The sequence below is a fragment of the Lonchura striata genome, chromosome 1 (assembly GCF_050655825.1).
Source record: "Lonchura striata isolate lonStrDom1 chromosome 1, ASM5065582v1, whole genome shotgun sequence".
NCBI classification, from domain to species: Eukaryota; Metazoa; Chordata; class Aves; order Passeriformes; family Estrildidae; genus Lonchura; species Lonchura striata.
In genome coordinates, this window is record NC_140703.1 from 36,406,859 (window position 1) to 36,476,002 (window position 69,144).

Sequence of the window (69,144 nt, forward strand, 5' to 3'; positions counted from 1 at the left end):
CAATGGCTTTAATTATTCCAGCACTCACCAAAGCACTTAACAACACAGATTCAGGTATTCAGGTAGTCTCATTGGTACTTATGGGTTCTTCAAGCAAAGCTAGTGAAAATAATACAATAAGGGATTAAATTCCTAAAGACTGGCTGATCCTCAGATCCTATTGCAAGATGAAGTGGAGAGCATGATCCCTCTATTTGGATGCTGTGCCACCTGCACTGTGTGTGCCAGACCCTGCTCTGATACTTCCTAACAGGATTGTAGGATAAGACAAATCCTGGAACCTTGTTTCAGAAAAGAGACTGTGCCTGGACTGTGAGCCATGGTGACAAAGCTGTGTGCTGGCTTGCTCAGGGCTACCAAAAGCCCAGGCAGCCACTAACATGAACACATTTCCTCAATATTCCTCTACTCAGGCTGACTCCTGTCTCAGCATTTAAGGTATTTCCTGTGGTAAATAAAGGGCTATTACTCAGAGTGTGAGGTACTGACTGCCAGAGTAGATTAAACCTAGACAAGGCCAAATTAACACTTGTTGCTTTTGCTCATTTCATTTCTTTGCAAGCACACTACAATGATAGCAAACCTCTGCATGCTGCTTAAGCAGAAATCAATACAGAGATAGAAAATGCTATTTCTGACTGAAATTGGAGTTACAGCTCTCTTTAAGAAAAGCTTAGCAGTGGATGTGTGACATAGGTACTTAAAAACATTGCTTTGAAAACCTTACTCTTTACACACAGCTTGAAAGCTATTTTAGCTCTGTGCTTTTATTTCCTAAGGACTTCTTAACCTTCTTGCTTTAATACATTAAGAGATCATAGTTAGTGCCTATGCAAATCCATTTTGTCAAGTTGACATCAACATACTGTCATGTCATACTGATTATTGTACATCTGAACTTGAACTACATCGCTAACCAGCACAAACTCCTGCAAAGAGCCCAGACATTAAAAAGGAAGGAAAATATCTTCATTTTGCTGTTTAACCAATAACCAAGATCACTTTAATCTTGTAGGAATGGGATGACTTCTTATTTTCGTCAACCCAACACTTTAATTCAAGCATATTTCTTTAGTTAAATGTTTTCCTGCCTGCATTTCTGCACAATTAAAGCACTTCAATATGGTCAACAATGTTAATAACATCCATTTATCTTAGGTAAATTGGCAAATGCCCAGTAATCACCAACTCGTTTTTAGCAGCAGTCCCTATCCCTCTTTGTCTGATGGGTTTTTTTCACCAAATACACTGGAAGTTGAACCTAGATACTACAGCAGGTAGTAAAATAGTAATAAATACACTCTCAGGAAGCTGTGGCTGTAAGAACTCCATTACCTACAGAGTCTATTGTAAATTATGTATTGCTGTTTAGTATTCTTGACATTTTTAGTAAGTGCAATAAAACACCTTTATAGAGTTGGAAAGAACTGTATGCCAGCTCAAGGCAAAAAAAAAAAAGAACAAATGGAAGACGTAATTGTTTTATCTAAAATAGATTTCTCCAGTAGATTGCTGCTGAAATATACAGACTTTTTCCCAGTCTGCTGAGCAGGATGGAAACCTGGAAGGCTCCATATGTCATTCAGCCAGCCATTAGATTAGAATATAAGGTGCAGAAATGAAAACCAAAGAAAATTGCAACCACTAAGTTCAGAGCTACAGCAAGAATTTTTATTTGCCACCATTTTAAATGTAAACAGAGAGGCTGGAGGGTCAGAGGTATCCACCAGAAGCTCTGAAGAGGGCAATCAGCATCCCCTAAATCCCCAGAAACATTTCTGTGCCAAAATCTAGGACTTAGAATTATTTTGAGTGAGACAAAATATTATTTAGAATAATAAGCAAGAAACTAGCTAACAGGCAGATCTTAGATTTCCATCAGCTCTAAAGCACAACCAAGCTATGCTCAAATTCCTCAGTAGTCACAGCCCAAAAAGGATCTCGCTGTTACAACTAGGGCTGAAGTAAAGTCCTATAAAGAAGTTTTTCATTACTGCAGGCATAATGTAAGGTTGCATTTTCACACCTACTATTGAATACTCTGACTGCACCCTTTCCAGCTAGCTGATAACAAGAGCAAAGTAAGCAGCTAGAGATTGAGATTGCTCCTTTTTCCTTGTACTTAGGGTCTTTTCAGCTTTGGTGACATTAGAGTAAAACAAATTATTAGATTGTTTGAATTTAATCAGCTCTCTGAATCTTTCTTAGGGTAACTTGGTATTTACCATTCTGTTGGATGTCAGATAGAAATACACCCTTTTTAGGCCCCAAAACAAATGTATAATAAGGTTCGAATTGTGCAACTGAACTTTAGCTGTGCTAATCCAAGTTATAACTTGAAGAAATTATCCTATGTTTCCTATGTAGAGAAAAATTACCTTGCCTTCTTTCTAAAAACATCCCTAGAGTAAATTCTTCTATTCTTGAGGAATACTTCTCTTCCACTGCTCTGCTCTGGCTTGAAGAACAGAGTTTTGAGACAGAAGACTGTCCTGTCAAAACAAAACAGACCAAAATATTTTTCTCTATAGCCCCCTCTCCACCTTCAGCATTATTTCCCTGCTGCCTAAAACCAAATAAAACCTCCAGCTCTGAACAGCACAATGTCAACCCCTTGACTTTGGAGAAAATCAAAATTAATCATTTCTGCTGCAGCAGAATTCTGCTACCTGTGTAACAGGAATCATGATTCTTTCAAGAAAAAAAGCATCTTTTTAAAGAGGTGCCCACAAAAACATCAGCCTCCCTACATCCCACTGAAAAGAAGATGCTCACTGAAAGGTTATTATCTACATGCACTATTATGTTGAGTAGGAAGTATGTTTTGAAATGTCTTGTAGATGATAGCCAAATCCCTACCTCAGCACCAGAATGAATTCCGAAGTGACCTGCAAATGTCTGCAAATGCCTGCCACTTGCTCATACCATATTTACATAAATAAGAGAAACATTTACGCAACAGACAACACCTATTTCACGCTGCTCTCTCTCTGCCCCACACATTCACCAGGACTTAAAAATGCCCAAAGCAAAACCCCACTTGAATTTACTTCTGAAGTCAGGGTTGTAAGATAAGTGCTGGGTTTCCTTGAGCTTCTGCTTTACAGTGTGCACATTCTGGGTGTGCAGCTTTTGCACAGACATGCACCCACAGCCTTCTCTCCAGGCCAGTGGGACCCAGACAAGCTGCCTCCAGGCTAAACCAGGGAGCCTAAAAAAAAGGGACTGAAGCAAAGGTGAAATAAGTACAGAGCTCCAGGAGGACCAACCATGTCAGCTCCAAACCTGAGTAACAGTCAGAGTAGGGAGTCTACCTGCTTTGAATTTTGCTGCCATTTCCCTGGTTGCTGTTGGACTCCAAACCAAGCTGGACACACCAGCTCCTATTCAAAAATCTTACATTCATCATAGTCCTTGTCAGGTCAAACTAATCACCCAGCTGGTAAACCCATGTTTGTTCACATCTTTCTGGCTTGGCATCCCAGTTGGATGGATACAAGCAGGGCAGAGCCCACACCTGTGTGCCCCTTACCCACAGCCCTCCACACCCCAAGCTCCCCAGGGAAGCTGCATTCACACAAACAAAAACAGACCAAAAACTCCCATCTGCTGTAGCAAGACTCAAAAAAAAAAAAAATATCTACCACAGTTATTTCCAGAATCAAATAAATGTCAGATAGTCCTGCATTAAATAGTCTAACCTAGAACAATTGATGTCTTGTGTCACTAGGCAGTGTTTTGGTTTTCTTCATATATCTTCTTTAATAGATGACCTGTGAATCCGCTCTTCAATTAAAATGAATGCTCTTCATATTAATTGCTGTTTTCAATTGTTTTAAGTCTGTATGTTACTAAAGAAGATAAAATGTTGTTATTATTTAAATTACATTTTCTTCAGGGATTGTGCTTTGCCTTAAAATAAGCCATTTGAAATTATGAATATATGTACTGAGGTCTAAACCAATATAATTATATTTATTGAAAGAAAATGTATTCAGTACTCGTGAGGCTGCACCTCAAATCCTGTGTTCAGTTCTGGGCCCCTCACTAGAAAAAAAGACACTAAGATGCTGGAGTGTGTCCAGGGAAGGGCAATGGAGCCAGGGAAGGGTCTGGAGCACAAGTCTGATGAGGAGCAGCTGAGGGAGACGTGGGTGTTCAGCCTAAAGAAAAGGAGGCTCAGGAGGGACCTTCTCACTCTCTACATCTGCCTGGAAGGAGATTGCAATCAGTTAGAGGCTGTGCTTTTCCCCCAGGTAACAAGCATCAGGACAAGATGAAATGGCCTCAAATTGCACCAGGTGAGATTTAGATTGGATATCAGCAAAACTTTCTTCACATAAAGGTTTGTCAAGCACTGGAGCAGGCTGCCCAGGGAAGAGGTTCAGTCACCATCCTTGGAGGTATTTAAAAGATGTGCAGTTGTGGCACTTGGGTACATGTTTTAGGGATGGGTTTGGCAGTGGCTTGCAATGGCTGGACTTGCTGATCTTCAATGTCTTTTCCAATAAAAATTATTCTGATTCTATGACTGTGAAATAAATCTTTACTGGTTAAATTTTTATAGAAATGCAAGCTACTGAATTGGTTGAAGTTACCAATTTCTGGCCTGAAACAAGAATTTTCTGAAGTTATAAAACTGGTTTTGGCATTTGGACTCTCTTTTCCAGGTATTTTCAAATACTCATTTTCCAAAGGGAAAAAAATTCATTTAATCAACTGTCAGTTCAATAATTTTTCTTTTCAAAAAGTAGCACACTTTCTCTTCTTCTGGTTTAGGAAAATGATGCATTCACAGATGAGATCCAGTAGTTTCAAAATCTTAAAGGGCATGATGACAAGAAACAGCAAGGTTTGCTAAGTAATTAATGGTAATATTTCAAATGTTTATTAAATAATGTTTTGAATACGAGATTTTTCATTAACTTTTTTCTCTGATAAATGCACCACACTGAAGGTAGCTTTATGAAATTAATCATTAAAATGTTTCTGTGCTTTTAATTGAATTTTATTGCCATTTAAATATAATTTGACACAAATTGCACGTAAAACATTAATCATCTAGAAGAAAGGAAATGTATCATTCATCATCTTACATAGTAAAAATGTGAGACACAAAATATCAGAGTCAGAATATGTTAAGCTAAGTTATTACTTATCAGCACATACCAAACCCTGTATATATCTTTATAGATATAGCTGTATGTCATTGTATCCAAAATACACATGGTTTAACAAATGTTGTCTTGGTTAGCAGAAAAATGTCAAGTTTATTCTGCAAACATATTCTTTCCCAAATCAAGAAGTTTTAACGTTTCTTTGCTAGTAAAGGACTAAGCTATCTTTGGTAAAACAATTATGATCATAACTTGAAAACAAGGTTATAACTGATTATTTAAGTCAAGGATGCCCACTTACTGATTTAAATCATTATTAGAATTGGCAATTTACATCATTTTTAATTAAACAAATTCAGCCATGCAAGGATATTTTTTGTCATTAAAGTATTCCAAAAGATTTACAGAAAATTGAATTAGAAGCCTTAGCTGCTCAAAAGTTCACAACAAAATAACACAAGTTATTTAGAAATAAACATATTTGTACCAAATATTTTCAGGGGAAAAAAAATTCACATTTTGCTTCCAGTGAGCATATTCCAGAACCATGGTGTGGGATGTTCCTGAAGACCCCATTTTCTGAGTCTTCCTTTGCCCTATGGATGATATTATGTTTTCTACTTGACACATTATTTAATATTTATTATCTGTTATAAGGTGTATCTAAATCAGGATATGGTAATTTAGAAACATTTTATAACTTGACTCTTCTCAGACTTCCATGGAATAGAAATATTCAAAATTAAAATTGATTAAATGTGCCTGTAACCAAGATCAGATCTGGAACAACCAGCTGGGACTTTAACATTCAATGACCTTCATTTTCCTATCTTGTTTCAGGAACTTCTCTGTGCAAAATTAAATTCCATGACCAACACGTGACTGCACTTGGCACCAGAGTCGTACAGGAAAGATTTTCTTCTGGTCTCTAGAGGTACAGGAAGGCCTTGGCTCAGCAGCAAATACTTCCCAGGATGACAAACTTGTCTTGGATGCTGGTTTCCCCCTGCCCCCACAGCTGCCATCCCTATCACATCTGGATTTTCAGCCTCTGTACAGTGAAGGTTCTCACTATGAGCAAAAAAATGGCTTGTGGACAATAAATAGGACATATTCCATGCTGCTAATCAAAGGTTGGCCTTTTAGGTCTTGTAGGACTCAGCACTAGTAAAGACCTCAATGAAGGATGGTATGTTGCAATGACACTAAGACACCATGGTGGAAGGAACTGCCAGTCCACTGGACAGCAGAATTAGTATTGAAAATCAACTTGAAAATTAGAGAAATGTGCTGGGAGGGGGAGTGGAGGATATTCTGCTGTCAGCAGGGTGAGGCACAGCACTTGAGAAGGAATAATCAAAAACACTCACACTAAAGGGTAGCAACCACTCACAGTGCAGTTTTGGAAAAATAATCTATACGTTGTGGATTAGTCTGAAAATAAGCCAGACATGAGCAAGGGAAAGAGGACACACAAGCAGTAAAATACTCCCTGAAAACACATCCCATGGCAATAGTTTTGGCTGGTCTGTTCCCTCCAGTTTTCATCACACACTTCATTTGAACAAAGTGAAGAGAATACCAATTAAAAAAACCCAAGTACAAAAAGAGAAAGAGTTGAGGGATATTTAGCCTGAAGACAAAGAAGGATGATTACTGATCTATTTCTAAGCCCATTCTGTACTCAGCAACCAGGTACAGATACACTGTCCCATCAATGGCACCATTCATTCTGTAACATTTTGCAATTCTAAGCAAACTAGCAAGAAACTAAGGTAAGATTTACCTGATCAAACACAGACATTAGAGTTCAAGCATATTGCAGACTCTTGATAATCAAAGGGAAATTCATTCCAGCCAAAGCAGAGTCCATGTTTGCTCATGAGAAGCATGGACTACATAAGCATTTCAGTATCTATAAGAGCAACCCAGGGTGATGAGCTTGGGTGTAGGTATTTATTCAATAGAGATTAATTCCACTATAAATTATTTTGGAGAACCACACAAGAGATTCTCTTTAGAACTATAGATTACATAGAACAAAAATATTATGTTTGTCAAAGGAACTGTTCCTCTGCAATATCTGAAAAATGCATGTGCAGCTGTGTCATCACATAAAACACTTCCCCTTTTCAGTACAATTAGTATAAGTGACAATTAGCTAAATACAATTAATAAACAGAAATAAATGAGGACTTACTGGGGCTCAGAAAAATACAAGGATGGAGTACATGGTTTATTTTCTATTAAAGAAGTACCAGCCAATTAATATGAGATGTGCTAGAATGAATGTTAGCTTATGAATCTTCCAAGTTAATAAGCTCCAGTGTTTCAGAGCAGAAAAGCCTGGTCTGCAGGGAGTTAAAATGCCAGCGTTTCTTATCTGGCAGACTTATTGCTAACTGGAACAAATAAGAACATGCAAAAAAAGTCAAAAAGGATCTGAAGGCATTGCAGTAATAGCTTGTTGCTAAAGAAAATAAAGCATACTATCCTTCAAATCAATAAAATACAGCAGATAGTTTAGTCTTTGGGACCAAAATGTAACTTGCATAAATCATTTTATCTGGAATATATAAGTCAGCATTCCTTTCAGTCTCTCTTCTCTGAGAGTGACCGATGCAGCCAGATGCACACATGAAAATGTCATACAAGAACATCTCAGTGAACAATCTGCATCTGGAGACATCTTTTGAGCATCCCTGCTCTCTGAACACAACACAGCCTCACCAGGCCACCTCCTAAAAGCTAATAATGCTGAACCACCATGGCAGCTCTCCTACAGAACGTTTTGCAAACGTACCCAGTGTTACACACTAGGCGAGCTTTGCAATACAAATTACACTGAGTTATGTTCCTCCAGCAGATGACTATAAAATTATATAGGGCACTCTCCAAAAGGGGCTTAACTTGCCTTCTGCAATGAACACAAGTTTGTGGCATGAATCAGGAGGATGAATATGAAACTGATTCTTAATAGCTTATTGCTTCACAGGGGAGAGATCACCTTTGCAGAGGAAAAGGGGCCTGTAAATTTAACACAAAGCTAATGCCTCATAAAGCTTTCACACAAAACTGACGAGAGGCTTACTTTCCTCAAACATTCTTCCATGCCTTTTCTTCCTAATTTATTGCCTTTAAGCTAGACAACTCTTCTCCAAACTCGGAATATATCCAACTGCATCCAACTTTCTTTCAGGATACTATTTTATTCTGTGATGCAATTTAAATACAAACAGCTCCAAAGTGTAATTTTCCTTCAGTACTTGTTCTTTTTCTGGATGTTCTCCTAGCCACTTTAGGGAGAACCTGAGTCAAGCTTGATTGTGATTCATGGTTACCACCATTTTTTCTGGCCATGGACAGAGCACGACCCCCAGGACTGTGACCATCATTTGAGACCTCTGTTGTCCCTCTCCCCTCTGCAATCCCATGCACCGAAGGTGGGACTGGTCACAGACCAGGAGTGAGGTCACCGCACTGGAGAAGAGTCAACCGTCTATGTAGACTGAGACCCCTCCACGAAGGTGGCAACTTCCTATCTAATCAGGACAAACTACAATGATTTTCCACATCTTTCTTAGAGTAACTACTATTAGAACCCACAGTATTTTCCCAGAAGGTCAATGTGGGCCAATATACTGGAACCATTTCCTTGTGTTCCTCTACCAGTACTGCAACATTAAACAGGTTTAGCTTTGGCTTTGTTTTTCCTGTCCACTAAAGGAAATGGTGAGGACTGAGCTCTCCCCCCTTTCAACTACTTCTTTTACACACACATGCACAAATACAAATGCTTGACCAGCTCATCCAGGTCATACCCAAATATATCACCCACACAAACTGCTGCAGAGGAAGAACAGAGGCAGGAGAGCCTCAATCTTGCCTCACCTTCAGCTGCTATTGATACGTGATGAAGAGCCGATACTCTAAAAATAACTACAGTAGCTTTCTTTCTCTGGAAGCCGTTCTTCTCTGCTTTTGCCAAAGATTTTCACATTTGACGTCCCTGAGTAAAGGGATATGGACTATGAGACCTGGAGAATGAGCAAAACATTCTACATTGGTGCAAGTGTTTCAGCAATAGCAATAAAAGCCTTTCAAAACCTCTTGGAGGAAACTGGCACTGAACACAAACTTTACTTTCATTCATCTCTTTTTTAACTGCAACTGCTGCAGTTCCAGTTTTCCAAATGGCACAAAGGCAGATATGTTGGCATGAATTTGGCAAATCATGGAAAATTTCCATGAATCAACACATATGAGGGATCTGGCACTGTTTCAGATGGTTGACTACATAACAGAGTGGGATTTTATAGAAAACATCTGCTGATGATTAAACTACACAATTTCCTTTGTAACTGGAGAGGGTCTGGAGCTCTTCAAGGATTTTTACTACTTGCTACCACCAACTCATTTCTCAGTTTCCCAGCTGATTATTTTCTTTGAAGATTTCTGATGATTTAAAGTCATGCTCCTCCTTTTTACTTTCACATTCCAGGAAGAACATAAGCATTCCCTCACAGTATGAGCCCACCATATGGAGAATCCTCTCTTTTGCATATTGTGAATGGACTTTATTTTCCATTCATTTCATTTTCTTAAGGTTGTTTCTTCCTGCTTTTGGATTCAGCATGAAAAATCATTTGATCTGCCACTCTTGATTTCATTCAATTGTGTGAAAAGGACATACTTCCCTAAAACTAAAGGTGGTATATATGCACCAGCTCAGGAAGCTCAGAATTAACCCACAATCTATTTAATCATATTTAAAGAGTCTTCTCTCTCTGTTATAATGTAATGAAAGCTGCCACAGCTTTTTTTCTGCTACTCTAATTCCTCCCTATACTGGTGGCAAATATATACATTATTGCAATCACTACAGCTATTGCATGAGTAGTGCCATTGACTAGAGGTGAACAAGATGGACATAATGGAATTGCACCAGAACTTGATAATGGCCTCAAGAAATATTCTGATGAAGCAGTAGCCCTATTCAGTCTTTGCCCTGAAGTAAAAAACCCCATGACTTCAGCTCATTTGCATCTGTACACACCATCACATTTTAGGAGTATCTTCAATGAAATGTAGAAGCCCATATAAATCTGTATAACCCCTACTACATCTGGATACAATGTCTGCATACAAAGGTGATATCTTCCTTCATTTCAATCACTTCTTCTTCAGCTGTATACAGTGATATCTTTCACAATTTTTCTCTATTTCAGTGCCTGTAACTAACAGGGAAGACCTCAGGAAAAACAATGAATTAACTGGAGATTAATCTGATCTACACCCTGTCAAAGAAATAAACACTTAACCATTGCTATTTCCCCAAGGAGATTGTATTCTTTGCAGAGGGAAAATGTTGCAATACACAACTATTGAACTTCTAACTCTTGCAAAGTATTATCTTACAAGGGAAACACTATAGCAGCATTCACAGAGGTGAAGCTTCATTCCTAAGACTGTCAATTTGCTCAGGGCAAAGTCCCAAAGCACACTTTTCCAGTTTTTGTAGGATGAAATATCACCATATCAGTCATGCATAGAAAATGTACATTTAGGGTTTATGTGATGAGGGGAGATAAGCTAGCCAAATCCCCATCAGCAAAAAAGAACAAACTAGGTAATAGCTCCAATAGCTGCATAAAGCCTACAAACCTGTTTTGAAAAGCTTCATAAAACAGATCACAAAACACAAGATCCTGTGACCAAATACAGAAGAAAAATGGGGTATGCATGTTTTCCTTTGCCAGAGAAAGACAAGTATCTGCTGATATAGCATTTCAGTACTTACTTTCTTGGTGGAGAGGCGTGGGGGAACCAACTAAAGGGGTTTAAAGACAAAGAAGTACCTGGATTTTTTTGTGTATCAGCCAGAGCTCTGGATGTTGAGATGAGGACACAAATCCAAAACAAATGGTTTGCATTTTCTTTTTAGCATTATCACTGTCTAGAAGCAATAGGTTTTTCATTTATCCCAAATCTCTCCATCCATAAACTAGGTGCACAAAAATACATTAGTCATGTAGAAACCAACCCCTAAGCCTGGAATTGGAGACATTAAGCTCACAACAAGATACTTCAGTAGCTGGGGGATCCCCTGCTTCTTGAGGTCCCCGGGAATACAGAGCTTAAAATGGGAGATGCACACAGTGTGTTTCTCTCTCTCAGAGTTCCTGCATTTTAAACAGTAAAGTTCAGAACCACTGGCAAAAACACTCAAAAAATGGGGAAAAAAAAATCCCAACTTTGGAAGACACCTGAAATGCTAGATAAAAGTCAATATTTACCATCATGTACATCTAGGTCGGGTTGGGTGTGGCTTTGAGCAAGCTGCTCTAGTGGAAGGTGTCCCTGCCTAAGGCAGGGTGGGTGGGAATGATATGGTCTTTAAGGTCCCTTCCAACCTAAACCATTCTGCGAGTCTATGATTATTCCTACATGTTCTGACCAGCTACCTTACTTTCTGTGTACTCCACCACTTCCCATGGCACGTACAGTGATTAAATGGTATGTGTCTATTTGGAGATCGGTTTCACATTACTTTGAGGTTTCTTGGAAGCAACAGAGTTTTCAAACCTATCCATGAGAATGCAGGTACTGGTCTTGACATCCTTGTTATTGTACTGTGAATACAGCAGGGATGAAATTCAACAGTATCAGCATCCCTATAGCAAGAAGTTAGTCTTGAAATTATTTTTAGAGACAGATATGAGCATCATGTGAGGTAAGTCTAACACATTGATTCTATGTATGAAAAGGCTTTCCAAAGTTGATATACAAAGCCAAGGCACAAACCTCTCCTCAGGCTGTCAATTTTTAAAACAGACTTTGGGGACTGATAGATGCTAAGCCACAGAGACTGTGCTGTGGTTTTCCTAAAGTATATGTCTTGTCAGTACCCCTGTGTGGGCAGATAGATTTTGAAAGGTAATCTTCCAAGCAGAAGCTGAGATATTTGCTCTCCAATAACATCAAAACCTGTGATAATGTTCAATTATAGTAGCCTTATTTCCATTATGTCTAAAGTCGGTATAATCAATTTATCTTCTGGATATTTACACATCCACTGGCACAGTTATTCAATAGTTCTGCTTGGCTCAGAAACTATACCTTGGACATTAAATAGCATCTTCATTTGAAAAAATATTTAAGAAATGTTATTCCTACATGTGTTTTCTAGAATCAGGTACTCTGGAGGCCCTTGTAGCACCAGCTCAGCTCATACTACATCTTGCACAGAAAATAATCCTCAGAAGATAACTAATTTCTCCATATATTTCAGAGACACAATTTACAGCTTGTCAGAAATGCCTCAACAGAGTGGTTTTGTCAGAAAAAGATGAAGCATCAAAACTGAAACTTTTCACAACCACTGACCTGTTCCCACAAAACTTTTTATCAGAAGAGGTTCCTCAGCTGCATGACTGAAGTTTTTAGATAAAGAAAAAGCAAAACAATATGTTCTGCCTGCTAAGGAATGTTTTTCCCACTCTGTCAAGAGCTAGGATTTGACCTTGGCTCACATAAATGCCAAACATCAATATTAGAATGTAGCACAAAACTGGACAATGCATATTTAGTTACTCACATACTGTTAAGAAACTACTACTGAAAATGCTGTAGAGTTGGTCAGAAGCCAAGAATTTTAAACAATATTTCTTCATCTGTTTCTGAAGTGGCAGCCTTAAACCATCAGAGAAGGGACCATTACCATCTTTGTTTGCAGGCAAGGAGTCGAGATAACAAGAATACTCAGATCTTATTCTTCACCCTTGAGCAACCTTTTGCTGAGTTCTTTGCCCCAAAACTGATTCCTTATTTGCATCCACAAATGTGGACTGGACCATCTCATGGGTTACAGGTTAAATTAATCACCCAAGCACACTGCTTCCCACAAAATGCCCTTTCTCAAGTGACCAAGTAGATGTTCCTTCTAGAGGGACTCAGGAGATGCCAGCACCCAGAGCACACTTGAAACATGGTATGAGCAGCCCTAGGTATGTCCCCGCCCCATCCACCCTTGGTACGGTAATATCAGGTAGAAGAGATGCCAGAATCTCTTCTAGGAAGACTTCAGCTACCTATTATTAAGGCAAAAAAGTATTTACAGCCACTAAGAAATCAGGCAAGTTGACACTGCAGAAACCAATACTAGTTTAGGAATCAGGGAGCACAATAAATATTGTATGCAAAGTGAACAACACAAGTAAAACACAGATGCTTTGAATCACCTGGAAAGCTGGCTGCAGGAACTCAATGAAATCCTGCAAGGATGCCCATATATTCCACAGTTGTGGATTTCTCCACTACTCTTGCTTACATAGTGACTTTTTAAGCCTCACTTGCATCCCATCTTTCCAAGTAGTATTCCCATATTCCTGCTTCCTCCAGAGGGCAAACACAAGGACAGCACTAAAACCACACTTTACTGCAAAAAAAAAGCTGGTTTTCCTAGACTGGGCAAAATTTGTAAATATGGTATTCACCACTTCCCCTGCATATAGCTGGGGCTTAAAAGAGGCAGTCAGAAACTGAACATCCAGCAGATCTTTCCAATGACACCAGCTATTTTTATGAAGTGTCCTTTGCTATTTCTCAGCCACGCTCTAATTGCAGTACTGGGAAGAATGTTGTGTACTTATATAAAGTGTCAAAATTTATTCATTGAATGAATGTTCATATTTATATACATATTTTCCTTGAATTTAGCCATCCTGAATGGCTTCCAGTCACTTGAAAATGTTGAAGAGCACCACAAATGTAAAGAATTACAACATTTAATTTAACCATAGAAGCAATTAAGTCTCCAGCAGTGTGGAAAACCACTTTTGAGCTGTATTTATTGATGCATAGATTTCACTGTAGTGTGATATTTCAAGACAAATTGCTGTGCCCATAATTAAGACTGTTGAGGAATTGGCAAGTGAAATATAATGATGAAAGACCAGCTCAAAGGGCAAGTGAGTTAGATTGGCCAGGATGATACAATCTATATGACCTCACTGCCCTATTCCTGCTCATCGATTTCCCAATTAAATATAACTTTTTATTCAATCAGTTAGAATATACTGCAAGTTATTGATGCACTGCTGGTAGGGAAAAAGCAATGAAGTAAAGACAAAACAGAGTGAGCACTGCCTCATTTTAACATTTTATTAACCTTAATGGGGTCATGATGAAAATGGGTCTTCTGCCCTTATTTTTATTTTAAAGTGAACTTTTTCAGCCCAAACTAGAGCAGAAGCAGCCTAATCCCAGAAAACATAAGGCCCTTTTGCTTTCCTTTATTTGACCAGTGCTAAATTTCAGTGCCAGTACACCTTCATTCTGTCACAGCTAGATGAGAGACAAACAAGGAAATGCACAGCAGCAACAAGAAAGATGTAGAATAGTTTCTGTACACAGAGAAATTGAATAGACTAGGACTTCAGCCTGTAAAAAAATCCAGATGAATGACAGTGATAATATTGGCCTGTGAAATGAAAAATCTCATGTAGAAGGTTAACAATATTGTTTAGGCCTGTTCAGACATCAGCAGCAGAAAGGAGCTGAAAGGACTGGAGAAAAAGATTGCCAGAAAGACTACACCTGCATTTGGGCAAATTAGGCTGTACCTGAATGTAAAATCCTCCAAGATGTATCAGCCAAAGAAAGCTCTCTCCCTAAAAATCTGTCAGCATTGGTACTTAGCACTAATTGACTGACCATCAGCTTATCATCCTACAGTAAAACTTTCATACCTTCTCTCTGTGAATTCCCACAGGCAGCTCCTTGCAACACTGACTCCTTTTCTTTCTTCCTGTCCCTACCACAGCTGCCTGACCCTTTCTGTCCCTAGTAGCACATACTAACCCTTACTGTCCCTAGCATGACCATTTGACACTTGGTCCTCACAGCAGCACAGCCAACTGACTCAAATTCTCTTCTCAACTAGCTAACCCACTCTTTTATAACACTCATCATTATTGGACTCTCCTTACTGGGCATAGCTGTGACTTATTAAGGACAGGCCTTATTGGACACAGCTGTGCCCTATTAAGGGCAGGGCTGTTCTTACTCTTTGGTAATCAGTACAGCTGCAACTCCTCTGGGGCAAGATTGCCTTCAGCACTGTCTCTATTCTCTCACCATCCATCCTCCCATAGAAAACTGAACAAACTGAAAGGGGTTGTTGCCTTAAGCTGTGTATGACTTATTGTGGGAGACATGGGGATAAAGTAGAGAATGCTTGAAGACTGTAGAAAATTAGGATATTTTAAATGAACTTTGCAAAGACACAAAGCATACTATGAGATGTTTAGAGGAAAGATAAAAAGTGGGGAAAGGGAGAGAGCAAGTTAGATCTGGGAGGAGCAATTGTGTACAGAGGAAAAAAAAGGACAGAAAAGGCCACCTGCATATTGCTTGTCAGTATTTTCATCCAGTCCCCAGCACAATGTCATGCCTAAACTCTCTCCTTAGCAAGCTGTGTGAACATGGTCCCTGTTCCCTCTGTGTGCACAATCCACTAGTGAACTTCAGTTTTACTGGCACTAGCAGATCTCTACCAGCCACAAGATTGAGGGGCTCTTGGGTCTGGATGCAAGCAACTGGAGGAGGTCAGGGTCAGAGAGACAACTACCAGGCAGATGGAATGTCTGTACTCTGAGTGCATTGTCACTAACCAGGCACTCATTGCCACTGGACTTCAGGTCACAGCCTGTCTCTAGCTGACCAGGAAGGCAACTCCTGGGAACCCCAACATCCAGATGATCTCGACCAGCATCATTTCTATATTAGCTTCTCCTTCTGCTTACATCACCTTTATATACCTTTTTTGCACACTACAAATGCCCTGCAGAACACTCCCTAGATGTCAAATCCTTTTGCAGTTGCAGTGGATTGGCATCGAAGGCATTTAGAAAACCACTGCCTGTGCAATGGGCAGACATTGGGAACCCAGAGGGAGAGAAGACTGCCTGGTTCATGTCCCTGTGCTCTATGAAACTGAGTTACAATTGTGTTTGGAATGTTACTACAGCCAGAGACACAATCAAAAGTGCACCAGCTGAAATGATTTAATGTCTCAATATCTTAGCCCTTAGTACACCTGTGTAGAGAACACTGGTGAATTAAACCAGAAGGCAAAGCCTACACAAGCCTGAGTGCAATCTGCCATCTTAATTCATCCTCATGATCTGTGTTACCTTTTGTATGTATTCAATGAGATTTAAGTTTTCTGCATTCTTTTCCCAAATGTGCCACAAAGTTTGTGACATCTTGAGTGGAATGGAAACCCTTTTGTGTCTTGCTTCTCCATTTATAAAATAAAGGTAACGACTCGGATTTTTCTGCTCATAGAACTAATTACATTAAGTCTTCAGAGAAGAAAACCACATGACAGCATTCCACCAATGCCTTTATCAAACTAATGGATCTATCCAAGTTTTCTATTGCAAAAAAAAAGCACCCAGTGTTGCAGACCCACAAGGACACTAAAGTGAAGCACAGAAGTTAAAATGCATAGCTTAATTACTTCCCATAATTTATTGGACATACACAAGTGATTCCATGGTTCTCCAAAATTAATTTATTATGACCTTGAAACAAAGAAACAGTGTGAAGGACTTTCAGGCTTTCTTTATCTTCCCCATGCATAAATTTATGAAACTTCTCAGGATTTGTTAAACATTTTTCATGATAGAAGAGGACATAGTCATTCTCAGAGCCTCTCAATGTCCTGATCTGAAGCCCATTTCTTTAAGAGAGCATATGATCTGTGTTCACACCCTTTTATCCCTCTTTGAGGAATACAATTAAAGGCACACATTTATATAAAGTATATTAAAAGACAAGAGAGCTTCAGCCTAATTCACTTACCTGAACATCTCTACAGTTTAGATCTCTATAAGTGGGGTAGTCATCCTCAGCTAGCTTTGTAAGAGGTGGAAAGAAACAGGCTCTTTATCTTTGTGGGGTATTGTATCCTTTGGCAAGTATCTGGAATAGCTCAGATGAAAGCACACATTTCCTTCCATCAGCTGTCAAGGCAGCCCAGAGTACTGAATCCAGTGACTCAGCAGCCGTCTACATTGGGTAGGCAGGATGGATCCCATGCTCTGGGATACACAGATGTCTCTATTAGCCCTGGTAATGTATTCACACCTTCCCAGGATCCATTTGGGTAATGCTATCTCATTCCTAAATTTAGAAGAGAAAATGATGCTGACTCCTGTGACACTTCAAGATATTGTAACTTCCCTGGTGAAGAAAAGTCATTTCCCTTTTGTAAGAGCTGGGAAATCCAACAGGCAGCAAAATCCCCAGAAGCAACACTGTGACTAAGAGAAACCTTATGGTAAAATATTACAGAGATATTTATCTGATAAATGGGTTCTGGGAAGACCTAGTCCTTCCAAAAACTTTTTCTCTTTATCCTATAATTTGATGTCAGAGAGGAATTTTAACTAGCTACTCCTTATTTCAGAGACTGACAGTATGAGAAAATGGTCCAGGAAAGCTTTTCTAGAGCACAGGGCAGCAGCACAACTAAGGAGGTAGAAAGAAGCAGTGCCACTACAACTCTGAAACAAAATTATTTCTGATGCTCTGTAAATACAGGCCAGCCAAAATACACAGGTGGATGACTGCTCTTCTGCAGTATCTTCCCTTGTGGACCCCTTACTCCCAAATAAAAGATCCTATTCCTGAAAATTGGTTCTGTCCTGGGAGCAAGCTAAGTATCTGCAATGAAACAAAATTCAGTCTGAAATCAAATAGATCACCATAGTGACCTAGTCCTGGATTGCTCAAGCAGGAAAACTGCTCTGCTCAAGTTCCCCATTCAGCCATTTTCCAGTACATCTGTGCTAAAAACCCTCCCCTCTTCAAAGAAAGCTGAACTAGGTTCTGTGGTTCCTGTCTAAATCCACAATGATTCTGACAGGGAGGAAAGCAGACAAATGGTCTGTGTTTACATTGGTCACACTTTTCACATTACTGTATTGTCCTCATTATTTGCAGCATTCTGAGACATGCAGCAGCCTTCTCATCTGTTAAAGATTTTCCCTTGATAGAGCTTTCACAATTTACATCCTTTAAGGATCTGCCTATTTGTATTTTGCATGGATCACTGTGCATATGTATTTTGCATAGTGAGGGAATAAGTCCGAAATGAGTCAGTATTTTCACCGTGCTCAAGCAAAATAGTTTGAAAATTCCCCTGGCTGTGGGGTCAGTGAGATCTGAGCAGTTTCCCTTGCAGAGGATAAACACTTTTTCAAGGCATCATCTCTCTGAGGACATTCTCTCTTAAGTTATTAAAATATCTAGTGATTCTTAGTAGCTTGAATTTATCACAGCTTTCACCTAATAAGCATTCTCTAATTTGAGTGTGTCACATCCATACAGGGACCAGAATGACCATCCAGCCTGTACTCCTGCATAATGATCATCTGCTAGAGAAGTTTCTTTAGTAAGTCCAGCATTCACAGCTCAGCTGCAACAGTGCCTGCACAGAAGTATAAAATCTTGCTATAAATACTTCCATATAAATGATCTATCACAGTCCCTAGCAAGGAATTCCAGTAAATGAGCATTATAAACATGTGCCTTACTTTTAGAAAATGCTTCTTATGTAATGTTTGGCTGCACTGGGTAGAGACCATGATCAAGGCACAAATAAAGGAGCTCCACATCACTACATGGTGTTCCGATTTTCCCTATAGAAGCTTCCTCATACAAATATCAATTTTTCACTGAATCTCCTGTATCAGCATTACTAGAATTGACTTAGCTTTACATTTCTCTCCCAACCCCTGGCTATAAATAGCTATGTCTCATATATCATTTAAAGAGAATAAAACATAACTCCTTGCATTCATTTATTTGATTTTACAACCCTGCTTGTATGTTAATCAAACACATAAAGTGCTGAGGTGCATAGGTGCCAAGTAAAAGTCAATATTTTACTATGAACCTCATTTATCTGCATTAGCCTGAAACAAGGTAGATCTGTAAATCTGAACATTATTGAATTTAATGACAAAGATCAATTACAGCATCTTTGACAGGACAGGGATTTGGCAGATGAGGGTAAAAAATCACCAGTTGTTCCCAAAGGAGCTTATAAATGCTGGCTGGGTGACATTGTCCATCTCATCCAGTGGACTGATGCATGCAAATTCTTAAATAACATTGGTTGTATTTGAAGTATAGACCTACACTTTAAAACAGAGCTAAGTTATAGTGAGCTCTGAGGGACTGTTCAGCAGGATTGGCTGGAATACAAGAAAAAACAAGCTAGAAAGCGTCTTCATGGGAGAGATGCACAATTTCACCGGAAAACTCAAAGCAATTCTGATCTCAGGCTAATTCTTTCTGTGTCCAGTACAAATACCAACCAAACTGTTTAATGATCACTCTGGTAGTGCAGATTTTTAATCTACAAAGCTCCCCAGAAGCACAATCTTTTTGGAAGGAAACTTGGGAAAATATGGAGAATAACCTCCCCTGATGGAAACTACCATACTTCATTGAAGCCACTGCCTACAAATGTGTAATACTTCCTACCCATCCTTCAGCACTATGACCTTTCTCCATCACTGCGTAGGAAACATTAGTCTGTCCTGCTTGGCTTGTCTGAAATGCAGATAAGGTTTCACAAAGGAAAAGCCTTTTTTTTTTTTCCCTCAGGGATTTTCCAGACTTCTATCCAAGGAGTGCTGGGTACCATAATAGCCTTTGACCTTCTATATACAGTGCAGGATTTGAGAGCTGTAAATCAGAGAACAAAACTTTTGTTTCCTACTGTCTCAAACCCTTATACCTTGTTGAATAACATATCTCCGGGGGACACTTTGTACAGTGTAATAGATTTAAAAGATGCCTTTTGGACTTGTCCTTTAGCCAAGGAAAGTCAGGATTATTTTGCCTTCCAGAGGGAGGGTCTGGAGACAAAGAGAAAACAGGAACCTAGGTAGACCTCCCTGTTCAGGGGTTTGTGGATTCACCAAATCTCTTTTGCCAGGCCCTTGAGAAACTATTAAGTGAATTCATGCCAGTACAAGGGACCAAATTACTGCAATATGTGGATGACCTACTGGTCACCGGTGCCAAGAAAGAAGATGTAAGGGCCAGAATGAAACTGAAGAATTTCAGGGTGTCTCAGGACTGATCAGGTATCTCAATATGTTTTTCCAAATCATGGAAGCCAAGGCAAACCACATCTCTAATGCATATTTTTAATTAATAGATAGGCAGAGATTAGTTGCTAAGAATCAAGTCTTTAAACACTGAAATCCTGTAACCCTGACAGAACTTCATTAGACTGCTTTCACAAAGAAGGGCTACAGGGTTATATTCTGTATTTCCACTAGTAAGTTCTATGTAATTCAAAAAAGCAAATTCTCTTCTTAAAAAAAAGTCTTTTGGGTTGAATAAAACACACACCTCATGGCACATTTCTGCTTGAAAGATAGGAGTACATGTATTGTATAAAGCTGATTTATTAGCATGATAATGAGACTAGGTATCATCAGGACTGGTGAGACTCATCACACCAGTCCTTCACAGAAGTATTTCAGCCCACACAAACACCAAGCACAGATCCTGAATCCAAGTGCACCTTGTCTTAAGCTGACACTAATCACACCCCTATTGTATTTACTGAGATGAGACTGAACAAAAAGCACATGGGCAGTTTTGAAATGTAATGGGACCTTTCTAGCCCCCTGAAGACAGCAGCTGCCTGCAATCATGAGTGAGGACCAGAAAAACAGTAATGGGAGAGAAACCAGCAAAGCTGAGGACTCAAAGCACAGACAAATGACCATGCCAAGAGGTTCTCCATTCTGAACAGGAAAGCAAATAGTCAGGTATGATGAAGAGTTGCTGCAGTTTCTGAGAGCAGGAGCAAACAACTCATACAATTAACTACTAAGAGCACAATGACAAAGCTTAGTCCATTCCACACACAGCAAGCCAGAAAGTTAGTATGTATTACTTGAGGCATGTAGCTATCACAGTGTGTCTGGCTACATGCTGCCAAGTGAAACATGAGGAGGTTACCTTCTCACCTGGGACTGAATGAGTTCAGAAATGCTCAGCTATGATGTCTCAATGTCAAGTTGTAACAGACCAGGACAAAGTCAACCACCTGCAGTCTTGTGTCTATCCCTCAAGATCAATTCACACTTTACCTTCAAGTAGCTGCATATTCCCCTAACTTTCTCCCAACAGCAGCAATGAATTCAGTCATCATGGCGTAGAATTTCCTACTCATTTATTTCAGACTTTAAGAAAGACAGGGCAATTTTGCCCTCAGAATAGTAACACCAACAGCAACACAAGGCAGAAAGCCCTGGCTCCTAGAGAAGCAGTTTTCTTCACTGGCAGTGAGCCATGCCTTGCCCATCTTTGATGTATCAGAGGATTTCAGGTACCTAAGATCTCCTGGCTCTTGTGAATACTCTTATAAGGGAAACATCATGGATTGGCCATCATCAAAAGCTGAGAAACAGTTTAATGACTATAGATGACAGGACAGTGCAAGCAAGAACTAAGGGTGAGGAGCCTCCAGACGTGCTGTAGATCAACACCACTACCTGGACTGTCATTTTGTCCTGTATTTCTTGTACCCACCGTTTCATTCACAATATCCCCAGTCAGCAGATCTAATACTGAATCTGTTTAAACTAATCCAGATTATGTTGCCTAAAACAGTTTGGGGAACACTTACCGAGCAACCTGAAAAAGCAAAACAGTTTAACAGGAGGAGTGACAAACATGTACAGTTAAGCAGAAGACACAAACCTATGGAGATAGCACAACTGGACCTAGGAAGCTGTGCTTGCACAATACATTTTGTTAACATTCATCAATAAAGTCCAGTACTTATGCTATAAATCAATTGAAACTTTTCCCTTAAGTAGTTGTATGCTAATTTCTTTTTATTTGTGCATACAAGAAGGTAAACCAATTTTAGACAAAACAGAATTAAACTGACAACTTCAGGGAAGCCAGACTTGTCCTTTTGAAGTGGTTAAGACATACTTGAAGAGATATTCAAAGAGGGTAGGTCTCTAATGAGATTTCACATAACCAAATATAAACGTCTTCCAAAAGATCCTTGCATTGTGATCTAAAGAAATGATTTTGCCATTAAGTTAATTTTGAATTCCAAATACAGATGGCATAAAAAAAGGTTGGTTTGCTTGTACCCCAAGTCCTGGTGACTCCCTGTGTGTGTGGCATGTGGGAGACTGATGGTCGTTGGGATTATTTGGTTTATCTGTTCCATTACTAGCTTTGATCCTGAAAGTACAGTTCACTGCTTGCCAGTTAATGACATAGCATTAATATATTTATGAACTGTTTCATCCCGATTAGGGTTTAAACTGAACAGAGCAGTATTTCAGCAGAGATAACACCAGAACCAGTCTCAACTTCTGACATGAAGTGTTTTAAAACGCCAAACCCTGGTATTTTATCACCATCTGCTGGTGACAAAGTGTCATGCACTTAAAAAAATGTAAATTCAGTCTCAGCATGCACAAAATAATTCTCCCCATAAAGATTCCAAGACCTTAAATGCAGCAAAGACTAGTAAGACATGAATGGAACTGAAGTCCCAAAAAATCATCTGAGGAACAGATTACATCATCTCCTATACTCTACAATTATTCTATCATAGCTAAAGCTCTCACAGAACTGTACTCAGGTGCTGTCAGATAACACTAACAGAGTCTTCAAGGTTGCTGGTAAGTGAAAAAAAAAAAAAAAAATCACAGTAGAGACACCAATTTCCTCTCCACCACTTGCAAAGAACAGGTCATGCAAGGTCAATATGCCAGGCACCTTTTTCCAACCAAACCAGTCATCATCTCTTTCAGTTGCCCAGGGGAACTGGACAACTGAAAGAGAAACTTGTTTTAAAACCACTTTCCAAATCTCAAAAAGTCAGCACTACTGAAAAGTAAACTATATTCTTCCTCATTCCTGACCTCTGCTGCAACCTATTGCCCTTATGCCTTTCCCCATCTTCGCTATTTCTCCTTTCCTCCCCTGTGCCTCCTGCCATACCTAAAAACACCAGCACTGTGAGCTGGAGAAGAGACTGGATTCCTCCTATTTAAATTCCCATGTAACTGAGGCTCCTCAGGTAAATGGCTGAACTGCCAAGATGCCTTCTCTAATTAACGGCAACAAAGATGCTCTTCCAGAGGACAGTTGCTGCCTTAAAGGAGCCACTGTCTAGAAAGAACAGAAGGAAACTGGTTTTAATTTAGGTATTTCCCTCAGGTTGTTAGGTTGGGTAAAAAGTGCTCAGTACTCTTTTCTTGTTTTGGTGCTCAACCTAGAGGCAGCTACAAACTTCTACAGCCCCAGTGAGACTTGTTCAACATGGACAGAACCTGTGGTGCTACATAAATTTCTCCTGAGCACCTAACAAACTGGGATTCTCCAAGAATTTCATATCTAGATACAGGTGAGCTTATTTCATAGCACCTTTTCTGACTCAAGACTACCTGTCAGCAAATTGCAGGTCTCTCCTCTTACAACATGAGGGAATTAGGGCTTCTGAAAGAAGAGGTCATTCAAATTTTAATTTTTTACCTTGAGCAAAACAAGGCATTTTTGACCCATGTCTTCAAAACAACTGAAACATTCTGGCTAAAACTTCTACATATATAAAAATATAAAATAATGGAAGTATTTAGTGAAAAGATCTTTAGTCTTAATAGTTAAAGTTCGGAGAAGTTGAAAAGAAGGTAAGCAAAGGTCATAATAGTGAAAAATTATGATGCAAATTAAAATATTTTCATATAAAACAGTGCCACCAATTGCACCTATGTTCACTGTCTCCAGATTTTGACTGTTTTATGCCATTACTTGAACACACTCAAAAGAGCATAACTAGTCTGCAGTTATGCTGGGTACTTTGGCTCTTTATTCCAGTCTCCAAGTAAATATTCAACCTCTGTACCTTTTTCACTATCACTATTTCTGTAAGCAAAATGCTCACTGACTTCAAAAGGGAGAAGATTAACACTTATGGGTCAACAACACTGAGGAAAGCAGCTACACAACAAATACAGGCCACTGCTCAGCACAAAGACAATGAAAATTTCTTTCTGAAGTGACCTTATGGTCACTGACTCTGAACCACTTGACATCACATTCCTGCATCTACATGGTCCATTTAGCCTTGCTCCTCCTCTGTCCCATGAGGTAGCTCCTTCTTCACTATTACATAACCCTGTCCTCCTTATCACACATTTCCACTACCCCAAATGCCCTCAGCCCTACTCCTGGTACCCAGCTGCAGCCTCATCTATGTTTTCAAGGCCATAAAGGATTTCATGAGCTCTAGGATTCCTCAGATACACAGAGAACACAATTCTTGAAACATCCCAGGCTTGATCGGTCAGGGGTCACGAGCTCATTCTTCTACATCACCTGATCTCACATAGCCAAAAAGAGCTTCACCACCCTACTGAAATGGGAGAGATGTGCACCTGTGAGCAGATCTGTCCAGTGCCTTCCCGACTGCTGACAGCTCAAACTGGCTGCAGGGAATCTCAGGGAAACAGACAAATTACAAGAGCAATCAAAAAATATGGAACAACTTCTGCACGATAAATGACTACATAGGATACAACTCCTCAGGTTGGAAAACATGCAAATGACATAAATTCATTAAATCCTTAATGGGCCTGGAGATTAGAAAAACAGCAGAAAAAAATACACTGGCAAACAAAGAGAAAAAGGTGTCCAGAGAAAGAGGAAAGGAGAATAAAAATCCCCCCCAACACACCATATGAATATTTTACAAGCTATTGTTGCTTTGCAACTGTGACTAGTGCAAAAATAAAATTAGTCTTTATTCAAGAAAATTAGTCTTTATTCAGTAAAATTTATTTTCCACAGTTCTTGCTCATCCACACCTCACTGCCCTCATGCTCAAACATGTCTAGATGCTTCTGGCCTGTTTGTTCAGGAGGGATCCCAGCACATATTCTAGCACACCACCTACCAGTATATTGGTGAAGTTTTGTGACAATCTAGACTCAACTTGCCTGAGGTTTCCTCCTCTTACTCCTGCCTTTGCCTCACCTAGGAACAGAAACTTCTCCTCAGAGGTTCTCTACAAATAGCTGTTTTCTGTCATGCCACTACCCTTTACTATTGAATGGGAAATTGCTGAGATCCATCCCTGTACAGGCCACCAGTTGCTGGCATCAGTGCTTAGCACCAGTCAATGGCAGATGGAAACTGTCACCATTAGTTTATTATCTTACTGTAAAGCTTTCATACCTTCTCTCTGTGAGTTCCCACAGGCAGCTCCTCACAACACTGACTCCTTTTCTTTCTTCCACACAGATGCCAGGCACCAGGGTAGGCCCACATGATGGGATGCGAGGTAGACCTGATAGAAGCTGACTTCTTCCAGTCTCTGTCACAAACACCTGACCCTGACTCCTCACAGCAGCACAGCCAACAGACTCACAGCCACCACTCAGCTAGCTGAGCCACTCTTATAACACCCATCCTTATTGGACACAGCTGTGCCCTATTAAGGGCAGGGCTGTTCTTACTCTTTGGTAATTAGCACAGCTGCAACCCCTCAGGGGTGAGATTGCCTTCAGCACTGTCTCTATTCTCTCACCATCCATCCTCCCACAGGACATACCTTCCCTTACTGCACAGAGGGAATGTGCCTGCTCCATATGACCTTCTTTTACCTAAATGCCATTAAGGCATGGATCTTAGTAGGGGTGCAAGTGAACATCTGTGTTACAAGTAAGTTCTAGAGTAACTTCATAAACAGGCTGAGATTAGATTTTGGCAGGGGGAGCAGCAATGGCTTTGTTGATGTCATTGCACAGAAAGTTCCACAAGTTTAGATAAATAGTAAATAATTAGGTTTAAATTAAAAAAAAAAAAAATCATGGCTAAGCAAGAGTGCATAAGAGTCCTGATGAGATCAGGCTGCAAAATGTGGTTACCCTGAGCCTTTTTGACATGGTGTAATCTCAGAGGTTTGCAGCAAGCTGGCAATCTGAGAGGAGCTCTTGCCTAATTAGCAGATTTCTTGTTGTGTCTCAGTGGCTGCACTGCAGAGATTGGCCACCCTCCACTAATTTGCAATATCTCAAGCTTTAAAACACTTTCTTTCTTTCCAGTTGATCAGGGCCAGCTGGAAAAGCACCTGCCAAGCAGAGAACTCACTTGCAAATGTTCAAATCCAAAATGAGGCCTGGGACTAAGCAGTTCTGCACCATTGCCTCAATACTTCTTACACCTGGGCTTCTCACTACATGCAAGAGGTGAATCAGGCAGAAACACATATTGCATCCTGCCTGTACAAATAATCGTGGGCTAGCATCAGCATTTTCATAGGTCTTGCTCTTGTAATTCCCTCACATTTTCACGCTGCAAGGGACAGGTTGGTTATTCCATCTGGTAGCAGGCACTGCAGTCTTCATTTTGTTGAAGTTTTTAGCATTTGGAAAGACAGCACAATCCTTTGCTAGAACTTTACTACCACAAAGCGGGCAACAAAAGCAACCCTGGGAGCTTCCCCAGGTACAGACCTCTGCCATAAGCCACAGGTGCAGTGCCCAGGGTCTGGGAGGGCTGGGGACAGGAGAAGCTGTCCACCAAATGTGATCCTGGCTGCAGAAAAAAACATTTTCTACAGAGATAGGTCAATCACAGGTTTCAGAGTCCATAGCAGCACACTGGCGTGGTAAAACGGGAGAGGTTTCATAAAGGCTTGTGATGACAGAAATATAAACACAGGTATGATTAAGATTGAAGCATGAATTAAAATACCTGTGTAAACACCAAGAGACACATGAGAACAAGATTTAAAGGCATGGCTTTTATAGTCAGAGTAAGGAATGATTTGTTTCCATCTAGCCCAGCCAGCCTGTGCTCTGACAGGAGAGCACAAGCAATGAAGCACAGGAGCTCCCCTCAGCCAAAAGAGCGCGGGTGCAGCTTTGCAAGAATCTCTGTAAACAGAGATTGAAAAGCAGTCTTTGTGTCTTGAGCTGAGAGGAACTTTTGTCGTAATTTATGGAGATTTACCAGATGAACTGGCTCTCCTCGTCTCCCTGTTCATTTTCTTCCTGTGCTGCCTGATTTCACGCCACGTGTAGATTATCAGGGGTCCATTATAACTCAGCCTAGCTAAAGCACAAGGGGAGAAGGATCTGCGGTGCTTTTGCTGAGCGCACCCCTGCCCACAGCCCCCGGGGCAGCGGCACGGCTGCCATGGGGCTCTGCCAGGCGGCGTCGCGGAAGAACTACATCTCCCGTCATGCTCCACCCCGAGCCACCCACACTGCCTGCGCGCGGCCGCGCGTTGCACCGCGGGAGTTGTAGTCCGCGGCGGCGGCGCCGCGGAAGTGACTCGGCAGTGCCGGGGTGAGCGGGGCGTGCTGACTTTCCGGGGACGGCGCCCATGGAGGCTCGGCAGTAGCGAGGCGTCTGAGGGGGTTCGCCGGCCGCCGCCATGTTCGGCTGCCTGGTGGCGGGCAGGCTGGTGAGCGCTGCCCGGGCCCGGGCGGGGCCCTCAACCCGCTCGGGGGCGGGGTGGAGCTGCCGCAGGGCCCCCGGCCCAGGCCGGGCCCGCCTGCCCGGCCGGCTCCCCGCAGGCTGCTGCCGTGTCCAGCGCCCTTGCCGGGAGGCCCTTGCCATCCCCCCGGCGATGTTGTCTCCTCAGAGACAAGCTGGGAGCTTAAAAGACGCTTTTTAAGGCTAGATTGTGCCTTGGCTGCAAGGATGTGGCATCTCGGGTAAAGAGGAGGGTATCTTTTGCTCTGGCATTCAGCCATCCTTCTGCTGCCTTTCTCAAGGTCTATTGTATTTCCTATGTGAACAGGTTTCCATGATCCTGGGGTTGTGCCAGCCAGGTGGTCAACAGCCACTTCTTAGTGACTTGGCAACCTCTTCTGCACCCTACTTTCCTCCTACGCACATGGGGAGCGAAGGTATTCTGATCCTGTAGTCCCGGGTGGGATATGTGTTCAGTGCAGGTAGAACAAGACTGTTGTGTCTTTCTGGTAATATTTTTTGCAGTTGTTCTTCTGCTGTGTTTGACTTCTATCTGGCTATTTGCTCTTTAGGCTAGTACGTTCCTCACTTTTTGTTATGTACCACTTTAGGTGTATTTCTGTGAAAGGAAATTCGCAGACAGATGAAGATGAAAAACATGTTAATACTAATAAAGATTTTGTTTTCTTTAGGTACAAGCTGCACCCCAGCAAGTGGCTGAAGACAAATTTGTATTTGATTTACCAGACTATGAAAACATCAACCATGTAGTGGTCTTCATGCTGGGAACTATACCATTTCCAGATGGAATGGGAGGATCTGTCTATTTTTGTTACCCAGACCAGAGTGGGATGGCAGTGTGGCAGCTGCTGGGGTTTGTCACTAATGAGAAGCCAAGTGCCATCTTCAAAATTTCTGGTCTGAAATCTGGTAAGGCTGGTAGAACATAGCAATTGGTGTAACAGATGCGTTCCTGAATGCATAAGGGATAGATGTGTGAAGGTTGCTTTGAACAAAAAGCTACTTAAAAAGGCATCACACTCTGTTTTCAGATAGTGTTGAGCAGATGCACTAGAAGCAGCCTGTCATTGTCATGGAAGTCTGTGTGTTACTGTTCCTTGTGAAATTTCACTCTCATCATCTTTTGTGTGTGGTGTTGATCTGGAAATTCTTCTAAGCAGACTTGATGTGTTTTTGTCCTCTGCATAGAGGAAAAATGATCCTGTAAATTCCCTACCATGTTTTTATGTGTTTGTCTAGACATGCCAGCAGCATTTTCTTTCAGCTTCCTCTGCTACGTGCTTGTACTCTTTGTAGCACAGACAGGTTTTGCAGGGAGTAGAGCCTGGCAGTGATTTCTGGTGCTACCCAGCCAGGGGCAGTTGCTCTGCAGAATTGTCCACAGAGGGTGTCCTCATTGGAAAGCAGCTTTCCAAATGTTTTAGTACTTTTCACACACTGAGTAGGGTGTGTGTGTATGTCTCTGTGTGCGTGTGGTTTCCTGAATACGAGGGGTGTGCTGTGTGCATTATAAAAATGATGAGGCATTCCAATGGCACACCTTTTTTGTATAAAAGGGACAGATACATCAGTCAAGCAGCTTAAAATGTTACAGTGATGAAGTAGTACACATCTTTTGTAGGCTTAGATGTAGTCTACATCTTCAGCTTGAATCTCTGTTGAATTCAGCATTGAGGTTGCTCTGCTAAAATATATTAATTCATAATATGGCATGCTTTCTTTTAGGTCAGTCCTGGATATGGCAGTATGCTTGAGATATGGGCTTTTGATCTGCAGAGCAAAATTAATTCTAATCATACACATTCCTCAAAAAATTGGGCTTTTTTCAGAAGAGGGAGCACCTGCAGGAAGTGTTTGGGGGTTTTGTGTATCCCAAAGCTGTGTGGTTAATGTAACCTAAAGCATATCACCAGGGTTTTTGGCTTATGTTTCTCATATTTGAAAGACTCACTGGTATGTGCTCTCACTTTGGAGGAAGGTGCATTTTCAGATGCTTTTTGCATGATTAGCCATAGTTTCCCTGTAAGGGCTGCTCTCAGGGAAGAACTTGGTGACATAGTGCCGTGGGGCACTGCTGTGCTTGATTTGAGGAGCAGAGAGCTCTGCCATTCCCATTGTCTGCAGCTTAGCTCTGATTATGGACTCAGTCTAAGCTACACAATCTAAGTTTCCATGGCCATAAACGATTTTAAGATGGAGAAGATTACATAACAGAGAGCTGGAATCATTAAGAGACATTGCTGATACTTGAACTCTGCATTTTGGGTTTAATACCTGGTTGAGAGGACTAAAGGTGTGTCCCTGTCAGCTCCCTGGGAAGCAGTGGTTGTAGCAGAGTTTCATTCATTTGTGCATAAAGAAGGGGCTTAGAAATGCTCCATGCCTTGCAATTGTAAAGTTTTTTGGTTTTCAGTTGTACCTGAAGGTGTAGAAGTAGAAAACGACTTTGGACTTCTACTTTGCACCCTTACTGGAAGTATGTTCACAAGTGAGGTAAGAGTTACAGCAGAGCCTTTTCCATGACAGACTCTTCTGCTGTGATGCTGTTCATGCTCTAATATGATCCCTGCATTTGAGGCCTACACATGGGTAAGGATTTTATTATGGTTGGGCTGAAAGATAATGAGGGCTCAATCATTGAATTAAAGGTTCAATGAAGGGGAAAAAACTGGTGGAAAAAATACTTTTCTGATAGCAGTTGCTCTGTGGTGATGTAATGTGTTGGAGAGTGTAGGGTCTGAATACAAAAACCTGAGCTTGTATTTCAGTACTGATTAACATTCCCTGCATTTTTAAGGTTTGGAATGCTAATTGCAAGAGCCAAGCATGGAAAACATGGAGTGTATTTCTCTTGGTGTAAGGATGGCAATGGATGAGTTTATTTCACACTTTTAGGCAGACATATTTCCAAGGCTGTGGTTTTATGGGAGTTTATGGAAAGTGACTAGAATGGATGTGTTTTGTTGTATGTATCATGACTGGCTAAGGTAATCATACATTGAAACAGAGCCTGTTGCTTGAAGATGTTGCATTTTTATTCAAATGTCAGTTTCTCAGGTGAAGAGGTCACAAGATGCAAAGCTTGTAGCAGCTCTGTTGCTGTTGGGACTTTTAATAATGAACTTGATACTTGGTTTCTGATAGCTTGTATCAAACAAGCATCGAACAGCAAATGTGAGATCATACAGCAATTAAATGGCGTTTCTCAGAAAAGGTTCTAAATAGCATTTCAGGAGATGAGCTCTCTTCTTACTTACTTTGTGTTAAAGTAACATTTTAATAGGAGTACTTTACTCATAAGGTAACACTGCATTGCAGTTTTAGGATATGGAGTGAGGAGTAGCACTTCAATTGAAAAGGATGCTGAGTTTGTGAGTTCTTTCTATATAGGTTGTCTGTTTGCTTCTTTGTGCCTTGTGTCTCTGCAGAGGAATGGTCAAGTTCCTGAGGTCTTCGGTCTTGATCTCAGTTCTACTTGTCAGATTGTTTTTGCTGGCTGAGTTTTTGACTAAGCAATACAGTGCTTTTGATGTCCATTAGCCTTTCTTGTAGCTCAAAATAGTGCTGACTGGTCTGCAGGACAGCTCTTGATTAGCTTTGCTTTCTCCTGCTAGTAAGGGGCCAGAGAGTGCTGCAGAAGCATTGCCTGTGTGTTAAGAGGGTACTTGACTTTTGTGTTCCCACAAAGGTGCAGCATTAGTGTTTGTTTACTGATAGCAGTGTGGTCCCACAGACCTTTTCCAGTATTTTCCTTTAGAGGTGCTGACAGAAGAGTACATGATTTAAGTGACTCTGAGTGTTTGTCCTTGTTTGCAGAGACCTTGGCTGAAGCTAGGACTGAAAGTATGGATTGAGAAAGGTCAGAAGTGAGGGCAGAGGGTTGGGATGATGCCTGTGTTTGTGGCATGCGGTTTGGGGATGGTTCCTGTTTTCTTTGTGGTACTTGAAAAGTCAGAGGCCTTTCTGTTCCATGACTATTTCTTTGACCTTTGCTGCTTTTGGTGGGTTTTAGCAGTTTGGATGAGATCTAAGGCTGCCCAGCTCTTGCTGAGTCAGAGGGATCAAAACCAGTGCTGTCTACTGTTTCAGAGCAGTCTCACTAGAACCTGCCTTTAATGAGTGAATCAAACAACTGCAGCAGTGCTGCATATTTCCTGTTTATCTGCAATTGCCAAAATGTGAATTAAAAGCTTGGCTCCTGTAGAGAAAGTTCTGCTGTCTTTCACTCACTGATCATATTCCCTCTTGAATCCCTTTACTTCATAGGGAGCTGTAAAGTCATGTTTTTGTGTTTTTTTAAATTTCCTAATGATCTGTTGTGCTTTTTAAATGTACCAGTCACACTGTTCCATCTGTTGTGCTTGTGTGTACTTTTGCTTGGACTGTGGTTTTTCTGTATTTCCTGGGATAGGGAGATCCCTCTGGTGGGAGCTGGGGAATACCTTCTACAGGAGAAACACGGTGGTTGAAGTTACACAGCTTTTACGTGTGTGCCAAACCTAACGTGTGCTGTTCATGGTGCTTTCAGGGAAGGGAAGTCAGCATCCCTTTGGTGCCATGAACCTCCCACAGACACCAACAGTGGCTCAGATTGGAATCTCAGTGGAACTGCTGGAGACCCTGGCTCAGCAGACTCCTGTTGCAAGTGCTGCTGTGTCATCAGTAGATTCATTCACAGAGGTAGCCTGGACTTTCTGTTTTCAGAAATTCTGTTTCTGTGGAAGTCTCAAGAATTGAGCCTCTGAAGCACTAACTGAGGACTGGTAGGGGATGCTGCTGGGGGTGGCAGTAGGATTGTAAGCAACATAGTAATTGTCAAATCATTTGGTTGGATGCTTTGATACTATGAAATTGCTATCGTACACTGAAAAACTGTCTCCTGTAAAAGACTGGAATTTGCATCCTCAGTGACATGAGGCCAAGAGATTAACTTTTGTGTCAGTGTCACTAAAATTATTTATGATACTTCTTATAGGAGCAGCTATGACTAAATACATGTAAGAGAGTGGATCTTTGGTGATTTGTAGGTGCTGAAATTTCAGTATGTAGTCAAAAATCACTCACAAGGCAAATGTGGACATGGATGCAGAGAGATATTAAGATGTACCACTTTCCCTGGAGAAATCCTTCTGATGTAGTTCTTCAAAACTACCAAATTATGTCCTTTCCCACAGAAAAATGTTTGTTTTTCCCCAGTGCCTTTGCAGTGGATCAGGCCTTGGGCTACAATATATGCCATTTTTTAACCCAGCCTGTCCATTAGTTTGAACCTCTGGAAATCCTCAGCCAGCTCTGGCAGTTAGTTGGCAGTCTGACAGCAGTTCAAGGCAAGCTAGACCTGCACAGCGGGTCTTGATTTCCCTAATGGCTCTGGCATTTTCTTTTAACATTTCAGTAGTTGGTGAGGCTTTTGTTCAGGCCTTTTTTACCTTTTGACTTTCTTTCCTGGTGCTTGATGAGTGAGACTGGTAATTGTACAGTAATTTTGATACTGTGGCTGATGTTCTTTAGCAGTTTATACACATTGTAGCTCCAAATAGGTAATGTTTCTTTCAGAAAGTTACCATGACTAGGAGTTGACCAACAGCTATTTTTGTATAGTACAGTTAATTGAGCTTTTCTGGAGTTGTTAGGGGCTAAGTACACCTAAATAATATTTCTGATTCCATCAATGTTCATTTTAGCAGTAGTAGTTATGAGGAATAACATACCACATCAGGTCATTTGCAAGAGGGCTCATGGATTTTTCTGGCAATAGTATTTAAAGAAAAAAAAAAACCCATCTCATGATTCCATAATGTTTTTACAAATGTTATTCTCAGTTAAGTGAATTTTTCTGTTAAAAAAAGATCAGCATCTAACTCTGAACATATTAACTGAAAAATGTAATTGCCTTCAAGGAATGCAGTTGACCCAAAAGGTGAAGTACTACTTACTCCTACAGAGAAAATGTGTGAGGTCAAAGTGGAAGGAAACCTTTTAGGGAGCAGATTGCAGAGGAAGGGCATATATGACTGGGAGCATATTTGTGAATAATGGATAGCTTTCATTTAATTTCTGACACCAGCTCTTTGGAACTGCTGCATTATAGTAATAAAAGTATTTTTTAGTGGCAAAATCATCTGTTGGTACCTAACTGAAGAAATTACTCTCCTATTACATTTTTAGTAAGTTTTATGAAGATTTATGATTGAATATATCTTTATGTGTATAAACGTATATAAAAAAGAAGTAGGACAAAACCATAGAGTTCTGCATGTGAGTGAGATGAGCCTGCGGGTGGGGTTCTGGGATATGATTTCTGCTCCTTTTGTCAGAGGGGAGTACAAGACTGCATTTATTAATTCAGGCTTTGTTTTCCTGTATCATATCACTGTCTATGAGATTTTCCATATGAAAATTCCTTGTTCTCCCATCAAAACAAAGCATAATCTTTTTTTTTAATAGAGAAAATAAGGAGTTACTGTAGACTTGTATATTTGTAGACTGGCTGGGAATGTCCTACAGCCTCATCCTCTGCACACTGGCCTTGCTATTTCTTGGCCTCTCTTTCACTCTTTTCTTTCCTAGTCCTATAGTTTAGGAGTGCCCTGTGCATCCTTTAGGTGTTTTCCCCACAAGATCTTGTAGTAGAAGATGCCAGGACAGCAGCCCTTCTTAGGCGAGTGCTAAAGGAAATTGTCTTGTCACTGGAGTCTGATGACCTGTAAATATATTGCAGACCTTTCCAATCGTTTAACAAGTGTTTTTCTGGGAGCTGGAATGGCAGCTTTGGCCCAGTATGGAGTTGTTCTGATTATTCAATTTGGAGGAGAGGGACAGCTTTTCACACAAACAGCTCTTCTGTTACAAACAGAAAATGTTCTTCCCAAGGCTGTTTGTCCAGCTGGATGAAACTGAGCAGAGAGCAAGTGAAGATTCTTAAAATGATTTCTGAATGCTGAATAGATCTGAGGGCAAGACTTAAGCTTAGGATATTTTGATCATTGTCTCTGGACCTACTACATCCACTTTCCCACTGTGTTTTAGATGACAATGTTAATATTACTTCATTCATGTAGGAGCTGCATATCTGTTAAACTTTTTCACAAAAGTTCAAATTGAAGAAAGAACTTCCTTAAAATATCTTCTTTTTTTTTTTATTTCAGTTCACTCAGAAGATGTTGGATAACTTCTATAACTTTGCTTCCTCGTTTGCTGTTACTCAGGCACAGATGACCCCAAATCCTTCTGAAGCTTTCATTCCTGCAAATGTAGTTCTGAAATGGTAATGGCAGTGATCTCTAGTAACAAATGTGGTTTTTTTCTAGGCATTAGACCATCATTTCTAAGAACTGAACTACTGTCATGGTATTCAGTGAGATGATGCAGAAGTGGTTTAAATTGTTGTTTATTTCTAATATAGAGAGGTCCTGCCCACTGTTTTTGTATTTATTTGTCAGCTTTTTTTTGTTTGTTTGTTTAGTTTGTTTTGTTTTGTTAGAGAAGTGTTATGCAACCAGTGAAACTTTTTTGGTTCTAAAAAGGTTGCCTTTGACATATGTACATTTGCACTGTGTTGCTGATAATGCAAATGCTCTGGAGCTGTGGGAAGACAGAGCATACTGATACCTGTCAATTTATGCTTATTTGTTTTATTTGGTCTCTTCCTAGACATAGTTCCAGCATAGTTGCCTTGCTTAAGAATATGTGAGAGGTGATGAAATCATGTTACTAGTTGACCTGGTTCTGTCACCAAAATCCTTGAGTATAAATACACAAGTCCCTCTGGGAGTTGTTTTCCAGGGACTGGTTTAATAACTGTCTGGGGATAGCCTGTGTAGTCTGGAGATAAATTGTGAACTGCAGGTAATTCTTGAGGTTATCTGAAAATGTCTTTCCTATCAGTTTGGCCTTATTTATTTAGCCTCTGCAGTATTAACCGAAGCCCTATTTAAATCAGTGTTTGAGACAATCTGAATACAGTTTTATCATTAGTAAGATCTCATGAATATGCAAGCAGTTGATTAGAGACATATGTATTGTCTGGGAGTGTAATTTGTTGCAGATGCCTTGTGTTTAGAAGGTAACTACAGACTCCATGAACTGTATGTGGGTAGGGTCTGTGATGTGACTGGTCAGTGCCTGGGTGAGGCTGAATGGGTTTTAAACCAAGACCTTCAGTCTTTCCTCACTTAAGCTGGGCTGTGAACTATGAGGTGTAGGATAGTATTTTGTGGTTTCCTTTGTTTCATTGCCAGTACCTTTTGATTCCTTACATTTTGGGTTCGCGAGGATTAAAAGCGGGGGGTTTAACTTTTGTGGCTCAAAGCCTATAGGCTTCTCTATTATTTTTTCTTGTAGAAAGGCACAGAAATTGTGTATTTTGCCTATTTCTTCACTCTGTGTCAACAATGAATTCTGATGCTGTTTGTTTATGGTTTGCTTGGTTTTGTGAGTATGGAAAGTGAAATTAGGACAGCATGTGTGCATACATGTTTACATTATATGTTAGAGAATTACATTTTCCTATTTGATTTTACTAAAACATTACCAGCCAGCCTCAGATTTATACATTCATTCATGATTTTCTAGCCCAAAAATGTTATGCATAAAACAGTAATTTATAATTCATGGACTTGTTTAGGTTGGGACAGACCTTTAAGATGGAGTCCAACCATTCACCTCCTGCTGCCAGGTGCACCACAAACCCAGGGCCAATAAAACATGTTCACATGTCTTTTAAATACCACCAAGGACAGTGACTCCACCAGTTCCAGTGTTTGACAACCCCTTCAGTGAAGAAAATTTTCCACATGTTCAATCTAAATTAACTTACAATTTTATTAAGCTTGAATGAGTCTCTTCTGGGATACTGGTTTAACAGAATTCATCTTGGTGAAATACACAAGTCTAACTGCAAATATTCTAGATATGCAAATTGATTTGGGATTTACTGATTTCCTGGTGTGCAGTAAATGTAATTTATCATGCTCTCTGCATAGACTAAATTATTTGTACCCTTTTTAAAAACACAATTTTATATGCAGCAGCTGTTATTTTTGTTTTATTTTTATTTTTCTAGGTATGAAAACTTCCAGAGACGTCTGACACAGAACCCTCTCTTTTGGAAAACATAAGTTTAAATTCTCGCATTTTGAGTTCTTTCTAGAGTGTTACCTGAAAGATGCATCAAGTAACTCTACTGAAGATTTCTGGGGGGGAGGAGGGGAAAAACCCAAACAACGATTAGTCTAAATAGACAAACTAGTAACTTTTATATTACTCTTGAACAGTATTTAAAATTAAAATCAATGAAAATTACTAGTCTGCATGTTGGTTTATTTAATTTAAATGCTTGGCTGCAACAAGAAATCAATGTTCCATGTAGAAATATTTATTTGAAACTGCATTTAAAGTGGAAAAAATTACAAGATGAAAAATGGCAGCACTGTGTCATACTTGTGTGGTGCTTTGGGGTATTGTACACAAACTGAATGCGGACTTTTCCTTCTTACCTCATTTCAAGGGTAATCGGGCAACTGCAAATATGCTGATGGTTTTCCTGCTTGTACTTGCACTGTAAGTTCTCCCATTTTGTGGACAACCAATATCCCTGTCCCCAGCTCATATAAAAGGTACAGGAGTATTTTCCTCTTTGGCAGTAAGACACTATTGAGCTTAATCTTGGAGTACCTGTCTTTAACTTTTCCTGTATGAAAGTGAAATGAAGAGGAATCTTTAGGAACTTTGGCTGTGCTAGAAGAATTATTCCCAGTAATAAGAAAGTAAAATCTTGTTTCTCTTAGAAAGAGATGTGGGGTGTCTGATAATGCTGTCTAGGTTACTAGCACCAAAGGCTGTCACATTTGCTCATAAATCCATAGGACTTTGGGGTGGTCCGAGTGGCTCTCATGACAAATGCAGTTTCTGCTGGTGTGATGGTTTTGGCCATATGTGCCTAGGTATCTCATAGGTAAGCTCCAGCTGGCCCTTCTGTTCACTAGATCAGCTTGCTCAGAAGTACTATTTTTAACAATAGATCTTGCTTTTTAAAGTTACTTTCTGTAATGAAGGACTAAGACTTGTTCCCAAACCACTGGCATGATAAGTTTTTACTAGTTTCATTGACTGGGGAATTAAGCCTGTAAGGAGTCCTTTATCAAGCGAAGTCAGCCTTAGGTACACTTATCCTGAGAACAGAAACTCAGTTCTTTGAACGTGCTCAATGACACCCTATGTCATTTCTGCCTCAGCTCAAAATGGACTTTTCCCTTGCATAAAAGCAGAGGGACTCAAAGAATAAAAGGAATGAGCTCAACCTGGGACCCAGAAGAGGAAGCAAACAGACTGATGAAACCCAGGAAAACTGTTGCAAGAACAGCTTTTGAAAAGTTAAACTAATTCTCTCCCAGGTAATTTATGGAACAAGGCTCAGGGTTATTTCCTGGAAGCCATGGCACAGACCCAAGCCCTGAAAAATTTGGGTTGCCTGCTTGACTAGAGGCTTAATTTTCTTAAAGACACATTTGTAGGCCAAATGCTTGTAGAGAAGCAGCAATGAGGGAATTTAGCAGGGGCCCAGGCTAAACTCCCTCATCAGAATGGGTCATTAGGTTCATTCCATGTGACCTGTCAAATTCTGCTGTAGGATGTTTTTGTCACACAGGTGGCAGATGCCTCACATAGCTGGTGACAAAAGTGGATCAGAGGAGACAAGAGGGACCAAATAGAAGTTAGGAGTGGTCATTGCTCAGCTTCTCATACTTCTAAGGAAAGATCTGGCTGCTGTGGAAATGAGTAATTAACACTTCACAAGACATCAGGAGTTAAGGACTATGTGTCTACATGATGTAGCAGACTCACTCCATCAGCACAATTTAATTAGCAAAGGAGTGATTTATTTGTAAGAAAAAGAGGTACTGTCTACACCTTCCTCATCTGACTGCCCAGAGCTGCCCTCTATGAAATAATCCGCATGTTGCCACTTCTTGTTGCAACTTTCCACGGCCCTCACCATTCAATATGGTTGGTGAAGAGTGAGTCATAGAACCAAAGGTATTTAAACCCAAGGGCCCTGTTTGAGCACAGGCTGTCACTTTTCTGCTCACTCTTCTCTCTTCTAGTTATAACAAGCTACTTCTGTTGTGACCAAAGCTGCATTCTGGTTATTCCAGATGCTGGTGGGATTGTTGTTTGGGCTTCAGGAAGCCAGACATGCCAGACTAGACCTTGTGGGTAGGATCACTAAGTCCAGCATGAGTGCTTTAGCTGCTCTTGCCCCTGCTCCAGCCATTAGGGCTGTAAATGAAAATATGTATTTCTATGGGGTTTGAACAATTCAGTAGTGTAGATTAAGAATTTCTCCCAGTGCTGTAGCCACTGTGGGTTCAGTAGGTGTTGTCTCTGAGCTCACTGAATGTAGCACACATTTGAGAGCATCATTGTAAATTACTTTTCTTTCTTGCTGTGACTGAGCTTACAGATCAGGAACTCACAGAGGGAACAGTCTATCCCCCTTTAGTATCAGTATTTTGCCTTTCACAACTGCTCTGAAATTAAGAACTGATTCATTTCTACAGGTGTGGATGGCCAGACTGTGCTTCTCAAGCACAAGTGCTTTTTCTTTCTCAGTTTTGAAGCACAGGATTATGGTGGGTGAGTTTCACTAGCTCTGTGAAATCCTATCATATGATCACTAGTTAGGGTGCTTGAGGAAACAGGCATTCAGTTTGTCTAAGGAAATTGAATTTAAGAAACTCCAGGGTCTTCTAACGTGTCTCCCAACAATACATCTTATCTCAACACTGTGGTTTTAAAATGGGAGAAGAGGATTTTAGAAAAAAATCTGAGGAGAAACAAAGATACATACATTCATCTATTTTGCCTTTAACATATTATATATATATCTATATACACACACATATACTTTTTTTCTCCACACACAAAATACTAAAATTCCTTTCCCCAGGTATAGTCAGAGGTATAAGGTCTATAACAATAACAAGCTCTATGTAATACAAATTATTTTGATCCTCCTACATTTAGAGTAATTTTCCCATTCCTATTTTCTAGATACTAGGGAGTTCATGTTTTAAAGAAAACCTGTATAAAAACCATAAAATCCTGTCTACTGATCACTGGATCAGTAGCTTTGAGGCTAAACATACCCTTCCATGCCAAACTCATAACTGTGACAGGGGCAGATATATTTCTCTCCATTTTGGGGCATTTTCCTAATTGTTTTCCTTTCTAAGGCAACAGGAATTGTTAGTTAGAATGAAAGATTCTTGTCACAATGGCCCTACCTGTTTCTACATCTGCCCTCACCACCATGTCCAGAGAAAAATTTAAAAGTACAGGAAGAAACAAAGCACATATATTGCTGCTGGCTTATACAGAAACAGATGCAAAATTCATAGCAAGTAGTCAAAATTCTAATTATGCATGTGATTTGTTTTATTTGTTTTCTCAAAGTTGCTTCACTTCTTCATTGTAAATATTTTTCTGACACATCTCATGGTGACAGCAAAGAATCTAACCATGTCTATAGCACTTGCAGAGGAAGTTAATTCCTTGATATTTAGCCATGGAATCAGAGCTCCCCAATACAATCAGTGGTGAAACATAAGCATGAAATGCACCAGAGAAAACAAGCACTCCTACCTATACTAGGCAGGGCAAATTTGATCCATATTTGCACTTTTTTTTTTTTTTTTTTTTGGCTTAACATTAAAAGCCTCAAGAAAAACCTGATTTAAAACTGCATTGTGGCAATGTTCTTTATTCATTCACCACCAGATGGAGCATCACCCCAGGAAACAGGACCATACTCTGAGAAGAGACCTTTCAAGTGAACCACTGATTTAGCCATCAGGAGCCTGTTTTCTATTCCTACTTCCAGCTGTGGTACAAACCTTGCTGTCTCTGGGCAAAGTCTCTGCCTAAAAGTTGGAACTGTAGTCCAAGACTACCATTTATACAATTTCTAAGTTTCTGAAAGTTGGTAGAATAAGACAGGCCTCTGTTATATATTCAGCGCTTTTTTTTTTTTTTTTTTTTTTAAATCTCTTCAGGAAGACTCAGTGTGCAGTAACTCAGGGAATCAGGAACCTTCGAATTTTAGAATGCTCTTAATGCAGAGTTCATAAAGAACAGACTGCTGTAACAACACTTGCAGCCACTGAAACAGTTTTCTGACTGTACTGCAGTTACTCATCAGCCTGACTTCACCTCTCCCTCACCTGTCTTGAAATGGGGAACAGGAATCAATTACAGAATTTGCCGAAGAACAGACCTAAAGCTGGCCTGAAGACAATGGAAAAAAGCACATGTTCTTTCAGGCTATTTTTGGTAGGTTTCTCCAATACTAGGGTTAAACTACACTTCTACTGTTGAAAAATTCAGGCACTGGAGCTCTTAAGGTATGTTTCACAAAAGTATATCTTAAAAGGTAAAAAGGTTTTGGAAAATATTAAACTAGTCTTTAAATTCTTTTGCAATGATTATAATTCTAATAGCGCTGTATCTTCCAGAAGACACACAATAATTTTAATCCTTCTCCTTTGTTTTAGTCTAGATCTAGGCAACTGTAGGAAGAAAACACCCTAATAAAATACATAAGTTTCATATTCAGTTAAGCTTTATCAGTCTGCTTGTTGACAGAGACTTTTCCACCCTGATGTCTGTATTTTCAAAATATTATTAATTCTACACACAGATGGGGCTGACTGTTGTAAAGGAGAATTTTTTCTCCCCTTGGCTTGTTACAGCTTACTTACACAAATTCTTCCCTTCATTAACACTGTTCATAAGATTTCAGCTCTATCCTGTTTCTCAGGGCAAAACTGGAACATTTGTCTGCCTTTTAAGAGGACAGTCTTAAGCACATTTGTAAGTTAAAACAGAAGTTAAAGCTGACCCTAACTTTTTTAGGCCTCTTTCCAGTCAAGCACCACCCTTCCTTTCCTTCCTCTTAAACAGAGCAGCTCATTTGTCAGAATGTACCACTTATGTCCCAAAACAACACCCATGGCTGAGAAATCCCTCCTGCTTTTATATCCCATTTTACTCTCAACTCTGGCCATGGAAAAACACAAAAGACAGTCTAATGCTATGCTACTGTAAAGCATTTGCAAAGGCTATGTGGCACCAGCCTCCAACCCAAGTGTTCTTAGTATAGCTAATTCAATCAAAACTCTTTCCTTGAGGCTGCAGGAAGCCTGAGCACTCCCACTGCCTTTCTAGAGTGCTCTCCCAACCACACCCCAGCCCCATAATTTTTCAGACTCTGCCAACCCCTCATACTTTCTACAAAATGATCTATGAGGTCTATGGACCACTGCTGTTGTGTAAACGCTGGCTCATACTATGCCAGCAGTTCTGTAAGTGCAGGAAGTTTAACACTTTCGCCAAGCTCCAGTCTCACCTGTCTCTCTCTTCAGCTGATCTGTGTTCAGCTCTGCAGGAATTTGTTTCCTTCCTCCAGTACTCAGGCTTCAACATAGTTCTGCCCAACTCTGCTTTTACACTTGGCTTCCTGACCATGTCTGCTTCACCAGACACTCATGAGCACAAGAAAGACCGTACCAGCCATTTGGCTTGTGCAAGAAAAACAGGTCCAAAATCGATCTCAATTAAACACTAGTTTTGGACAGACCTGTGGTACTACTACCCTTCCCCAGTAGTAAGATTAAGGATTTAAAAGTGGGGAAAAAAAAAAAAAAAAGAAAAAAAAGGAAAACAATCATATATTACAGACTACACTTTGTAAACTGCTTGTCAGTTCTGGGCTTCATTTTTCTTAGGTTCCTAAGGACACAAATCAAAACTAGTTTAGTCATATTACTTCCAACTGAACAGGTAGTTATCCTAACCAGAGAATTTACAAGCTTCACAAACTGTAACAAAGAGAAAAAAACAAAATCCTGAAAGATGAGAAGTCAGATATGCACTTAAGAAGTCAGCAGCAGACAGGACTATTTAATCTACTGATCAGAGAGGCACCATGATACTGACAAGGACACTGTACTGGCATTTACATCATAACTTAAAACATTCTTCTCAAGTAACATGTTATGTGTTGAAATAAAGGGCAGGGAAAGAGAATGGGAAAAAAAGTATGTAAATGGTTCAGCCTCAATAAGTGTTATTTAGTTTCTTCCTCATTCAGATACACAGCTACGGAGCAATGTCCTGAACCACTTTCTTAACACAGACATGAGCATTTCAACTACCTGCTGACAAGACACACACAATGTTTTGAACACAGATTATCACTGCTAATAATTTCTGCCTTCTTATCTATTTCCTCCTTTCATTTTTATTGACTGTGCACACATTTTAAACATATATGAAGTATGATTGATTTTAGAATTCAAGTAAAAAACATTGAGGAGGCTATTTGGGAATATTGACAATAGAGGCAATAAAATATATTTCCAAAAACAAACTTTTAGATAAATGCAGTAACTAGACAGAAATCAAACAATAGAACAATGTGATCCACAAAGCAAAGCCAGTAATGTTTTTCCCCCCAGTCATTAACAGATATTGTGAGAAGCAAATTCCAATTTGAGATTACTGAAAATTAAATCAATTTCAATCTACAACTTAAAGTATGAGTTCAAAATATGTTTAGAAATTGTTTAACAATTATTTGTATTAAATTCTTAAGAGTAACATTTCCTTTGTGTTGTCCCTGAATAAAAGCTTCATTAGCTTTTTGAAAGGCACAAAATACAACTGCAAGCATAAATATACCAAATTTCTAGCAAGTTGGCATACATTCATGCATTAGCTCTACACAAAGAAATTTCCTAGACCATAAGTGAAAACTTGTGGGAAATAATTAATATGGACAATTCAGAAAACTTTACAAAAATACTTCTTTTTATTAAAAGCAGCAATTTCAAGCAGAACAATACACAGAATGTAAACATCACTAAGTCCAGCTCCAGCCTGCCGAACCTTCGAGAAAGTCTACACTAAATGCATCTACTGAACTAGCATGTTAACAGACTATATTATAATTTGAAAATATATTTTCTTCTATGAATTAAGAAAAAGTACTTTATCGTAATCTGTCCCAGCGCCAGATACTGGCATCATCACACACAGCTATAAGGATACTGCTATCCCTGCTAAAACTGGTCTGTCGGATGGCAGCAACACATTTAGGGTGAGTAAGAGTCGTACACCTAGAAGGAAAAGAAAATTATTCAGCTGCAATGTTAAATCTTCCTACTACATTATGGAGCACTGTTTCAGTAATCCATTATTCATGTGACCTAGGAGGAATTGAAGGTAACAGGATTATGGCCTTCATGGTGTATTTTGTATTCCAAATGAGGACTTGGGAAGCAGTTTCCTGTTCAGCTACAGTTGTTTCTCGTCCACCCAAATTTTGTTGACACAAAGACTGAAAGCTTATTGAATCACATTATTTAGGACTTCATAATTAGTGTTATTTCACAGGGTTAGGAAGGAAAAATCAGAATCATGTGATTAAAGACTGTAGCACTTCTAGGAATTCCATACATTAATGTATTCATATATACATATTTACATGGATTATATATATAAATATATCAAGATATGTATAAGATATTATATAGGATATATAAAAATAAAATGCATTAAGTATTTATATACACAGTGTATATCCATTTTATATACAATGTTTTTTGGGAGTGAGTTTGTTTGGGGCCTTTTTTTTGTGTTTAGGGTTTTTTTGCATTTGTATGTTTACACACAAACATATGTACCTATATGTATCTAAGAGACAAGCTGTGAAATTGCCTGGCAACACAGGTGAGGAAGTAGAAAGCCACAGTGTTTTCTCCACGCTGTGCTCATAGTTTACCTTTACGCTCTCCTTTTTTACTCCAGTCCTGTCACCTATCTCGCCTTTGTCATGTGCTACACTCTCCTAGCACATCTTCACTTAATGGCTTTCCAAAATGCCACCCAATTAGCAAAAACTCTGTGAGAAATAAATTGCCTTTTACTATATCTACGCATGGTAGCCAGCACAATCCAACTGGGACCTTTTGGCATTAATATAAAATAATTTATAAATCAGCGAGATATAATAAACATTAACCTTCAGGGGCTCACAATGTTCATCTCCCTACTAGTTATAATGGAAAGTAAGTAGTACTGTAAAGAATTTCTCTATAATCAGGAAAGGAAAAAGAAAAGTACCCCAACTCCCTGTCTTAGCAAAAACAAAATAAAGTACTCACTTGGCTTTATGTGGATCCTCTATTTCTAAATCCCAAACATAAAGTTTGCCAACCTGATTCCCCAGAGCAAGCATCTTAAAAAAAAAGCAGTGGATAAAGAGGTTTTAAAATACTCCCTCAAAGAATGAAGTCAGAATTTTATAGAGGTTATAGAGCTGATAAACTGTGTGTGAACATTAAACATGAATGACTTAATGAGTTTGTTGGAGGAGTCAGAAGTACATAGAATTTGCCTCCTTTCTTCCAATTTATCAATCTCTGCAGACAGGGGATGAAGACATCAGGAATCTTATTGCTGGTGGAAAATTAGTATTTATTTTGTGGAAATTTTTCCTACAGGCAGAACCCAGAATGAAAAATCTGGAGCTCCTGCAGGTTCATATAAAGTCCCTTAAAGCAAACCATTCTGTTTCTCAAACATCACATGAACTAAGACCCTTCCTATGCCCATAAACATGTAATCAATGAAAAGTTACACACCTTCAAATATAGCAAAGTCAGACACATACCTTTTGCCAGAAATCCATTGAAAATCTCATGTACCATATGTCACACTGGCTATAATCAAATCTCCCAAGAATGGTCACATTTGACTCACTGGGCTTGATTTTATCTATATCATCTTCCATCTTGCCGGGCTTCCAGCAAACAATGGCATTTTCACAAGACTGGAGTGAAACAATGAAATGAAAAATCACCTGTATTATATTGCAGAACCAGTCCAACTATAAGCAAACATTTAATCTCTCACAGCTTCCCCAATGACACTATGAAAAGCAGAGCTGAAAATCTCACCTCTGCCCTTAACTCACAGGCACATTACCAACAATAATCACTGTCCATCACTGGTAACCTAATGGCCTCACAGCTTTGCCAGGTAATGGGACTGCAGGAGCTCCCCCTCACCCGCTTCAGATGAAGTCACCCAGATGTGCTCAAACACAATTTCATAAGCAGCTTAAATTTACATTGTTTTGAGGATTGTTTACTCAATCCTTTTGACTAACAGGACAGTGCAGTCACTAATTGCTGGCATCAAGGCAGTTGGACAGCCTGCTTTAGTATCTGCAAACCAATGTTACTAGTGGACACAACAAGTTAATCAAAAGATACTCCATTATGGCAGACCTCATCTCACTCTTTAGCAGGATCACTAAATAGTATCTAAAGATTCCCTTTCCATATGTTCTGTGCAGATTCTGGTTAGCTAGAAACCCTTTACTTGTAGCAGAGTACAGCTATAGGAATAATTTTGCTTTTTAAGTATAAGTTGCTTACCCACACATCCTCACAGGTGACAGAATTCCCAACACACTCTACAAAACCATTTGACACAAGACAATAATTTAACCCAAGACCCACACGCTAATAAAATTTCTAAGGTTTAGGACCCTCAGGACCAGCAAATAAATGTTATGTAGCTGAAAAAGCTGCAGCATTACCTTGGAAAGAATTAGGTCTCCCAGCCATCGCACACAGTCAACATAGTTTCTATGTATGTCTCTTGTAGAAAAGTCAGGAAAGTGAATTTTCTGGGAAACAAAAGGCCTATGGAGAAAATTGCCAAGTGAGGTTCATAAATACAAACCCAGAAGCACAAGTGTAATTTTTAATAACCAGTCTTAACATATTTCAATGTTAAAAGAACAAGCCCAACTTTTTAACAGTCTTAAAGTAGATTCTGTATGCAGCTTGTTTTTCTTTTTAATAGTAATAGTCCTTGTTTTCATCCTCATTCCTAATGAAATAACTAAGTTTCCCATGTAAAAGACTGTGCAGAGATAGTGCTGAGTAAAACTATCCTTCAGATGCTGAATACAATGCCTGTCACCAAATACTTCAAGAACTACTTAAAGCTCAGTCTTCCTGATGCTGCTTCTGCAACATCTAAATTGTTAAATAGAAATGCATACTTAAAAAAAAAAAAATCATCATTTTAAAAAAAGCAGGCTAAAAAGCATCATTTAATATTTGGTAACATTACCAAAAAAAGCCAGAGTATTTTCACAGCTAGTCTCATTGCTGAACATGTTCACTGTGTTTTAGACTCTTCAATTCTCTCAATGGTTTAACTGGAAGTTAAGATCAAAAAGTTGAAGAACTTCATAAAGGAGGATTTATCTATCATGTATCTAATTGCTATGTTTACTTAATAATTTACTCATATCTGAGGTCAAACCAGAGAATAATAAAAATTTAAAGTTATTACTATGCAGTTTTTCCCCACCCCAAAGTAAAATAATACACAATAATTGACTACTCAATATAAGATTATCTGACACATTTAATTACATATATTTTATTCCATTCTAGAAATCCTGAGATGAGAAGATATGAAAATAAGATACTGACATCTTGAAATGCATGAAATACAAGCTTTAAGATAATAATCTAGTCTAGCAAATAAGAAATAATTGAAAATAAAAATTTCAGGACTTTGAATCAGAATTCAATAAAATTCCAGTGAAGCAAACAAGAAGACGACACACAGTCTAGTGAGACTCAACATCCACATCACTACCCAAAAACTCCCAATACGGAATGGAATTAACCTGGACCATTGATAGTATTCACGTGCTGTAAAGACAGACAAGGAGATGAAGACTACATACCTGTTGGTTTTGTTTGGGTTGTACTCATAAGACTCTTTGATAGCATTAATCATTCTCTTGGAATTAATTCTCCAGAGTTTTAGAGAGTGATCCATCCCACAGGACATGATTTTTTCACCAAGAAGATCATAATCCTATGTATATAAAATAATTTTGAGCACTCCCATCCTAGGCTGCATTATATCAACTCAGATTTTATTCCATCATTTCCATCAAAACAGCATTTTATGCACAGAGCATGCAATAAAACTGAATATTTCAAATATAAAAACACTAAAAATATAATCCAGCTCACTGCAAAGCAGCACAGCATCTTAGTAATTATATTTAGTCTCTCTCAAGAGAGACATATTCAAATGCACTGACAGACAGTGAATCTACAGCTAGTTCTCCTCCTTCACTAAGTTCCCTAGGAGCAACTCTGGCAGAATTCCAGGACTATGACATGGGTGAACAATAGTGTCAGGTTTCCTAAAGATGCACCCCTCACCTTTCACAACAGGTCACACAACAGGAATGAAAAGAGTTCTTAAGAAAAGCACATTAAAAGTTAATTATTCTGCTTGATGTTTGCTGGGTACCAGTGTCTGTTCACAGCCACTGAAAAATAATTTAACTCAAACTTCTTTCCTTCACTACCATGTCTCTCCATGTTTATTTGCTTATGCTGCTTTCACTTGATGAGAACTCAAGAACTGCGAAAGTGGGACCATCATGAAATTTTTTACTCTTTCTAGAGCCACTGAGCCCTATTTTGTTCACTTCTAGGCTGCACTCAGAGTAAACCAGCTACTGAAACACACAGATCCTGTCTGTAAGAAGTGGCCACATCAATCAAACCACCTGACATTTAAAGGTGTCTATCCCCTTAAAACAGTATTTATGCACTTCCAGGTGGTTATTTTTAAGTAGCTATAATACCTAAACAATGCACAGGAGGATAAAAAGTTGCCTGCTACCCTTTGTAAATCTAAATCACTGCCCCACGGTCTTCCACTTACTGCACTTAACACCTCATCCCTGTGCCCTTCTACTCCTCCAAATATTGCAACCAGCGTGTCTGTCTGGATGTTCCACAGTCTCAATGCATGATCTATAAAGAACAAATAGAATTACATGCTGCTTTTTATATGCACATTTGAATAATATATTCAGCTTAATCACTTTGAGTAACATGTCTTTATGTCAACATCAAAAAAGCACTTAATTATTCTTTTTTTTTTTTGGAAACAACAGAACTGCATTAACTGAAATTGCTCTTATAACTAACTTACTGTTAAAAGTAATTCTATAGTTGCCCACCCCCTACCCTAAGGATAGTTTCTAGCAAAAACACGCTTGGATCTTTAGTTCATCCAAAAAGCAAAGAAAAGTCTGATCTCAGATAAATATGCTATTAATCAGTCATAAAAACAATTTTATGTATCAAAAAATGCTAGAATTCCTTTCTGCCATTTTAATATCAACATTCAGAAAAGCAGTGATTTTCCATTCTTTAGCCTTTAGAACATTATCTTGGTGAACCACAGTCAGTAAGGAAGGGAAAAACTGTTTACATAAACAATATGTATTCCAAAGTCAATCAGACTAATTCATTTATTTTAAGAAAGTTATAACAATTTCTAATGAAGAACCTCTAGTGTATCTCCTGTTTGGAAGTGGGAGCCTCTAGTGTATTTCCCTTTTGGATTCCACAAGTACATTGCATTGAATTACAGCAACACTCAAAATCCCAGAAGGGAAACAGGTGGCCACGCAGTCCCAAATATTTTCCTCTTTTTTTAATAATCTCTCAGCCAAGCAGTTCTAACAGCCCAAATATTCTCATGTCTTCTCAGCGATAGCGCCTGGTCCAGAGATCGCACATTAAAACTTGTAAGACTATGGCTGATGTCAAAACATTATTATAAAGAGAACCTAAAAATTATATAGAGAAACTGGATGTTTACAGCACCAACTTAACCACTGCAAGCATTAGAGAGCTTCCCAACTCCTGTTCTCATGTAGCTTCATTGGTAAGTTCAAATAAGCTAAAGTCAAAAGTCCCCTTAAGTGAATGTTTCTAACTCAAAAATTCCTGCAGGCTTAGCATCTTGTGGCAGATCATTCCCTTATTTAACAGAACAGTCAAGATCAGCAAGTCATGACTGTTAGAACTTTCTGGACAAGCCCATAAGACACTACACCACAAACTTCCTTTACTAAATTGCTTTTTACACAGAGTCCAATTGAAGTTCCCAAGCAACAGACAATCCAAGTTTTTCCCCATGAACGGGATGGTGAATGCTGTCTGCAACGTTAAGAGGTCCCCACTAGATGGCAACGTGATTCAACAACTGAAAAAATTTCAACTGTCAGAAAGTAAAGAGCAAACCCAAGGCTCAGGATTCTTCTTTCCTAAAAAGCAGCACTATTCACAATCCCTTGGCACCATAGCTGGAGTTACAGTTGTAGGCCATGGATTTACTAAGTATAAAATATATAGCCATGTAAAAGCATAATTTGCTCTCAACTTTAAAAGTAAACTTGTTCAGTGCCATTCATAAAAAAAAAAAAATCATTAAGGTTTTTGGTCATATTCAAGACCAAACTCCAATCCAAAGTATCCTCATTTATACAAAAAAAGAGGTTTTTTCTTACCTTTGCTTACAGATAAAAGAAGATTTGGATCTCTTGGATGGAATTTCAGTTCATTGATTGCATTTCCATGGCCCACGTAGTGCTGGGATAGAATTCAGAGACCAAGTTACCATTTCCCCTCACGTTTACATGTACTTAGAAGAAAAAGGTGTCGTGCCTTACTGAAGCACAAGCTGTATCTCAAAGTTTTGAACACTCACCTTTATGCACTGCATTGTAATGGGATTAATTATCCTAATAATACCCCTGGATCCTGCCACAGCCAGAAGAGGATGGCTTGTATTGCTGTCATATGTCCATGCACAGGTATAGAAATTTTCATCTGCCTACAATGCCTCAAGTTAAGGATCACAGAATAAGCAGGACATTTTTTTTTTCTTTTTTAAAACAATATTTTATTTTAAACAAACCTGTTGCTATTTTATCCAAGTGCTGGAGTTTCTGCGGGAGCCCATAAGAAAAATACACACATTTAATTATACACCTGCAAATACCAGCAACATCACCATTTCTACAGATGTTGATTTCCTAACTTCTGTTCCATAACGTAAAAGAACACCTTGTCTTTCATGGCATCACCTTTGATCGGGAATAATGAATCACAACCGAGTTCACAAGCTAATGACGTGTATTGCAAACAATCAACAAAAATATTCTTAGTCTTTAAACCCAGGTCCAATTCACAGTAACTGAGACCACTGTAAAGCAGGGAAACATTATACAAATATTAGTGTTGGGAAGATTAAACTGATGGAGAATCAGGTTTCAAGTATTTTAAATACAGTCTGGTCCCCGAGTCTGCGTTTTTAACATATTTTCAGCAGGAGGGATTCTAGGATGTGGGAAAGAGGCAAGACTTGGACCTTACATAAAGAATGCACCACATGAGTAAAGTATTAAATCACAGACAAAACATTTCCATGCTTTTTCCTACAAAGCCTCTTGATTTTTCATAAAGAAGAAGCAAACATGTGGGTATTTAACCTAAAAGGATACATCAGCATCCACATAAGACTGCAACAGACGGATTTCTCCTTGGGAATGACATTCATATAAAGTAACCTGGAGGGAAAAAAATAAGTAAATGAGAGAGACTGCTGCTTAGCTGTGACATTTCAAAAGGAAATCACATGCATCCACTTATTGACTGCCTGATGGGGAGAGGTAGAGTGCCTCTATGGTTTAGATTTCATCCATCATCCATTTGTTTACCAGGTAGAAATGGTTTGATAAAAGAATGCCCACAGCAGCTTCTGTAAAGCATCATTCCAGGACTTGTCAGCTGTCCTTCCCAGATATTAAAGTCCATTATTTGAATTGCCCTAATAAGATAAAGCCTTGTTGGAATTAATTACTGCAGTTATCTCTAACATAACTTGGTCTTGTAGTGAGTCATTGATACCTTGCTTAAACTTAGTTTAACAACTCAATGAAACCTTGCTTAAATTTACTTCAGTGTTTCTGGTGACTTGCCAGGCAGAACAAACCTAGAAATGAAACACTTCTCATTTATTCAAAACACTTACGTAAAACACACTTCTCAGGGGTTAATCTCAAGACTGAAATGACACTGAACATTGTTCAGAGGAAATCTATAAATTCACTCAACACAGGCCATTAATTTAGCTACTGAGCTGGCTGGCATCAGCCAGCCACTGTTGCAGACAGTTCTCATCCTGTATATATGAATACATGACCTTTAGAAAATAATAACATTTATGAGGAGTAATTTTATTGAGAAGATACATTTATGAACCTCTTCCTTATCCCCTGTGCATATTGCAGTAGGACTTTTTCCTTTACTACATAGCTTAACTACCAAATAGCTAACACAACTTCATAGAACAATCCAAAGGATGCAGCTCTCCCAGATAAAAGATACTACATATCTTAGAAATACGTCTGTTTATATTAAGTATTGCGTGTCCATACCAAACACAAGTAAAGGGATTGCTTGAAAACAGGAATGCATGCAGAACCACACAGAAGGGCATATGATGAAAAACAGATTACTCACTCTGTTGCTGCCTACAGTGGCAAAAACAAGAGGATCACCTTCTTTACTGTGCCAGTTAAACTGGACTCCAAACAGAGGCTGGCCATGGTCCTCCTATAGGTGTAAAGTAAGTTCAGAGATAAAAAAATCCAACAAAACTCTTAGGCATATCATTGCTGTGAAATTCAACAGTTTCATTGACAAGTTTCCCTCCTCAAACTAATGGGTTCACAGTCAGTATAATTTTAGACAGTGAACAGTTAAGAGTCATAATTTTGAAACACCACATTTTAACTTGGCTGTCTTAAAGGGAGGTTAAAGGAATATTCTCAAAAAACACACCCCTCCCTTTTCTTTCCCCACCAACCTTTCAAAAAGTAAATGGAAAGAAATGTTGTCTCAGTTATGCTTAGAAGCTGGCAGAACTCCCAAGTTGTATTTGCTGCTCCAGTATTTTGTTTTACAATTTTCAGTAAGGCAACTTCTGCATCTGAGGTCATATCTATACACATTTTCTATCCTAATTACTTATACACAAGGATTTGCAACTTCACAGGGAAGAAATACTAGGAAAAAGAAGAATTATATTGGTATAAGGATGGAGAAGGGCCGCATTTAACCATTGCATTACAGTCAAGTCTTGTAACTTTTGTCACAGACACAAGGAATTCTCTCAAGTGTGTCACAATACTGTTACAAAGTTCATGTCTACAAACTGTTTTCAGATCGCCTTTACAAATAGTTACCAAAGAAATGCCAAGTATTATTTTTATACAACTTACAACAGTTTGAGAGAAAAAAAAAAGGAGGTATGTTTATGAATTGTGATGAATATGGTGGTGCTTGTTAATAATTGATAACAGTATTTTGGCCTGTTCTGACAGGATGTTTTCAGCAAGAATAATGTTCATTAAAGTGCCTCCCCACAGGGGACTGTCTGGGACAGTGCAGGCAGGAAGGAAGTGTCTCATGATGGCTGTTCAGCAGCCTTCAAATGGCAGCACTTCAGAGACAACACAAGAAGTACCAGCCCTGGCAGCTTTGGCCTATCCAAAACCAAAGAATAAATTCGAGGAGGGGGTGTGAGTAGGGAGTCTAACACTCCTCAGAAAAAGAAAAGTAAAGGAAGTCCGGAAAAAATTGTAAATACCATTATTTACTGAGAAAGGCAGTATCTGTTACGAACAGAAATAACTAGAAGAGCTAGAAACAGACAACAGAAAATCTTTCAGAGATGAAGGCCCTCTTGCAATTCTTAAGAGAGGTAACAACTTTCAAAGCTCAATACAGATTAAAAGAATTGTTCAAAGCTTAACTCAAAGTATTAGTCATCATAACACAAAAACACAAACTAATGGCTTTATGAGATGAGAGGCATAGGATATTAAGAAAGGTAAAGGTAGCAGGGTTCTTAGTAATCCCAGGACAAAAGGAAAAAACAGGTATTCTGTATCTGTAAAGTATCTATAAAGCTGAACTAGAAATGAAGAATGAGGAAAACCATAAGCCATAAAATTGCATACACATGGCCATGATTTTTTATGTGCAATACATTTATTAATTTTATTTTTTAGCAATGAATTTATTAATTTGACTTGGTAGCCTCAAATTTTGAGTGTATTCAAGTCTTGTTTGAAGAGAATGGCTAAGAGATCAAATTGAAAATGCTTAATAAAGTTTTTCCACTAATAATAACTTGGTTTCAAATTTCTGCTTGAAGGAGTTCCTGCTGCTGAATAGTGAGTGTTTCTAACATATCACATGAAGATAATATAGGTAAAATGCATGGGTTCCCACTGCTTTATTACAGAGATAATAAAGGTTTTCTATTTGTTTTTCTGGAACAACCTTGTTCTCTGTTGTATGTCCTGTTTCTGATAAATTTAATAAAATATGGAAAGTTAAAAGCAGTATGTTTTTCGTCCTCAAGAGAGGATATTTTTCCAGAATAAGTTGCAATAAATTCCTGATTTTTTAGGTAGGACCCAGACTAAGGTAATAAGTAGACATATATAACAGAGTGCTATACTGTTTCCATATTTTTATATTTGAGTACATACCTAAAGCATTTTGCAAGCTTTTTCAAAGAAAACCTATTTCCCTGGAAAAAATTACTCTGCGAGACAAATGTCTTTAGTCTACTTACTTCACCCACACTATATTTCTCACACCAAGTGCTACAATCTCCAGGAGCCTGCTTGTATATATTGCAGTTTTGCTGCTGTTTGATGGATGAAGCAGCCAGGTGGAGGGAAGGCTCTTGCAGGAAGATACCAAGGTATTTGCAGAAGCTCTGCTCCTATTTAAACTCCCAACATACCCAGTGGTCAGACAGCACATAGCTATTTTGAAAATACTTGTCTGCTCTAATTTTTGTCCCAAATGCTAAACAATGAAGGAGGTTTTCCAAAACATTTTATTCTAGGTGTCGTACATGATGGTTATGCTCAGATGCCAAGTATGTGACACAAATCTGACACTGGTTTGTACAGACAAAAGTGACCCAGATACCCGTCCAAAAGTAAAATTGTGAAATGCCATCTCGTCCCTGCTATGAATAAAGGGCATGAAACCCAAAGCACCCAGCTTCTTTGGGTACTAGAGAAAGAAGGAAGACAAGAAAACAGACCTAATGCTACAAAAGCAAATAAATAAACAATCAGTGGTGAGTTCCAGCCTTACTCACTCAACACCAACTTGGTTTCAATCAAAAGTAAGATCAGACCTGGTTTTAGACAGTGAAGTCATTACGATGGCAAAAATAATCACCTGCATGAATGCCTTTAAATCTTTGTCACCCACACTGCCAGTGGGGAACCAACAACTCACACATGCATTTCCAGTTCCCAGAAGTGGAAGTAAGCCATTGTGGGCAGCGGGTTTAGTTACATTTAGTTTCCATTACACACCAACAAGCTAGAATTCTGCGTGGTATTGGATGCTGGTTCCCAGGTCAGGGGACAGCAAATAGAAGCTGAGACAACACCAAGCTGCTTACATCTTAATCACACACCTTAAGCAGAAGTAAAAGGTAGGGAAAATAATTGCATTGCTTTAAAGGCAGCACAACAAAGCAAAATATACACTGTTTTCTGCCAAAAGACTTATCAGCAAAATATATATAGATAGATAAGGATATGCAACAGTGCTAGCTGTATATGCTCATTTATAAACCCTATTTCCATTCAGCCCACAGAAAGCAAAGATTTTTCAGTACATCTTATAAGTAACATACTACTCCATAAAGAATAAAGGCAGGTTTTTTTATTTCCTGACATTTTCCAAGTTGTATTTTTGTTTTCCCGATGCTTAAATTTCATTCAAAATAACTCCCAAAGTAGTGTTTAAAACGCGTATTTAGCAAGCACTGAGCTTTTCAGGCTGAGTCATAATCATTTAACACTCAAAGCAGACAGTAATGGCTATATTTGTTTCCCCAAAGAAAAAACTAAAAAACAAAATAAGAGGGGAAAACCAAAAGTGCAAAAGTGGAAAAACATGTAATTTATACACACCTAAAGAACATTAATTTCTATGATCTTTAAATCATGTAGATCCTTCATTAACTTCAATACCTGCATCTTACAGCATAGTTCAAAAACATATAAACTAGGAGATATATGACACAGTACTCAAAGAGTCACAAGTGTCTTTCTAAACCTATATACAACATTCAATCATTACAGTTTTCTCCAGAGTACCTGCAAAGTTAGTATGGAAGACTGGGAAAAGGAAAAGAAGAGAGGCTTCCTCAATCATGAAGTAAATAACCAAATTTGGCTGCTACTTAGGTCTTTGTCTTAACATGCACATCTCTTATTACTACCATTGATTTCAGACCAAAGAGAAATGGGGAGAAAAGCTAATAAAAATACCCCACTTAGTTGAAATGCTACATTTACTCCCTCATAGCTTGATTCCACTTGCACAGGAATCTGTTCCCAGATCCTGATCCAAATCCAAGGAAGTCGGGGATTGCTTAGTTTCACAGCTTGGTCTTTTGGATCACCCTACAGTGGGGTCTGGATTGACACTGGGGTGAGGGAATGTTTTGTTTCCCCAGAAGACACTTGGGAAGTACTAACCATCTTTGTCTGCAGACAGAAAACAAGTACGAGTAACAAAGCTCAGAACTTGTTTTGGGTGTCCAAAGGCCCATGTCTGTGTTTGAAGTATGACTTGAAGCCACAAATAGCACCATCCGTGGGGGCGATTCACGCGAATCACAGGAACTGCTGCCTACCTTGGTGAAATGAAATAACTTCCCTTCCTCCTACACCCTCAAAAGTCTGGAGGCAATTTTTATACTTCAAGAACACAATAAGATCAATTTGTTTCTCAGATACTTTTGTCAGTGTAACTTCGTATCACAGTTTCTCCAGTGGCAAAACTCATTTAGAAGGTTTCCACGCTCCAAACCTTTCATCCCCTCCCGCTCATGTACCCCAGTGTTTCACTACGGCAGCCTGAAGACAAAGCTCAGAAAAGGAGCCACATCACCACAGCTCCCCAATTAAGCATAGGGGAATGAAAAAATACTCTTAGAGCAATTCTGCAGAAAATATCCACTGCTGAGCTACACAGATCCTCACAGAGTTTGCCATAACTCCCATCTTGCCACATAAATATCCCACATGAGGCTGAGGAATCAGGAAAATAAGAACATCCTGACAGAGTAAAATAGTCACGAATGAGAAAACTCATTCAGTCCACCATAGTCTGTCACCAGTGCGGAAGAAAACAGCACTATGCTAAAAGAGCAGAACAAGCAATAAAGACCATCAATCCACATATCTTAAAACCATCAGGTGTTACACAGGAAGATACACACTGCCTGAATCAGGTGCTAACGCATGATCCCAACACTCACAATAAATTAACCAAATTGCACTGCACAAGTAGCTATGATACTGCCAGAGCACAGAAAATACCTAATCTGGTTAAGTGTGAGGAAAAAGCTACTCTTAAGATTGTTGGGTTGATTTGTTTGGGTTTTTTATCAGCACAGAGAAATCTGAGCAGGTTCTGTGTTTTGCATGGAGTTGTCACAGGTTTTGTTCTAGTTCAACTTGTTTATCCAACTTCTTATATTTATCATCTACAGCTTCAATGAAATATATAATCACAGCATCACACAAAACTTTGCAAACTGTACAAAAACAAGGTTAACTTCAGCACTATCTACTGTTTCCTATTTCTCAGTATCTTTTTTCTTCAAAACTTTCGCTATTCCAAGAAAGAAAGTTACCTGCTTCAAATCAGCATGGAACATAAGTGCTTAAAGATATTTAAAAGTCTCTAGCTTGACGCTGTCTCACAGCCAACATTAACACTGCTGCCAGTAAGTGATGCCCAAGCATTCCCTGAAGCTCATGCATACCTACCTTTAGACTATTTACACATTTGAAGGAATATTTGCACTTCTTCGACTTCCATTTTCCTTTCCCCCAGCTTTTTCTTCCTGGTGCATTAGGAGTGTTTGTTGGCGTATCAGGGCGTTCAGTGTTAGTACCACTTTCAATACTAACAGCATCATCCTGAAAACATCCAAAATTATATAGACTGTCACAAAGAGATCATAATTGCTGCATAAATTCAACTAATCTTGCAGCACTTGGCCTTTTCACTTCTTCTTGTCATTCATACAAACAGATCTCTCAGGCCTTGGTGTTATTTAGATTCATGTATTTAAATCTAATGCCAGCATAATAGCATTCCTCTCTAGAAACAGAACATGAATCACATGAGGCCTAATCCAAGAGGGAGAGCTATGAACTGTGATCTAGTGACGTTTCTTCAGAATACTGGTAGCTGCTCTTAAGAAAATGTCTAGAGATAAAGCAGCTGCTTCCCCTAGAAAACATCTTTGATCCAGATGAAATGAGTACTTCTGAAGAACTGAAGAATAGTTGTTTTTTAAAAAACATGAGGCTTGACCTTACCAAGAACCGAGCCATTCTGAGGCTTCTGTGCACTCTCAGCAGCACCACTCACAGCACGGTTCTGCAGCGGGGCAGCATCAACATCAGAAGACAAAGTTCCTCCTCTCCCCCCTGTACCACAGATACTCACTTGTTTCCACTAAAAGCTAAATTCTGATCAGCTAACTAATCCAATTTGCCCTCCAACCATTAGTGTAAGATAAGAATGGTGAAAACTGAAAAAACACAAATACACAAAACACCCCATCTAGCTGCTGAGAGATTTTAAATTGGCTTTGGATAATCAGCAGAAACTACAATTTCCTGTGTGGTCTGACTGCAGGGCACTGTTTAAAAGGACATTTCCCTGTATCACCCGTCACAGAGCACAGTACCTTCATCTGCATTGTACCTGCCAACCCTGTGTTTCCAAATGAGTACGTTCAGCTTGTTAAAAATCAACTTTTCCCATTTTTTCTGGCAAGATAGTTCACTTTCCATCAGACTAGTGGGGGGAAAACATCTCATGCTAGGCTAAGTAATTTCTAGAGCTGAACTAAGGGAGACAGAGGCAGAGAACAGCCTGTCACTGTAGGAGATTCACAAAGCTGCGCTAGGAACTCCACTAGGAATATGGAATGAGGTCAACTATAAACATTAATACACCAATTCCCACCAAGCATTCATTCTCTGTCCCAGTTTCATGTCTGTATTATCAGGAGCCTGAAGAGGTGTACTAGCCTTTGTTTGTCCAACAACTCTGAAAAACAGGACATTCAGAGGACAAAAGGAGGAAAGATACCACAACAGCCCGTAAGTGTACTGCCCAAATCTGGAGTAATTCCCTTCACATTGGACCCCTAAAAGAGCCAACCCTCCACTAATATTCATAACCAAATTTAACATTTTTTAAGTTTTCCTGTTTCTTCTCCTTTACCCTAAAAAAAAAAAATCAGAGCTTGCCCAACTCTCATCTCCCAAGTGCACATGTCAGAATTTTAATACTTGACAAGACTGAAGTTTTCTCTGGACTAGACAGATACCGCCAACGTGAGAATACCAAGCAGCTGGTGTGGTGCAGCTATACCATGTATCTGCAACTACCACATAACCAACAAACCTGCATGCGGGACACCTGTGGAGCAAAACACACCCTTTCTCCAAATCAACACAACTATGTCAACTTTTAAACCGAATCCCCCATCTTGCAGGAGTTGTGGAGTCCAGTAACAAACTCTTGGAAAAAGAATCCCTTCACCACTGAGGCAACCCACATAAGAGAATCAGAGAATCATATAATCAGAGTGATTTCTATTGGAAGGCACCTTAAAGATCATCTAGTCCAGCCCACTGCCATAGGCAGGGACACCTTTCACTAGACCAAGCTGTGCAGAGCCACATCCAGCCTGGCCTTAAACACCTCCAGAGATGGGGCAACCTATTCCACACTCAATGATAGCCTACAACTGACAACAAATTAAGCCTGAACATATGTCACCAAATTACATTTGGATCCACAAATGCTGCTAAGCTATGAAAAAAAAAAAAAAAAACAAGAGCAGCGGTGTGGAACATCTCAAACTTGCCTGTCACCTCACAAGCACCACTTCCAAACGTTGTGGAGGATTTAGTCCAGTTCCCTCACTAGCTGGATAAGTGCAGAAAAGAAACTTCTACACATTATAAAACACACAGAGTAACTACACAACCCCTCTCCACACCAGTAACTACATAAAGTGACTGGTCGATACCTTAGATTAAGTTTACCTTTCAGGTATAAAGTTATTCTACATCAATCACATTACCTTTGCTCTGAACACTAGAATTTCACCTAACTTAGAGATTATAGACGCCATCCCCGCTGCCTTCTGCTGACAGTAGTTTATGAGCACCATCTCCTACTTTTCATTCACCAAAAGGCTGCACACATAAACTCGTGCTGCATGTTACTCTACAACGTGACAGTGAAGACACACGATACAAAACTACAAGAAAGATGGAAAATGCTGCTGGTTTGCAGGGAAAATTTTAAAAAAGAGTGTGACGTTTGGAAGCAGAGCTCGAGACAGCGCCCGCTCACAGCTTGGGCCGCAAATCCACTTTCACCCACGTGGAAGCACAGCGGGCGCCTCTCCCCCAGACCCTGCCCGGTCTCTCCCACCGGGGCCTCCCTCCGGCGGCCACCGAGCCGGGACGGCTGGGCCGAGACCCCTTCTCCCTCTCCTCCCTCACGCCCTCCCCGGCCCGGGAGCCACCCGGGGGGTCCCGGAGGGCGATGTCCCCTCACGGCGGCCCGGGGCGGCCCCTCCTCCTCCCGCGCGCTCCCGCCCGCCCCCGCCGCGAGGCCCCGCGCCGCCGCGCGCGCTCCCGCCGCGCCAGCCCCCCGCCCGCGCCGCCTGCCCCTCGCCCGGCCTCACGTTCTCGTCGCCGGACATGTCCCCGGGGTTACTGTTCTCGTCGCTGCTCAGCTTCTGCTTCTTCGCCGGCATCTCTCCCGCCGGTGCCGCCGCCGGGGCTTCTCCCCGCTCAGACATCTTCCCCGCCCCCCACCCACCGCCACGCAGCCGCAAAGCGCGGACGCGGAGGTTCGAACGGCTGTGCCGTAAAGCGGCCGCGCTGCCCGGGCTGGAGCCCCCGGGCCGGCGGAGCGGCGCCTTTCCCGCCGCCGGGAAACCGCCCTGCCGCCGGGAAAGCGCCTTTGCCGCCGCCGGGAAAGCGCCTTTGCCGCCGCTGGGAAAGCGCTCGCCGCCGCCTGCGGGGCTCAGCGGGCCGCAGGGACCCCGCTCGTCTTGGGGGCTGAGCCGAATGAGCCCGCGTGGTCGCGGCGTGGTGGCGCTTGGCCGGCGCTGCCTGTAGCCCGAGCACGCGTGTGGCGGAGAAACAAACAGCCCCGTGCGCCGCGGGTGATACCCACCGCTCTGCCTCTCTCACCAACTTCCCTTGTGCCCAAAGGGTCTCTTGGGTCGGGCTTTTTGGTTTGGTGTGGTTTTGTTGTTGTTGTTGTTTTGTTGGTTTTTTCTGGTTTGTTTTGTTTTGGTGTTCTCTTAACCCACAAAAGTCGTTCAGCCTGCGAATAGTGTTTCCGGATAAGAGAGAAAGGCTCTTCTCTGCTTCCTACTTCTGTACTCCCCGGCAAGCTCCTTCTGCAGCTATAAATTAAATAACTGCACTTGCAGGTTTTTGTTTGTTAATTTATTTATTCGCAAACCACAGGTCCCAGAGCATAATAATTATGAAGAAAAAACAAAATCCACACAACTTCTAACAAAGGGGGAAAGTAATCTGCCCACAGGCACATCATCTTATCTGCTATACTTGTAGAGGCAGAAACAAGTCTTTTCTCCCTGAGGGAAACATTCCAGTCTCAAAAAAAGCTTTGAGGGCAGTGACAGAAGTGAGCCGTGCCTTGTATATAAAATTTAATCTCGCAGGAACTTCAGAGATAAAGAGGAAGAGATATACTTCAAATGCTGTGTGTACTATAGTGTTTTTAGCAATAAACAGTTCTGCAGGACTGTAGGCTCCAATGAGGCATTGCACAACATATAGCAAAAGGTGGTAAGTTTACAGGTAAAAACCCTGTGTAGGTCTGTGCTGTAAAATTGAGGTTTTGTTAGAAGTGTTTGTGGGAAAATATACAGGCTTGTTTCTAGAGTACAACAGGATTCTTTTAGACTGGTGTCTTGTAATTAAGACTAAATCACGACTGTGCTGCAAATTTTTTGAAAGAAGGGCAGGCACAAAGTTTTCAGCAGAGAGAATTTTTAACTTCTCCCTGTAGCCCTTGAACTACTGGGGAGAAGAGCGCTCCCCTTTGTCCTGCAGCTGTTAGCTGACATCTCCAGACGTGCCAGCTGAGCTGCACGTTCAAGTCCACCACATTTCACCAGCTCATGAGGAAAGTGGAAGCCTCAGCTAGCCTGTGCTTCATGGCCATTATGCAGTGTGGTTCCCCACCCACTCCCAGAATCAATCAGTTCATCTCCCTTATATAAACAGCTTTGTCCTGGCAGGTCTGTGCCTTCTCCTATCTTCTAGGTGCTGGGGAACTTCCTCCTCGAGGTGATAGCTCTGCTTCCCTCTGTAGACACTTTTTAGTCTAAACCACTTGCTTTTCTTGCACTTTCTCGAAAGACATGAAAGACTGGTGTACCAGGAGAACCCAGTTTCCAAATGTCATAGTACATTTCATCTAGCTTCTATTTAAAGAATTAGTTGTGTGGTTAAACACAAGCTTGAAAGTTCAGGGAATTTGTTTCAATTTGTGCTCTGCTGAGATTGTTTTTGGATAGCCTCCATGCTTTTCTCTGCCTCAGTTTCTCAACAGTGCTATGGGAGAAGCACTTCTTGTATCCCAGAGGGGTACTAGGAAAAAATATATTATAGTTCATTATTTGTTTAATTAGTATAATACCATATAATACATAAATACCATACACATATTAACTAAGAAGTAATAGGGCCCTTGATATAGTATGTAGAGCAAAACAGGAGAACAATATTTTTTTTTTTTAAATTTGCAGTCAGTTTTAAGTAGTGATTTAATGGTACTTAAAAACAGATGGTGGGTACTTGGAAGGCTGGATTTAATATAAATGGAAAGACTCTGCCAAATATGGGTTCTCACAGGATTGCAATAACAAATGTCAAAAAAACCTCTGCAATGCATCGAAGACATGGGGTCTTAATAGATAGTCTGGTTTTGGATTGTTGTTTTTTTAATACATACCACAATATTTCTGGATCATTCAGGGACATTGAAATACCTTTATATATATATGGGTTGAAAGTAAATCAGTCTCACACTTTTCATTCATTCTCTACCAGATAAGCTTCTTCACAGAATCATGGGATCCTGGAGGTTAGAAGGAACCTCCAAAGCTCATCATCTCTAACCCCTGCTGGTTAAAGCCAGTTCCTCAAGGCCTAACTGAGTCCAGTTATGAATTCCTTCAACACAAGATATTTTGCAACCACTGTGGTCTTCTGTGTTCAGTGTTTAATTACCCTCATGGTAATCATTTTTTAAAGTTGTAATTAATCAGAAATTCACATGCTTCAATTTGTGTCCTTTGCATTTTCCATGTCCTTTGTGACTGTGTCTGCCCCTGCTCCATGGAGCAGCAGATCCATATGTTCCTCAGCCTTCCTTTTGCTGCCACTGTACCTATAGAGGCCTTTCCTGACAACTTTTGCCTCTCTGGTTTCATCTCCCAGATGAGCTTTGGCTTTCCTAACACCAGCCCTACACACTGAAGCAATGTCTCTGTATTCTTCTTGGGCAGTCTATCTGTGCTTCCACTTTTCATACACTTCCTTGTCGTGTTGGAGTTCAGCTGGGAATTCCTAATATATCCCCACTGGTCTCCTGCCTCACTTGCTTGGTTTTCTGCATATTGGAATGGACTGCTCTTTAATTTCTTAGAGGAGCTTCTCCTTGAAGATCAACCACCTGCCCTGAGCCCCATAGCAATTGGATCCTGCCAAAAAGATTCCCAAGTAGGCCAAAATCTACTTTCCTGAAGTCCAGGGTTGTGATTCTAATATTTGCACTGCTAATGTCTCTCAAGATTTTCGGCTCTACAATCTTGTGTTTGCTGCAGCCTCATCTTTGACCAGCTCACTTTTGTTTGTGGCAGGTCTAGCAAGACATCTCCCCTGGTGTCTTTCTTCCTTGATATGCTTCAGGTAGTCCACATACCTTCTGCCTTCTTCTAGTGGTGATTTTGGCAATCAGCTGTTCCTGGTGGCTGAGAACTTTTGTCTCCAAGAGTAGGCAGTAGACGATATGTAAGAAAGAGTCATAGAATTAGCTCAGGGTTTCTAACTGTGTGGGTAGCCCTTAATTTTGCCATCTTAAAGATGAAGGGGCTGTGCTGTGCTGGGAATGGAGGATATACGAAATAATGAGCTAGTGGGCAGACATCAAAGAGTAGAGTCCTTGATAACAAGCTTCTTGTTCCCACTGACACAGGGAGCATGGAGTGGTATTTTGCCCAGGCAATACCTGTTTTCTTCCAGCCTCTCCTGTTACTCAGTGAAGCATCTAAGTCTGGCTCTTTAGAGCTCCTTCATTAACAAAGGGGGCCTGGCCTTTGTGCTGCCCCAGTACTATGCTGCCTTAGGTAGCATAGTATTTTACCTCTGTGCAGAGATAGCCCCACAGCTAAATTACCTGATACCAGGATCTGTTCTATAAAAAGTGTTTCTTAGTATTGTTACTAATTGGTTTTTCTGTGTCTACAGATGAAAACTACTGAATTAACTGGATAAAAGTAATTTTTAAAATTGTGGGTTTGTCAGGAAAACATAGCCATGGCAACTAAAGTGGATTCTGTTCTGCTCCATGTATTGCCAATAGCCCTGTCAGTCCATCCCCAATTACAGAGGCAGTTTTACTGGTGTTTTTATTAAGAGTCTGAAAACATGGCTGGATTTTCAGAATACCAGTTCAGTTTTTAAGTCTGACTGCTAACGTAGTTTTTGCCTCATGAAAACAGCAACATTAGAAACCAATTGGAAAAGCATCTGCATGAAAAACCGTAGCATCCCTTTTGTGTAATGGGACTGCAACAGCCAGAAAAGGCTGCAGTCTTTTCCCCCCTCTCACTTTTGAAAGATTAATGGGTCAAACCTTTGGCTGACTCATACTCTGAAAGCAAGGAACAGCTCACACATTTAAATCTTGCTGCAGGAGTTCAAGATGATATGGATAAAGCTTACATACGCTATCCATCTGCTAGAGCTAAAAACCTGCATTAAAATGGAAGATGGATCTGAATCAGAAGACAAGACAGCTGAGTTGATCTGACAGCTCAGTGGTACTGAAGGAAGGATATCTCACCCACCCCCCTTTCCAAACCTTCTTCATGTTCCTAATTCTGGTTTTCCACCACTGCTCTTCCATGGGCTTTGCTTTTCAAAACACTCTCAATGAGCAAGTTCAGCTCACTAACCCAGAAGAAAATTGATCAAGCATGAAGTAACTTGATCCTTTGTCTTTAGCTAATGGGCAAAACCAGACAAATGCAAATTCTCTGATGACCACCAGAAAGGAAGCTGCAGCCAGGAGTGAAAGATGGCAGAGAAACAAGATCTCATCCCAATGGCAGTGGTGAGCTGCAGCTCAGCAATGTCCTGAAATCTGCCTGTGTGCCACTTCAGTATATGGTTTATCTTCAGTGTTGAAAAGGTTTGACCTAAGGTGTAGGATTCTCTATGCTGCTCTAACAGCTCTGCTGTCATGATGGCAGAGGGGCAACATGCAGTTTTATGTCAGTAAAGTATCATCTTAGTCTGTGCCTTCATGATCAGCAACAGCATGGCTCAACCAGTCCCATCCCACTCCATCCACCTAATTTCCCCTGCTTCCACCTGCCCTTCTATCCTCTGCCAAGGAGTGATTTACGTAGCTGTGTAAAGAATCACACAAGTCAAGTGAACTGGCAGAAGAAAACAAGGAGCACATCTCTATTTTGTTGTATTAGATCAGTTCCCTTGTTTGTTCACAAAGTAATACACAAACAGCTCTGTTGTCACTGCAGGGAGTGGCGCAAGAACAATTGGTGGGAAGAGAGGGAGGTGGCAGGAAAAAAAGCCAGAATTACTTAAACCAGTATTGTCACCAAATAAATCCTCATGGACCCACAGCTTATGTGAACAGAGCCTTTAGCCTATTTTAAAGTGATCTTTCTTCCAGAATAGTTTCTTCTGCATGTGAAGGAGCTCCCACTGAACCAGACAGCCACATTACAGTACATGAAGCATATTTACAAAGGGACTTTGGAGTCCAGTTTATAGAAGAAATGGGGAGACCTACAGTTCCACACACTGGCTCAGTGATGAAGTACAATAAAGATTCTGTGATGCAACCTCTGCCATCAACAGGAATTCACCTGCTGGTGTGGCCTGAAACAGCAGCAGTTAAAAATGTTCTAAATGCTAAGGGCTGCTGTCCATCCTATTGACCATTCCAGAACTAGTCCACAGAAGTGTGACTAGTAAAGCACTAAATCAGCATAACACCAAAGAATCTGAAAGGCCAGGATAAGAAACGAACATTCAGCTAAACTGTATTTCACTTGCCATCTGTACAGAGAGCAGAAGTATGTGAAGTTACCTCCCTAGAATTTTCTCCCCATCTTCCCAAAAACACTACAAGGATGATCCCCACAAAGATTTGCATTCAAATTGGGAAAGATACAACAGGTCAGAAGCATCCATGGAAGCCACATGCTTCCATTACCACTTGGAGCCCCTTTGGCAGGCTTGGATGTCTCCAGGGAATACTGTTACAGAAGCCACCCTACTACACAGCCAGTCTGTAGGGAAAACTGTACAGACTCAGGCCTTGTGCTACACTGTTCTGTGTCACCAAAGGAGCAGCTAATGCAAAAAATACATGGATAAATTAACACAATTTTCAAAAATGCAGCTTTTGCCTTTGTCTGTAACTTTTGCCTTTTTTCCCATGCCACACCCTAGTTTTTCTATGTAGTTCACCATGGCAATACACTTTCCCTTAAATATTTTTGTATTGAAATAGCCATGCACAAGGCTTAGTCCAAGTGTTTTCCATTGAAATGCACACAGTTATGATGACTGTGTTGACATCATCTTCAGAAGCTACTCACAGTTCTAAAACTTCAGTGCAATGATTCGCTGCAACAAAATGTGATGATTTAGAAATGCCTTAGAGTTATGCATTGTAATTCAGGCTTTCTTTAGCTGCATGCTGCAGGAGTTATTTGCTGGGGAAAATGGTTCAACACCTATGGTTAATCTGTATTTAAATGAATGCTTTATTCTCTCAGTTCATATTTCAGTTTCATTTTCCAGTAGTTGTACTGGAAAAACTCCAGAGTAACTGTGAAACCTCATAACAGGGTGCAGGCAGATTTGCCAGCAGTGCTTAAGAGGGCAACAGTCCACACCAGAAGCTGCTGGAACAGCTCCTGTGTCCTATCACTTCATCACTTTCCTCTTGTGCCTTCTTTTCCCAAGAACTCTGCTCCCCAGGATCTGCCTGTCTCTGTGGTGACAGAGTGGCCAGAACCATTCCCCTCGTCATGCCAGTTCATGTAAACTTGTCTCTCTACAGAGAGGAAAGTCCTGGGTATTAATATATATTCCTTTCCACTTAGAGTATGTTTTCACTCTATTCCAGTACAATGCAGCTGCCATTCTGCTGTCACTTTCTGTCTTGCCTCAGCCTTATGTTCCCTCCCATCTCCTGCACAGGGTGGGAAACCCACCAGCTAAACCCATTCGTTTAAACTGCATGGAGTTGCACTCTTCCCTGCACGATGCTGCAGGCTGGTATAGAAGGTGGTGTTGTTAGAGAGAGGGGGCTCTCAGGGGATTCCTGCTTTACAAGCCTTTCCTTTGACACACACAGGGTGTGGCGACAAGTTCACATGCATAAATATTTATTAATGGGGCTCAAAGCTGAGGGCATATATTGAAACTAAGAGTGGAAAAAAAAAATAACTAGAGAGATTGAGAAATAGAAAGGAAAGGCAGAGCTCTTCTACATGGACTGTTAAAAAAAATGGGGAGAGGGTCCTTAGAAAGCATTCTCTCCTGAACTTTTCTCCAGGTTGCCCTGTAGTGCTTTTACCCTAGCAATGATATAATGGTTTTTGGGACCCACTCAAATCCTATAGGTTGAAACCACTTATATTGTGGGTGCCATATGCTGGGTGGTTGTTTTGTGTCCCCTGAAATGTAAACCAAAAGCAAAGGGTAGGAAAAAGAGGGAAAGGAGGGGTAATTCCCATGCTGGTGGGAATCTCTTCCCACGAGAACCTGCTGAGAACACTGTCAGGGACTTGCAGGTGCAAGGTCATAAGAATAACAACACGAGAACAACAGAATAACAGCATGAGAACAACACCATGAGAAAAACAAGGGAAAGATAATGTTCCAGGAGCTCTGGGGAACATTGCCAAGGCAGCCAGGGTGAGAGGGCCCTGCTCTGGGAGGCAGACTTGGAGTTGCAGATGGAAGGCCCTTAGCAATACAGAAGGCCTAAGGTACAGCTGCAACAGCCCAGGACACACTGCTGGTGCTTGCTGTGCCCTTTTGTCAGTCACACAGCCTCATGCTGAGCTGGTGGGAGGCACAGTAAAGAAAATGCTTCTGGGCCAAAACATCACTTTAGCTTGATGAGAGCCAGCCATTAAACTACATTTTCAGGAGCCTCTCTCCTATGTCTAACACCTGTCTTGTGGTCAGCCAGATCAAGGATCCAACCAAAGTCAAAATTAATTAATCCAAAAAGAACAGAATATTTTGAAATATTAGATCCAGCATCAGAGAAAAAGCAGAGGAAAGGGCAGAGAGGTGCATAGACAATTTCTCCAAGCAGAAGCAAAGGCTGAGTCTTTCTTAAACCCGTTGTGAACATACACTTCCAGCCATGCTTTCCTGTCCCTTTCATTGTATGGGCACAATCTCCACAGTGACCTGGTTCAGAGCAGGCATCTATCCATGAGCTATGCTTCTTCTCTTTCTACTGTCTTAGTTTTCTCTCAACCTGGTTTACCACTTGGCCACACAAATAGTTGTGTTGACCTGATAGAAAAGGCTGTGTAGGGTACATGTGCCAAAGAGAAGGCAGGAAACAGAAAACATAAACTTTTGCTGCTTTAAAATATAACAGGCTAAACTATGGCCCAAAATGTCTTTGCATCACTTTTCTACTTGAAGACCTTAAAAGTCTGGAGAAGAAAAATTTGGTCTATTTCTGTTCTGGGTATTACCAGACTAGGACAGTGCTGTCACAACTGCATTGCACTGTTCCTTGTGGCCATCCTTTATTAGTATAACAGCATTACCAAGTGGAACTTTCCCTCGTTAAGTCTTTTTCAATTTATTCACTAATAGTTTAGCTGCTGGAATGGAAAATGGGCACATTCCACATGGAAATGACAAAGAGGTGGGAGGGAACTGAAAAAACACTGGGGTATAGGATTAGAATTCCATACGCTCTTGACATATTTATAGAAGGGTCTGAAAATAGCTTTTTAATGGAGGCAAATTTGAAATACTGCACTTGAG

The 69,144-nt window shown here is 40.2% G+C and overlaps 2 protein-coding genes across 8 annotated transcripts; one reads left to right on the forward strand and one right to left on the reverse strand.

The window, feature by feature from the left end:
- Window positions 1-27,486: 27,486 nt before the first annotated feature.
- Window positions 27,487-37,116, forward strand: HIKESHI (heat shock protein nuclear import factor hikeshi). Of its 5 annotated transcripts, XM_085574580.1 has the most exons (6): window positions 27,542-27,657; window positions 27,997-28,105; window positions 28,416-28,598; window positions 32,218-32,369; window positions 34,838-34,956; window positions 36,754-36,992. In XM_085574580.1, the coding sequence occupies exons 1-6, from the start codon at window positions 27,628-27,630 to the stop codon at window positions 36,806-36,808; spliced, it is 648 nt and encodes a 215-aa protein (XP_085430706.1). In that variant the 5' UTR covers window positions 27,542-27,627; the 3' UTR covers window positions 36,809-36,992. The 5 variants fall into 5 exon arrangements, with proteins under 5 accessions (XP_085430701.1, XP_085430706.1, XP_021391884.1 ...); XM_085574575.1 differs by lacking the exons at window positions 27,542-27,657; window positions 27,997-28,105 and adding an exon at window positions 27,487-27,539 and having other exon boundaries at window positions 28,361-28,598; window positions 36,754-37,116; XM_021536209.3 differs by lacking the exon at window positions 27,997-28,105 and having other exon boundaries at window positions 28,361-28,598; window positions 36,754-37,116.
- Window positions 37,117-43,537: 6,421 nt separating this feature from the next.
- Window positions 43,538-60,641, reverse strand: EED (embryonic ectoderm development). Of its 3 annotated transcripts, none has more exons than XM_021536213.4 (12): window positions 60,501-60,641; window positions 57,547-57,699; window positions 52,184-52,276; window positions 51,163-51,228; window positions 50,367-50,492; window positions 50,167-50,248; window positions 48,528-48,619; window positions 47,527-47,660; window positions 46,357-46,462; window positions 45,424-45,582; window positions 44,915-44,988; window positions 43,538-43,867 (listed from the first exon to the last, which is right to left on the reverse strand). In XM_021536213.4, exons 1-12 carry the CDS (start codon window positions 60,615-60,617, stop codon window positions 43,741-43,743), a joined length of 1,329 nt encoding a protein of 442 aa, XP_021391888.1. In that variant the 5' UTR covers window positions 60,618-60,641; the 3' UTR covers window positions 43,538-43,740. The 3 variants fall into 3 exon arrangements, with proteins under 3 accessions (XP_021391888.1, XP_085430688.1, XP_021391889.1); XM_085574562.1 differs by lacking the exon at window positions 60,501-60,641 and adding an exon at window positions 58,105-60,329; XM_021536214.4 differs by lacking the exon at window positions 44,915-44,988.
- Between the last annotated feature and the right edge of the window lie 8,503 nt (window positions 60,642-69,144).

Coding starts and splice junctions, on each gene's coding strand:
- HIKESHI (XM_085574580.1), top strand. CDS start 27,628: ATGTTCGGCTGCCTGGTGGCGGGCAGGCTG. Junction 32,370..34,837: donor CAGTAGATTCATTCACAGAG/GTAGCCTGGACT, acceptor TTTTTATTTCAG/TTCACTCAGAAGATGTTGGA. Junction 34,957..36,753: donor GCAAATGTAGTTCTGAAATG/GTAATGGCAGTG, acceptor TTATTTTTCTAG/GTATGAAAACTTCCAGAGAC.
- EED (XM_021536213.4), bottom strand. CDS start 60,617: ATGTCTGAGCGGGGAGAAGCCCCGGCGGCGGCACCGGCGGGAGAGATG. Junction 46,463..47,526: donor AACCCAAACAAAACCAACAG/GTATGTAGTCTT, acceptor TTTTCTCCATAG/GCCTTTTGTTTCCCAGAAAA. Junction 44,989..45,423: donor CAATGGATTTCTGGCAAAAG/GTATGTGTCTGA, acceptor TTTTTTTTTAAG/ATGCTTGCTCTGGGGAATCA.